The sequence below is a fragment of the Salvelinus namaycush genome, chromosome 3 (genome assembly GCF_016432855.1).
Source record: "Salvelinus namaycush isolate Seneca chromosome 3, SaNama_1.0, whole genome shotgun sequence".
Lineage (NCBI taxonomy): Eukaryota > Metazoa > Chordata > Actinopteri > Salmoniformes > Salmonidae > Salvelinus > Salvelinus namaycush.
The window spans coordinates 84852600-84924623 of record NC_052309.1 but is presented as its reverse complement, the minus strand read 5'-3'; the positions used below and the strand labels follow the sequence as shown (position 1 = coordinate 84924623).

Below are 72024 nucleotides of genomic sequence, written 5' to 3'. Positions count from 1 at the left end.
CCTAACCTCCAGATTACATCTGAGTGTGTAGTGTGGGGATTTTTCACTGGGACATGTTAGTATTGTCGCTGCTCTCCTCTACACATAGTTATGAAGGTAGGCATCTCGTTTCTTCTTTGCTTGATGATAATAGTAACAATCCGGCATAGAATTCATTCCTGTCTGTCTCTGCAAATATGGCATTGCCATTCTTCTGGAGACCACTAGGTGGACACACTGTACAGGTCAAGCAGAATGCTCTTCCTACCTTAAAGGTAGGTCAGTGGAGCATTGTAGCTCAGTCTTGTCAGGGTAATGTCTCATAGGGGTTTGTTGTAGTATATGCAACATTCAGAGACTTTACAGCTACAACATAAATAGCGGTTTGTTGTAGTGTATGCAATATTCAGAGACACGCTTGTCTGACTCTGCGATTATGTAAGGACATTCAGAGAAATGTTGTCATTTCATTCCCTGGGTCAGAAAGGAGGACATTGTTAATGTAAACATCTCAGTGAACAAAAGAAGACAAGTAAAATACAGAAACCTGAGCTTTCTATGGACTTTATAAATGAAGGAGAAGAGCTGAAGAAATCTGAAAGGTATTTTGGATCGTTGCATCTTCATTAGAGTGAGTTCTAGAAGTCCACTGCACTGTTGACCAATTTTAATGATCTAAAGGACACTGTTGACCGTTTTAATTAACTAAACGACACTGTTGACTGTTATAATGATCTAAATGACACTGTTGACCGTTTTAATTAACTGAATCACACTGTTGACTGTTTTAATGCACTAAAAGATACTGTTGACCTTTTTAATTAACTGAACCACACTGTTGACTGTTATAATGATCTAAATGACACTGTTGACCGTTTTAATTAACTGAATCACACTATTGACTGTTTTAATGATCTAAATAACACTGTTGACCTTTTTAATGATCTAAACAACACTGTTGACGTTTTAATGAACTAAACGACTCTGTTGAATGTTTTAATTAACTACAGAGGACCTTGCTGCTTCCGTGAAGGACAGAGAGCTATGGCATGCCATCTTTTGGAGCATTGCGCCACCATACGCAATCAGCCAAAGACTGCCTGGATCTGTATCCACAGAACACAGTGTTGATGTGCAGCAGTGTTCTTGTATGCCATGTGGCACAGTGTACAGAGAGAAGAACAAGGAGGTGTGGCCTGCCCCCCTCCAACACCTCTCTGTCTGACCCCAATACGTTGTGGGGCATGTTAGGTACCGTACTACCATCCCCTGAGACTGTGCTCCTGGTGTCAGTACATAGGGCATGTTAGGTACCGTACTACCATCCCCCGAGACTGTGCTCCTGGTGTCAGTACATGGGGCATGTTAGATACCGTACTACCATCCCCTGAGACTGTGCTCCTGGTGTCAGTACATGGGCATGTTAGGTACCGTACTACCATCCCCTGAGACTGTGCTCCTGGTGTCAGTACATGGGGCATGTTAGATACCGTACTACCATCCCCTGAGACTGTGCTCCTGGTGTCAGTACATGGGGCATGTTAGGTACCGTACTACCATCCCCTGAGACTGTGCTCCTGGTGTCAGTACATGGGGCATGTTAGGTACCGTACTACCATCCCCTGAGACTGTGCTCCTGGTGTCAGTACATGGGGCATGTTAGATACCGTACTACCATCCCCTGAGACTGTGCTCCTGGTGTCAGTACATGGGGCATGTTAGATACCGTACTACCATCCCCTGAGACTGTGCTCCTGGTGTCAGTACATGGGGCATGTTAGGTACCGTACTACCATCCCCTGAGACTGTGCTCCTGGTGTCAGTACATGGGGCATGTTAGGTACCGTACTACCATCCCCTGAGACTGTGCTCCTGGTGTCAGTACATGGGGCATGTTAGATACCGTACTACCATCCCCTGAGACTGTGCTCCTGGTGTCAGTACATGGGGCATGTTAAGTACCGTACTACCATCCCCTGAGACTGTGCTCCTGGTGTCAGTACATGGGGCATGTTAGGTACCGTACTACCATCCCCCGAGACTGTGCTCCTGGTGTCAGTACATGGGGCATGTTAGGTACCGTACTACCATCCCCCGAGACTGTGCTCCTGGTGTCAGTACATGGGGCATGTTAGGTACCGTACTACCATCCCCTGAGACTGTGCTCCTGGTGTCAGTACATGGGGCATGTTAAGTACCGTACTACCATCCCCTGAGACTGTGCTCCTGGTGTCAGTACATGGGGCATGTTAAGTACCGTTCTACCATCCCCTGAGACTGTGCTCCTGGTGTCAGTACATGGGGCATGTTAAGTACCGTTCTACCATCCCCTGAGACTGTGCTCCTGGTGTCAGTACATGGGGCATGTTAGATACCATACTACCATCCCCTGAGACTGTGCTCCTGGTGTCAGTACATGGGGCATGTTAAGTACCGTTCTACCATCCCCTGAGACTGTGCTCCTGGTGTCAGTACATGGGGCATGTTAAGTACCGTTCTACCATCCCCTGAGACTGTGCTCCTGGTGTCAGTACATGGGGCATGTTAGATACCATACTACCATCCCCTGAGACTGTGCTCCTGGTGTCAGTACATGGGGCATGTTAAGTACCGTTCTACCATCCCCTGAGACTGTGCTCCTGGTGTCAGTACATGGGGCATGTTAAGTACCGTTCTACCATCCCCTGAGACTGTGCTCCTGGTGTCAGTACATGGGGCATGTTAGGTACCGTACTACCATCCCCTGAGACTGTGCTCCTGGTGTCAGTACATGGGGCATGTTAGGTACCGTACTACCATCCCCTGAGACTGTGCTCCTGGTGTCAGTACATGGGGCATGTTAGATACCGTACTACCATCCCCTGAGACTGTGCTCCTGGTGTCAGTACATGGGGCATGTTAAGTACCGTACTACCATCCCCTGAGACTGTGCTCCTGGTGTCAGTACATGGGGCATGTTAAGTACCGTACTACCATCCCCTGAGACTGTGCTCCTGGTGTCAGTACATGGGGCATGTTAGATACCGTACTACCATCCCCTGAGACTGTGCTCCTGGTGTCAGTACATGGGGCATGTTAAGTACCGTACTACCATCCCCCGAGACTGTGCTCCTGGTGTCAGTACATGGGGCATGTTAGGTACCGTACTACCATCCCCTGAGACTGTGCTCCTGGTGTCAGTACATGGGGCATGTTAGATACCGTACTACCATACCCTGAGACTGTGCTCCTGGTGTCAGTACATGGGGCATGTTAAGTACCGTACTACCATCCCCTGAGACTGTGCTCCTGGTGTCAGTACATGGGGCATGTTAAGTACCGTTCTACCATTCCCTGAGACTGTGCTCCTGGTGTCAGTACATGGGGCATGTTAAGTACCGTACTACCATCCCCTGAGACTGTGCTCCTGGTGTCAGTACATGGGGCATGTTAGATACCGTACTACCATCCCCTGAGACTGTGCTCCTGGTGTCAGTACATAGGGCATGTTAGGTACCGTACTACCATCCCCTGAGACTGTGCTCCTGGTGTCAGTACATGGGGCATGTTAAGTACCGTACTACCATCCCCTGAGACTGTGCTCCTGGTGTCAGTACATAGGGCATGTTAGGTACCGTACTACCATACCCTGAGACTGTGCTCCTGGTGTCAGTACATGGGGCATGTTAAGTACCGTACTACCATCCCCTGAGACTGTGCTCCTGGTGTCAGTACATGGGGCATGTTAAGTACCGTTCTACCATTCCCTGAGACTGTGCTCCTGGTGTCAGTACATGGGGCATGTTAAGTACCGTACTACCATCCCCTGAGACTGTGCTCCTGGTGTCAGTACATGGGGCATGTTAGATACCGTACTACCATCCCCTGAGACTGTGCTCCTGGTGTCAGTACATAGGGCATGTTAGGTACCGTACTACCATCCCCTGAGACTGTGCTCCTGGTGTCAGTACATGGGGCATGTTAAGTACCGTACTACCATCCCCTGAGACTGTGCTCCTGGTGTCAGTACATAGGGCATGTTAGGTACCGTACTACCATCCCCTGAGACTGTGCTCCTGGTGTCAGTACATGGGGCATGTTAAGTACCGTACTACCATCCCCTGAGACTGTGCTCCTGGTGTCAGTACATGGGGCATGTTAGATACCGTACTACCATCCCCTGAGACTGTGCTCCTGGTGTCAGTACATAGGGCATGTTAGGTACCGTACTACCATCCCCTGAGACTGTGCTCCTGGTGTCAGTACATGGGGCATGTTAAGTACCGTACTACCATCCCCTGAGACTGTGCTCCTGGTGTCAGTACATGGGGCATGTTAAGTACCGTACTACCATCCCCTGAGACTGTGCTCCTGGTGTCAGTACATGGGGCATGTTAGGTACCGTACTACCATCCCCTGAGACTGTGCTCCTGGTGTCAGTACATGGGGCATGTTAAGTACCGTACTACCATCCCCTGAGACTGTGCTCCTGGTGTCAGTACATGGGGCATGTTAGGTACCGTACTACCATCCCCTGAGACTGTGCTCCTGGTGTCAGTACATGGGGCATGTTAGATACCGTACTACCATCCCCTGAGACTGTGCTCCTGGTGTCAGTACATAGGGCATGTTAGGTACCGTACTACCATCCCCTGAGACTGTGCTCCTGGTGTCAGTACATGGGGCATGTTAAGTACCGTACTACCATCCCCTGAGACTGTGCTCCTGGTGTCAGTACATGGGGCATGTTAGGTACCGTTCTACCATCCCCTGAGACTGTGCTCCTGGTGTCAGTACATGGGGCATGTTAAGTACCGTACTACCATCCCCTGAGACTGTGCTCCTGGTGTCAGTACATGGGGCATGTTAGGTACCGTACTACCATCCCCTGAGACTGTGCTCCTGGTGTCAGTACATGGGGCATGTTAGGTACCGTACTACCATCCCCTGAGACTGTGCTCCTGGTGTCAGTACATGGGGCATGTTAAGTACCGTACTACCATCCCCTGAGACTGTGCTCCTGGTGTCAGTACATGGGGCATGTTAGATACCATACTACCATCCCCCGAGACTGTGCTCCTGGTGTCAGTACATGGGGCATGTTAGGTACCGTACTACCATCCCCTGAGACTGTGCTCCTGGTGTCAGTACATGGGGCATGTTAGATACCGTACTACCATCCCCTGAGACTGTGCTCCTGGTGTCAGTACATGGGGCATGTTAGATACCGTACTACCATCCCCTGAGACTGTGCTCCTGGTGTCAGTACATGGGGCATGTTAGGTACCGTACTACCATCCCCTGAGACTGTGCTCCTGGTGTCAGTACATGGGGCATGTTAGGTACCGTACTACCATCCCCTGAGACTGTGCTCCTGGTGTCAGTACATGGGGCATGTTAGATACCGTACTACCATACCCTGAGACTGTGCTCCTGGTGTCAGTACATGGGGCATGTTAAGTACCGTACTACCATCCCCTGAGACTGTGCTCCTGGTGTCAGTACATGGGGCATGTTAAGTACCGTACTACCATCCCCCGAGACTGTGCTCCTGGTGTCAGTACATGGGGCATGTTAGGTACCGTACTACCATCCCCTGAGACTGTGCTCCTGGTGTCAGTACATGGGGCATGTTAGATACCGTACTACCATCCCCTGAGACTGTGCTCCTGGTGTCAGTACATGGGGCATGTTAGATACCGTACTACCATCCCCTGAGACTGTGCTCCTGGTGTCAGTACATGGGGCATGTTAGGTACCGTACTACCATCCCCTGAGACTGTGCTCCTGGTGTCAGTACATGGGGCATGTTAGATACCGTACTACCATACCCTGAGACTGTGCTCCTGGTGTCAGTACATGGGGCATGTTAAGTACCGTACTACCATCCCCTGAGACTGTGCTCCTGGTGTCAGTACATGGGGCATGTTAAGTACCGTTCTACCATCCCCTGAGACTGTGCTCCTGGTGTCAGTACATGGGGCATGTTAAGTACCGTACTACCATCCCCTGAGACTGTGCTCCTGGTGTCAGTACATGGGGCATGTTAGATACCGTACTACCATCCCCTGAGACTGTGCTCCTGGTGTCAGTACATAGGGCATGTTAGGTACCGTACTACCATCCCCTGAGACTGTGCTCCTGGTGTCAGTACATGGGGCATGTTAAGTACCGTACTACCATCCCCTGAGACTGTGCTCCTGGTGTCAGTACATGGGGCATGTTAAGTACCGTACTACCATCCCCTGAGACTGTGCTCCTGGTGTCAGTACATGGGGCATGTTAGGTACCGTACTACCATCCCCTGAGACTGTGCTCCTGGTGTCAGTACATGGGGCATGTTAAGTACCGTACTACCATCCCCTGAGACTGTGCTCCTGGTGTCAGTACATGGGGCATGTTAGGTACCGTACTACCATCCCCTGAGACTGTGCTCCTGGTGTCAGTACATGGGGCATGTTAGATACCGTACTACCATCCCCTGAGACTGTGCTCCTGGTGTCAGTACATAGGGCATGTTAGGTACCGTACTACCATCCCCTGAGACTGTGCTCCTGGTGTCAGTACATGGGGCATGTTAAGTACCGTACTACCATCCCCTGAGACTGTGCTCCTGGTGTCAGTACATGGGGCATGTTAAGTACCGTACTACCATCCCCTGAGACTGTGCTCCTGGTGTCAGTACATGGGGCATGTTAGGTACCGTTCTACCATCCCCTGAGACTGTGCTCCTGGTGTCAGTACATGGGGCATGTTAAGTACCGTACTACCATCCCCTGAGACTGTGCTCCTGTTGTCAGTACATGGGGCATGTTAGGTACCGTACTACCATCCCCTGAGACTGTGCTCCTGGTGTCAGTACATGGGGCATGTTAGGTACCGTACTACCATCCCCTGAGACTGTGCTTCTGGTGTCAGTACATGGGGCATGTTAAGTACCGTACTACCATCCCCTGAGACTGTGCTCCTGGTGTCAGTACATGGGGCATGTTAGATACCGTACTACCATCCCCTGAGACTGTGCTCCTGGTGTCAGTACATGGGGCATGTTAGGTACCGTACTACCATCCCCTGAGACTGTGCTCCTGGTGTCAGTACATGGGGCATGTTAAGTACCGTACTACCATCCCCTGAGACTGTGCTCCTGGTGTCAGTACATGGGGCATGTTAAGTACCGTACTACCATCCCCTGAGACTGTGCTCCTGGTGTCAGTACATGGGGCATGTTAAGTACCGTACTACCATCCCCTGAGACTGTGCTCCTGGTGTCAGTACATGGGGCATGTTAGATACCATACTACCATCCCCTGAGACTGTGCTCCTGGTGTCAGTACATGGGGCATGTTAAGTACCGTTCTACCATCCCCTGAGACTGTGCTCCTGGTGTCAGTACATGGGGCATGTTAAGTACCGTTCTACCATCCCCTGAGACTGTGCTCCTGGTGTCAGTACATGGGGCATGTTAGGTACCGTACTACCATCCCCTGAGACTGTGCTCCTGGTGTCAGTACATGGGGCATGTTAGGTACCGTACTACCATCCCCTGAGACTGTGCTCCTGGTGTCAGTACATGGGGCATGTTAGATACCGTACTACCATCCCCTGAGACTGTGCTCCTGGTGTCAGTACATGGGGCATGTTAAGTACCGTACTACCATCCCCTGAGACTGTGCTCCTGGTGTCAGTACATGGGGCATGTTAAGTACCGTACTACCATCCCCTGAGACTGTGCTCCTGGTGTCAGTACATGGGGCATGTTAGATACCGTACTACCATCCCCTGAGACTGTGCTCCTGGTGTCAGTACATGGGGCATGTTAAGTACCGTACTACCATCCCCCGAGACTGTGCTCCTGGTGTCAGTACATGGGGCATGTTAGGTACCGTACTACCATCCCCTGAGACTGTGCTCCTGGTGTCAGTACATGGGGCATGTTAGATACCGTACTACCATCCCCTGAGACTGTGCTCCTGGTGTCAGTACATGGGGCATGTTAGATACCGTACTACTATCCCCTGAGACTGTGCTCCTGGTGTCAGTACATGGGGCATGTTAGGTACCGTACTACCATCCCCTGAGACTGTGCTCCTGGTGTCAGTACATGGGGCATGTTAGGTACCGTACTACCATCCCCTGAGACTGTGCTCCTGGTGTCAGTACATGGGGCATGTTAAGTACCGTACTACCATCCCCTGAGACTGTGCTCCTGGTGTCAGTACATGGGGCATGTTAAGTACCGTACTACCATCCCCCGAGACTGTGCTCCTGGTGTCAGTACATGGGGCATGTTAGGTACCGTTCTACCATCCCCTGAGACTGTGCTCCTGGTGTCAGTACATGGGGCATGTTAAGTACCGTACTACCATCCCCTGAGACTGTGCTCCTGGTGTCAGTACATGGGGCATGTTAGGTACCGTACTACCATCCCCTGAGACTGTGCTCCTGGTGTCAGTACATGGGGCATGTTAAGTACCGTACTACCATCCCCTGAGACTGTGCTCCTGGTGTCAGTACATGGGGCATGTTAGGTACCGTACTACCATCCCCTGAGACTGTGCTCCTGGTGTCAGTACATGGGGCATGTTAGATACCGTACTACCATCCCCTGAGACTGTGCTCCTGGTGTCAGTACATAGGGCATGTTAGGTACCGTACTACCATCCCCTGAGACTGTGCTCCTGGTGTCAGTACATGGGGCATGTTAAGTACCGTACTACCATCCCCTGAGACTGTGCTCCTGGTGTCAGTACATGGGGCATGTTAAGTACCGTACTACCATCCCCTTTGACTGTGCTCCTGGTGTCAGTACATGGGGCATGTTAAGTACCGTACTACCATCCCCTGAGACTGTGCTCCTGGTGTCAGTACATGGGGCATGTTAGGTACCGTACTACCATCCCCTGAGACTGTGCTCCTGGTGTCAGTACATGGGGCATGTTAGATACCGTACTACCATCCCCTGAGACTGTGCTCCTGGTGTCAGTACATAGGGCATGTTAGGTACCGTACTACCATCCCCTGAGACTGTGCTCCTGGTGTCAGTACATGGGGCATGTTAAGTACCGTACTACCATCCCCTGAGACTGTGCTCCTGGTGTCAGTACATGGGGCATGTTAAGTACCGTACTACCATCCCCTGAGACTGTGCTCCTGGTGTCAGTACATAGGGCATGTTAGGTACCGTTCTACCATCCCCTGAGACTGTGCTCCTGGTGTCAGTACATGGGGCATGTTAAGTACCGTACTACCATCCCCTGAGACTGTGCTCCTGGTGTCAGTACATGGGGCATGTTAGGTACCGTACTACCATCCCCTGAGACTGTGCTCCTGGTGTCAGTACATGGGGCATGTTAAGTACCGTACTACCATCCCCTGAGACTGTGCTCCTGGTGTCAGTACATGGGGCATGTTAGGTACCGTACTACCATCCCCTGAGACTGTGCTCCTGGTGTCAGTACATGGGGCATGTTAAGTACCGTACTACCATCCCCTGAGACTGTGCTCCTGGTGTCAGTACATGGGGCATGTTAAGTACCGTACTACCATCCCCTGAGACTGTGCTCCTGGTGTCAGTACATGGGGCATGTTAGGTACCGTTCTACCATCCCCTGAGACTGTGCTCCTGGTGTCAGTACATGGGGCATGTTAAGTACCGTACTACCATCCCCTGAGACTGTGCTCCTGGTGTCAGTACATGGGGCATGTTAGGTACCGTACTACCATCCCCTGAGACTGTGCTCCTGGTGTCAGTACATAGGGCATGTTAGGTACCGTACTACCATCCCCTGAGACTGTGCTCCTGGTGTCAGTACATTTGTTTGGTCAATTGTTTGTATTTGTTTATTAATCCATTAGACATAGGCCGGGATTCAATACAAGACGCGTTTTAGCGCGGTGCACCGTAACAGGTTTTAAGGTAATTTACTCTGTAGCCTGCATACGCAGCTTTTACAATGACTGCGATCTCCGCGAACTTCTGGGAAAATGCCTTTAAACAGCACATTGTCGGCTGTATAGTGAGTGCTATAACGCGCCGTGCGTAGAATCCCAGCCAAGGTCTCAAATCCATAGTTTTGTATAGATACTTCCATTGTTGATGGAGATAATGTATCACATGTGTAGGGTGGTTACGAGTCACAGTCAGGCTGCCAGTCCAATTCCCTATAATATTACCATTATTTGTGCATTACCAGTTCTCTGCTACTAAGGACTTTTTTGTACCTGTTGATTCGTTTGGCTCAGGTCATTCAGCTTGCTATGCATTTTGTACCAGTACATTTGTTTACACACAGTATGCCAGGTCAACCACTTTAAGTTTGGTTCACTGATAAAGGAGGCCAATTGCTTTTTTTCATTGAAAGTTGACGCTATGTGAGAATGGTCAACTAAACACGTATGGAGTGGATTATTTCATGTTTCAATAGGTAAAACTCACACACAGTTAAATCCATTGTCACAGTTATTTTCCTGCTGATTTTCTGATACAGTGTGTAGATGTCCAGCGTATAGGTTCAATACCCCATGAGGTATTGAATTACAATGTTGTCATGTCATGTTGATCACATAATTAACCATGTTACACTACACTATGGAAGTTTAGTTACTAATTGTTTACGTCAAATTTTGGCTTGAAGGTTGGCTGTATGGTTACACATGTTTGTTCGGTATGATTCTATAGTAACTGTCCAGTGAAAATCTCACTTTTAAAAGTTCGTATTCTGTTAACTCATACCCAAATAATGTTGTTGACTCATCCTATACTCGTATTTGTGGCCAAAGCATAAATTTGAGAAAAAACCCCACTTACAACCCCACCTCAAACAAAAAATGCTTGCTATTTCCTCATTGAGGATGATGTCATCCTCCTAAGGAGGATAAGCTGGCCAATCAGCGGTCTACTAGCGTTCTTTTTTGAATGATGGGTATATGGCCACACCGTTTTGTTGTTGGGGTACGGCCGTTCCATTCCAACACAGAAAAGCTGCTTTTTAACATATTTCATTAAAACATTTGGGAAGGAAAAGTATATTCACTCATTATATTGTAATTCATTATCGGTCCTATTTCATAGAAACCTGGAACACTGGATATTACTTTAATCCATTTCATGAAACTACACAAGTCTTGAATTTTAGGCAGGTAATATGTTATGCTTTTTCTCATGGTTATGGGGACATGTGCCTCTTTCTGTACAATGATGTCATTTCTGGAAACTATTTCTGTCCATTTAGATGAAAGGACCCATTTTGTCTGAAGAGCACCATAGAGGCTAAAAGTTCTCTATTGCCTCTAACCATCATTGGAGTCTTCAGTCTGCACTGTATGTCTATGGTATGTTCTGTATGTCTCTGTTCTGATCACGTGATGAAGTCTTCCCAATAATATTGTATGTGTCATTGGTTTTGGTGGTTGATATTATCAGATGCACTTGAAACCTAAACAATGTCCACATTGAATGCCTCATATTTTTTAAAGACTCTAACAGTGTTTTTAAATAAACAAAAATACTAATATGTCCTTCTCTGCATTGTGTATGTGAAGCTGCAACAGACAGGACTCTGACTGAGGCAGGCCGCTCCAGGGTCTAGGATCAGCTTCCCCTACTACAATCCTAACCTTAACCATTAGTGTGGGAGCAACTAGGAGCCACTTCACCCTGCACCCGACAGGCCTGGGAGTAATTCTCATTAACTTCGTCAACCTGCATCCCGATTCTCTGTCCTTTCCCCCAAAGTGTGCAATTGTGCACTCCTCAAGCATATAAATGCATTTTCACAAAATGAATGATGCCAACCATCAGTTTTAAATCCATGAAGGGAAATGAACTAGAGCACACTTCCAGAAAAATGAACATTGGGATAGAGGGAGAGGGGAAACAATGGGGGAGTCAGAGTTTATGCGTCATTTAAGTAAACTGATACCCAGCGGTCCAAGGTCATTCCCACTGATTAATATGTATACAGTAGGTAAGGACTGTTTTGTCAATCAAAGATATTATTGAGTCATTTTCCAAGTATACATTAAATTAGTACTAACTGGATCACAACATGAGCTTGGATTTTTGGTCATAACCGGTCATTGTACCTGACTTCGCAGACATTCCCATTCAATGTTCTGTAATTCTTTTTCTATGCCAGACTTACTCTCATTGTTTACAACGGCTCTATATCCAGACAATCTAATTCCGGTTTACATTTCCTGTTTATATTGAATCTAGCCTAGTCTGGATCTAAACTGAATTGTTCCATTTCAACAAAAGTGAAACAGAGCAAATTAGTCAGGCTTAACCTAGCCCCTCCCCGAGCTGTATTTGTATATGAAAGACAAATGTGTGTTAGATAGATTTCCAAAATGTCAAAATAATTCTGTTACCAATTCAGTCTCTCACTACATTATTGTAAGATAAGTTGGAGTATGGTTATAAATAGTCGCAGGAAGTTAGGGTGCGGCGGGAAAATAATGTTGTCTAGAAACATCCCTTGTCTTTAATCAGAAGGAAACACTAGGTAAGGCCTGGTCACTGTGGTTCCTTGGCTTCCTTAACTTAGCATTAAATTAGTGATACAGTTTCTCCAGACATTGGATGACTCTTCTGTGATCATGTCAACCATAACAGCATCTGAAAAACCTTTTATCTCATTGTATGTCCGTTTGTTAGTCATTCTCCTTCATCTACTGTGAACATATAATACATTTAGTGTAGGACCAGTCATTCCAAACACATTGTGATTACTCCTGAAAAGCTAACTGTTCAGAGACAGGTTTCTCCAGGATGTTGACATTCCAGTTTTCACAGATTATATTGCAGAAGACATCTCAGCTGACCCAGATCCTCTTTGTTGATACAACATAATTTTTTTTCTACGAATTGCTATTATTAGATAACAACTTTGGAATTGCCACGTCTGGGATGTCCTATGAGGGAGTGTGGCTGTACAGTAACGATTTCATGATTCATAATAATAATAATCATTTTGGGGGTGCTTATATTGTATTTGTCCTGTTAAAGCAGAGATCTCCACATTCCTTGCCCTCAATACCCACTTCCCCCTTCTCTCCACTCAAACCAACGCAGCCTTCCCTGAACCCAACTGAATGAGGGAGGAGAGAGTGAGAAAAGGAGAAAGAGAGAAGGGAGGAGTGTAACAAGAGGAGGCTTCTGCTGCTGCCGCTGACTCACACGGATCAAGTTATTAAGGCGCGGTCCTCAGTTCTGTTCTTGTCTTCTCACTAAATTATCTTGAGTTAGGGAGCTGGACAGAGAGTTAGAGAGGAGAGACTTACAGAGAAACAGACAGACAGTCTTAGGGTGTGAGAGTTAGGGCGAGAGACGGTGAGAGTGAGAGCGAGAAAGTGTTTTTGAGAGAGATAAGAGTGAGAAAGCGACTTACTGAGCGAGAGAATAGGAATTCTAAGAGTAGTGAGGCCTGTATAGGATGTCATGATAGACTAAGACGTGAAGAAAGATCTGCACCGTCTGCCTGTTCAGACCCAGACAGAGGCCCAGCAGTCACACCCTGCAGCCTGAAGTAGAGAGGAGTGAGTGAGGGAGGTACTGTGTCTTGGCACACCATCAATACACAGGACATCCACAAACCAGAGAAAGAGAACATGGAGACCCTCATCATCAAGAATGAAGAGAATACAGAAGAGAGTCATCCCACAACTGGAAGAAAAGATGTCACCACATCCATGATAAACATGTGGGATCTGAACCTAAACCAGGAACAAGAGGACCCAACAACAACGCACAATAAGCCAGGGGAGAACACCCAGCCTCAGAACCAGGACCAAGAGGATCCAATAAGAACGCATGATAAACCAGGGGAGAACACCCAGCCTCAGAACCAGGAACAAGAGGATCCAATAAGAATGCACGATAAGCCAGGGGAGAACACCCAGCCCCAGACAATCTCTAGGGGGTTTACTGTCACCCCAGAAGATGTGCTGTGTGACTCCTGCATCGAGATCCCGTGCCAGGCCCAGAAGTCCTGCCTCACCTGCCTGGTGTCGTACTGCGAGGCCCACCTCAGACCCCACCTGGAGAACCAGAGGTTCCAGAATCACCGACTGGTGGAGCCCTTACAGGACATCGAGTGTCGCACCTGTGAGGAGCACCGGCTGCCGCTTGAACTATACTGCCTGACGGACGGCTGCGGTGTGTGTGTGTGCTGCGAGTGTGAGGGACAGGGGCATCTGGGGCACAGTACTGTACCTGTAGAGGAGGCTCGAAGACAGATCCAGGTATTGGTAACATTTCTATTTTACCAGGGGAGGCTGGTGGAGTGAGAAATAGGGAGGACTGGATTCTTTGTAATGGCTGAGCCCATCCTCCCCTTTCTCCCTCCACCAGCCTCCACTGACACATACAGACACACAACACACTTACATTTCACAGACAGTGAGTGATAACTGTATGAGTGCTCCCTTTTTTCTGGCATGGACATGTTGTTTTGGGTCGTTCCACAAGAACAGTGCCTTTTGCATCCCTTTGATATTTTAATTAGAAATTGTGCACCAATATTGAATTTTAAAAGCTTGTTATATTAAATGAAGTGTCCTTTAATATAGACCACATGGAGAATTCAATAAATATTTAATATGAATATAATCTTGATAACACAAAAGGGAAATTCTCGCAAAAGTTGATCACATGAATCTGTCCACGGCAGAGTAATATGAAAAATGATTTGTTAACGTGCCAAAATTCACAATTTTGACATGTCACTCCTTGCACCCGCTGTGACTTCTGGGAAGATTTGAACCCACTTAACCTCAACATCCAGCATCATTGTAAAGCCCTGGTTATGTTGTTGACAAAGTCATGTCTGGAGAGGATTATTTATTTCATGTGATTAGTGATTCATTTACGTCAGCCCCTCATTTTAAGGTCAACCCTGTTAAGCGAACTGAGCTCTCGATTTAATATGGTGAAACTATTCAAGAGGAAATCGTCTACCCGGTTACATTCAACTCTGTTGCCTTATTTGGCACTCAGCAGTTGAAACAATAATAAAGTGTTTTCCCCGCCCCTGTTTCGGTACAAAGCTGAAGCCTGGAGAAATATATAACCGCTCTCAATTTCATAGACAGAGCTATGGATGAAAGGACTGACTATCAATGATATGAAAATTATAGTTTTAAACATGTTTTGAGGCTAAATAGTGCTTTTACATTTACTTAGTTTACAAACATTGCAGTAAAACACACTTATATTTTGGGTTCTGATGGGGTATGACAGTTGAACTAAGCTAATGAAACATTTATAAGTTATATTCTTCAAGAATCAATAGGTACATATAATTCATTTCTAAGTTAAAAAATGGCTTCAGCAACTGCCGATTGCCCCTTTCATAGGTACTTCCTGTTGTCTTTTTTTTTTACCTCTTAGATGGGAAAACTAGTTTTGTATTAAGTTCTTTCTGACAGAATGTTAAAATTTGGTAAAACCAAACTTTTTTTTTATACCAAGTTCCACTTCTCAAAAGGCATCGGGTTGGTGGAACGACCCACACGCTGTTGTTTTGAGGTCCAGAACTCCTCTTTTTAGTGTCAGTATTGTCTAGTGATCCAGGACACGATGGAGGGAGCATAGGATAGGGAGTCCCCAGGCAAATGAGTTTTTATGACATCATTTGTTTATCACAAGACTTCAGTACATTTCCCTGTGATAAGAAACCTTCTATGTGACATGTGATACGTACAGCCTGCCCACTGCTCTGTTCCAATAGGTTGCCCTCTCTCAAAGCTATAGTAGTAAATAAAGCAAATGCATTTCCCATGGGCTATGCTGGTAACCTTCTGGCATTGGTCCCAACACATGGTACTCTTTAAGAAACAGAGCCCTGAATGTGTGTGTGTGCGTGCGTATGATCGTCTATAGACAGAGCTGCAGAAGAAACAAGGGGAGATTATGAAGACCGTCTCAGTGGCAGAGAATGCCGTTGGCAAGCTACAGAGCAACACTGCATCCATAGAGGTACGCCACTGAAAAGTCATTTGTCACTACACCCGCGTTACTTTAACCATTTCCTCTGACCGTAATGAACCTTAAACACACAGCTGATACAACTAAGCACCTCCTCCTCTCCCTTAAAAAAAGGTATGTTGCACATTCTCTCCATACATTCTTTCCCCACGTTCGCCTATTGCTCATTTATCACTTAAAACATCGTCTCTGATCTTAATGAACCTCGAAACACACAGCTGATACACATTTACAAAGTACTTCTCCATTCCTCCTCTTTCTCTATCACATATTCTCTCCATCTTTCTCTCCCCAGAGCTCGGTGGCAGGGGTACGTGTTGTGATGGAGCAGCAGTTCTACCTGCTGCAAGGGGCCGTGGAAGAGGCCCGGAGGAGGGCCACGGAAGTTCTGGAGGGGGAGCAGAGGCAGGCGCTCAGCCAGGCCGAGGGCATCCAGGCCCACCTGGAGCAGAAGAGCCAAGAGCTGAAGAAGACCCTGGCCAGAGTGGAGAGACTCTTCAGGAACAAGAGGGACGTGGACTTCCTGCAGGTGAGAGACTGGAGCTCTGGGGTGAAACGTATCCTATGTACAGACCTTGGATCTTCTCCAACCTTAACCATTAGTGGGAAAAATGCTAAACTGACCCAAGATCAGGGTCTAGGCCGGTGCAACTTTAGAGTGCACCAGAGAGGGTTGGGTTTAATTCAATTTCAATTCAGTCAATTCAGGAATTAAACTGAAATGTGTAGGAAATCATTAAAGAAAATGAACTGACTGAATTGAAATTGAATTGATCCCAATCCCTGGTGAGTGTCACACATGAAATGAAACAGAACGCATGCAGCTAGTGTTGCTGAAAAGCACAATATCAACCTGCTGCCTTCAAGTCTCCTGTGTCATGATACTGTGAGAGGTATTTTATTTATTTTGACATTCTATTGGTTGATGGTATATACCGCGTTGAATATTTATTGACAAGACATTTCAGCTTAAAATGTTTAATTGATTTGTAAAAAGTTTGAAAAACATAATTCCACTTTGATATTATGGGGTATTGTGTGTAGCCAGTGACCAAAAATCTAAATTGAATCCATTTTAAATTCAGGCTGTAACACAACACAATGTGGAAAAAGTCAAGGGGTAAGAATACCTTCTGAAGGCACTGTAGATGTACATGTATTTTATAGGTTGATGGTATATACTGCATCCTACTGCAGTGTTTGGAAATGCCTGACTGCTCAGGATAGGACTCATCCTGAGCCCTATACTGGGACTCATTCTCAGCCCTATCCTGGGACTCATCCTGAGCCCTATACTGGGACTCATTCTCAGCCCTATCCTGGGACTCATCCTGAGCCCTATACTTGGACTCATTCTTAGCCCTATCCTGGGACTCATTCTCAGCCCTATCCTGGGACTCATTCTCAGCCCTATCCTGGGACTCATTCTCAGCCCTATCCTGGGACTCATTCTCAGCCCTATCCTGGGACTCATTCTCAGCCCTATCCTGGGACTCATTCTGAGCCCTATCCTGGGACTCATTCTAGGCTCAGAATGAGTCCCAGGATAGGGCTCAGAATGAGTCCCAGGATAGGGCTGAGAATGAGTCCCAGGATAGGGCTCAGAATGAGTCCCGGGATAGGGCTGAGAATGAGTCCCGGGATAGGGCTCAGAATGAGTCCCAGGATTCTGAATCCTGGGACTCATTCTGAGCCCTATCCTGGGACTCATTCTCAGCCCTACCCTGGGAGGACTAATATAGGAACCCATGTCCCTCTTACCCTTTGCCTCAGCTTTCCCCTATGATTTGTTAAATATTGTCTCGGTCAGTAATTTTGACTCGTCTCGGTCAGCGATTTTGTAATGTACAGTTAAGTCACCACAATGGTTATTGTGGCAGTCAGTGTGCTGACAGTGTCCACAGTGTGAGGGAAGTGACAGGTGGGAGGAGCTATAGAATACCTATAAAATACATGTAAATCTACAGTGCCTTCAGAAAGTATTCTTACCCCTTGACTTTTTCCACATTGTGTAATGACTGGAATGGAAGTTAATGGTTTCCATATGTTTGATGTGTTTGATACCTTCCATTGATTCCATTCCAGCCATTAGAATTAGCCCGTCCTCCTATAGCTCCTCCCACCAGCCCCCACTGCTTACCATAGACACTTCCATAGACACTTCATTTAGATTTTGAAAGGATTTGATAGGTATTAACAGTATAGCCAAGAACCTACCAAGCCTATTCAAGGGAAAGCAATACTACCATATTGCTTTAACCTATCTGAAATTTCTCGGGGGTAGAGGTTTGGGGTTATTTCTGAACGGGACCCTATTGTGCATCCCAAATGGCACCCTAGTTCCCATATAGTGCACTACTTTATTGTACACTACTTTCATGTTGTGATGGAGCAGCAGTAGTGCACTATAAAGGGCATAGGGTGTCATTTGGGAAGCAGATATAGCTGTCTTAGTAGTGTGACAGTAGTGTGAGTGGCTCCTCCTGCTGGTGAATGTAGGAATACTCAGAGTGGAAGACGGGGGCGGTGGATGTCTGTCTGCCTGGGCTCTACGTCGGCCTCACAGATCGCCTGGCCTCCTTCAGCTGCCTGCTCACTGAGTCCACCCAGGAACTGTGTGACCAGCTCAAGGCTACCTACAGAGACAAACTGAAGGACATCTGCAGGACTGGTGATGAGTGTACACATCTTAACCAGGGCTGTGTTCATTAGGCACCAAACACAACAAAACTATAGAAGCCTGGAAAAACTGCTCATTTTCCTTTTTTTGTTTTGTTGTTGACATATGCTGTTTCATGACATAATGAAAACGACCCAAGTTGTTATTGTAAAAGAGAATATTCTCCCAATGACTTAGCTAAATAAAAGTTAAATAACGGTTGAATAAATATCCATAGTCTTCCCAATGCATAGTATTATAGAGAGTACTCTATGTATTACCTGGAGGATAACTTTGCTTCCTCCTACACTGACCTACAGAGAAACTGGGCGTTACAACCATGGTCCATCCCAAGATGTCAAGGTCTTTTTCACTGCCTGAGCCTGAGATGCGAGACGACTTCCTCACGTGTAAGATGTCTTTTTTATTGCATTAGCAACCATTTCTAATTTGATTTGCATAGCTAGTGCTCTTCACAATGAGCTAACCCTTTTGAGAAATAGCCTGACTTGCTGTAACCTTTCACATGTATTATAGCGACTTAGGTAGCCTTTGAATAAGGATGTGTGTTTTTGTATTGTCCCTGCATGTGTCCTGTGCTGGCGACAAATCCATTTTCCCCTCTGACGATTAATAAAGTTTATTCAATTAAATGTGTCTTACTTGGCAGATGCCAGCAGTCTGACCTTTGACCCAGACACTGTCCACAAGTTCCTGAGACTAACCGAAGACGACAGGAAGGTGACCAACACCACGCCCTGGCAGCACAGCTACCCAGACATGCCCGAACGCTTCGAGTACTGGCGCCAGGTGATGACCTCAGAGAGCTTCTACCTGGGCCGACACTACTTTGAGGCAGAGCTGAGTGGGGAGGGCGTGCACGTGGGACTCACCTACAAGAGCATCGACCGGAAAGGCGTGGAGAGAGGCAGCTGCATCACAGGAAATGACTTCTCGTGGAGCCTCGGAAGGGAGGGGCGGAGCTTTTCCACTTGGCATGCTGATATGGAGGCGGTCGTGGAAGCCACAAGTGTGTTCACGAGGATCGGCGTCTACATCGACTTTGACTCGGGCTCATTAGCTTTCTATGGTGTGACTGACGTCGCTATGACACTCCTCTACAGGTACAAGGCTGAGTTCATGGAGCCCTTGTATCCTACTGTCTGGCTCTCAAAGAAGGACAGTGTGGTGTTATTGGTTGGTCCTAAGGACCCCCCACTAATGAAGAGCTCAACTCTGCCTGCCACCCCCATCACTCCCATGGCAACATCAGCTCCTGTCACTCCGGAATCATAATACTTTGACTGCAGTAGTGTAGTTAGGTTAGAGAGGCGGACCAGTACACATTTCTGTTTCTCACAAATACAATAAAGTATCTAGTCTATTCATAAGCAGTTGCCTTAAGTGACTGATACTGTACTTATTTAACAGGACACAGAATCAAGTATCACAAGACAACAGACAGGGACTTTACAGGGGGTGTCTGCACTCATCCAGGACCTATATACTAGGCAGTGTCAGAGGAAGGCCCAAAAAATTCTCCAGACTCCAGTCACCCAGCTCATAGACTGTTCTCTCTACTACCGCACGGCAAGCGGTACCGGAGCGCCAACTCTAGGTCCAAAAGGCTCCTTAACAGCTTCTACCCCCAAGCTATAAGACTGCTGAACAATTAATCAAATTTCGACCCGGACTTTGTTTTTACACTGCTGCTACTCGCTGTTTATTATCTATGTACAAAATTACCTTGACTAACCTGTACCCCCGCACATTGACTCGGTACCGGTACCCCAAGTATATAGCCTTGTTATTGTTATGTCATTTTATTGTGTTACTTTTTATTTTATTTTTTACTTTAGTTTATTTAGTAAACATTTTCTTAACTCTATTTATTGAACTGCATTGTTGGTTAAGGGCTTGTAAGTCAGCATTTCACGGTAAAGTCTACACCTGTTGTATTCGGCGCATGTGACAAATACAATTAGATTTGATATAGAACAAAACATGACACTGAGGGACTGAGTAATAACTTTTTAACTGCCCTTTTTATTGGAACAGGTTAGCAAGTGACTGACTTGCTAACTGCTGTGATTGGTCTTTCATTGGCAAAAACATACTATGTTTATTTGACATTGTGCTGAGTACTAACTACCAAGATGAGTTCAAGGGCTGCCTTTCATTGTTGTGTCAATGGTCAATCCAATGTAAATCATATTAACAATGTGACAAAGCTTTTGTAAAAATCTTTTCAGAATTGATTTACAAATATGAATTGCTTGACTTTTTAAAATACCTAATACTTAATATGAATTTAAGCATGAAACATATTATTTTTACATTTCAGATACATTACAACACATAAGAAATTATTCTCATAAGAATGTGCACAAAATATTTACAGATACCATGACACACAGTCTCAGGCAGTGAAATCGATTGAGGTCTCGTTCTCATCATACGCGGGATTAACAAAATGCACACCTGACGGCGTCAGGGAGATAGAGTTGGCGGCTTCAGTCCCATAGATACCTGGTACTTCGGGCATCATGGTGGGCTTGTCGAAGATGGGGTTTTCAAAGCCGTGGTCCGTGAAGTCCTCTATCTCCTCCTGGCTTCTCCTTAAGCTGCTCAGAGAAGGGATGGAGATGGTGGGCATGGTTGGCATTTTTATGACGCCTCTGCGGAAGAGGACAGCCAGGAGGGGAAGACCAGCGACTACTATCAGGACCCCGAACACGGCTCCCACCACAACTCCTGCGTTGTCCCCTGCCCCGTCACCACTGGTGGCCCCAGAAGAGGCCTGGAACTCAGCCCCGGTTATGCCCAGGTTTGAGCCTTGGGCTTGGACGTCCTTCAATATGTCCCGAGCCAGGGCCTCTGCCACCGCACCAGACTCCCCATCCAGGAGCACGATTTGGATCTCGGCTGCAGCCACACGTGGGATCACCCCGAGGAAATACTGAGATTTGAGCACCTTGGACATGCCTAGCTGAATGGACTGGTACGAGGGCAGACCAAGGAAGAGGTGCTGCAGTCGATTCCGATAAGACTCAATGTTGAAGCCTGAGGAATACTGGATGGTGACGATGGCGCCGCACACTTCGCAGCAGTGTCCTGTGGGGTACAGTGGCTTCTTACAGCTCATAGGAGCGCATGTCACGGTGCCACAGATCCTGTTGTGATTCGCAGAGTTCCCACAGTCGCAGCCAGAGGCATCACTGCAGCCAGAAGCCCCGACGCTGGGGGATGAGGTTCCGTGGAACTGCAGCCGGCCAGAGTGTGACCCCAGATAATGGGTGAACTCCGAGCTGCTGCTGAACGTCTTCCCCAGAACGGACACACTCTGGACAGGGACGCTGGGCTGGTTGGAGGTGGTGTCCACGCGGAACGAGGAGCCAGCGCGGAACAACACGTTGTCATACTGGCAGGGTACGCTCTCCTCGTGTACCGAGAACAGGAAGCGACCTTTCTTCAGGTCGTCTAAAGACTCTGCCGCCTGCCACAGCGCCGGGTCGAACCACTGCAGAGACTCTGCATCTTTGAACTGGGCGGTGACGCCCGCCCCGCAACCGGGGTCCCCTCCATTACTGACCGTGAAGCCGCCCCCCGAGGGAAGGATGAACTCTCCGTCCACCGGTAGCCGCATCTCCTGGACGGAGTGGACCGTCTCCACATACACGGACACTTTCCTCTGAGCCGAGAACTGCACTATGTCGTTACCGCAGGGCACGGACCCTTTGTCCCAGTTGGTCTGGTTTTCATAGTTAGTGTCGGGTATCCACTGCTTGTACAGGGCGTCAGCTGCCCCGAACAGACAGAGACCGAGGAGAAGAAACACGGCTGGTGTTTTTGGCATTCTGAATGCTTGTGACAGAAGTGGATGAACTACGGGGTGACCTTTGTCTCTGACAGTGTGACTGTCACATGAGGGAGTGAGTGCACAGGTTCCCAGATTAGGAAGTTGATGAGCTCTGGTAGACACTCATCTTTACCGGCTGGTCACCAGCTTGGTCAAAGATTAACTGCAGCCGCAGCAATAATGCCCCAAAATAACAGTGTAGATGTCTCTATGAAAGATTTGTGATTTGATTTAGGCCTACACCTTTTCATAGCCTTTATGCCTAAAAACTGTATGTGACAACTGTATAGTGTTAAAAAAAATTGCATCTACAGTAAAAGTAAAAGCTGCTATAGTGATGTTTCTTCTGACCAGCGGTGGAATTGAAATTTAAAAAAAGTCATTGGGAACTCATCAATGTTAAATCTAAACATTCTAAAAATAAAGATTTGTCAAACTCTGTTCCCATATACTTCCTTGATTGCGACCAGTCATTTAAGGCAGAGTTTCCCAAACTCGGTCCTGGGGCCCCTCCTGTGTGCACATTTTGGTTTTTGCACTAGCACTACACAGCGGATTTAAAATAACCAACTCATCATGAAACGTTGATTAATTTAATCAGCTTTGTAGTGCTAGGGCAAAAAACTAAATGTGCACCCAGGACCGAGTTTGGGAAACCCTGGGGTGCGTTCAGTATGTTTTTACGTTCTCGAACGTTCAATTGAACAGAAACATTTCTGTACTGAACGACCAGTTGAAAAACAGGGAGGGGTTGTGTGTTGGGAAACACTGTCCGCATGTCCACTGCCCTTTAAATACGTCACTCATTGCTTCAAGCCACACCCACCAAATGGAAGAAAACCTTCATATTCACGGTCATTGGCGCAAACATACCTCAAAGTCTGTTCAATAACGTTTTGGGGAAACGTGTTGTTCAGAACTAACCGCTCTGCAACAATTGAACGCACCTCTGATATAGGGTCGTGTGGGCGCTATACATATTGGTGGTGGATTCCTTTTCTTGGGGGTGAGACGCTTTGCAGATGATCAAGGTGGGTATGAAATGAAACCATTAAAAATTAAAGACCTGAAAATGATCATTCTAATCACAAGAGTAAGTTATGTTCAAGTTGAGGTAAAGATATCTCGATGAATATATTTTTTAAATTAATTAATAAATTCATTTATACAATTAGTGATATCACATTTCACATCACATAAGATTTTCAAATCTCCGGTTCAGATCTTAACAAAGTTGCAATCAGGCAACTTATTCTGCACCCATGAGTGGGGTCCTTCATACAAGCATGTTTGTTTACCTACACGTCATCCGGAAGTGAGTGTCAAAGATGATGAGACTGGTGAGATCTCTTACTATTTTCAAACAAATAAGTTGTTTTATATCTTTAATTATTGATGACACTATGCCTGGTAACGCTTTACTGTTCAAGTTGCTCTCATGGAGTTTTTCTTAGCTAACTTTGTGTTGCCCTACTTCAGTGAGCCTTACTAGCTAACTGTTAGCTAGCTTGCTCACTTAACTTCACTTGTTCTTTTAGCTAGCTAGCTACGTTTTTATGCAATTATTTGAATAGATAAACCTTTGTAATGTTTTAAACCGAACTATTTAGCTAGAATGCACAAATTACCCCAGAGCCATCTAATTACTGTGTCCCTCACTGTCATGTCAGTTAGCTGTACAGTAGTAGCTATCTAAGTAGCGTTAGCCACCTCAATGAGCCTTGTTTGACAGCTCATTTCTTTCTTGAAAGGATTCACAGGAGGCAGATGCTCCACTCTTTGGTGACGACGATGATGATTCCCCCACCGCCACCAGACAGAAGAAATCAGAAATCAAGTGCGTTTTGGAAGTTGATTCACTAATTGATGAGGAGTAACAGAACAAACTGATATTGTCATTTCAACCCGTATCAGCTATTCTGATCGACCAGAACAAGAGATGTTGTTTTGCTGTAAATGTGAACTATTTCTTTCTCTCTCTCTCTCGTGTGTGTGTGTGTGTGTGTGTGTGTGTGTGTGTGTGTGTGTGTGTGTGTGTGTGTGTGTGTGTGTGTGTGTGTGTGTGTGTGTGTGTGTGTGTGTGATCAAAACCTGCTCTTGTTTTAGGCATCCCCTGGCCACGTTTTTCCATCTCTTCTTCCGCACCAGTGCCATCTTAGTCTACCTACTGTGTGAAATCCTGAGCAGTAGTTTCATCGTCTGTATGGTCACCATCATCCTCCTCCTTTCATGTGACTTCTGGACAGTCAAGGTGGGTGGGTTGTCACAGTTTGTGGTACAACTTAATTTGGTCATACCCTTTTCACACTATCGTGTTGGCCTGGATATTTTCTTTTCACATGGCCCTTTCCCACATTTTTCCAGCAATTATGTTGGATGTGTAACCAGGCCAGGCTAGCACAGCTTGACAGAGTAGTGTGAAAAGGGTAAAAGTTGCCTTATTTTTATAGGTACATTTGGTGAGTGATCCCATTGTGTTTCTTTCTCAGAATGTGTCTGGCAGGTTGATGGTGGGCCTCAGGTGGTGGAACCAGGTGGATGAGGATGGACAGAGCCACTGGGTGTTTGAGTCCAGACCAGTACGGTTCCAGTATAGTCCATGACTGTATTTGTATTTATTACGGCTCCCCATTAGCTGCTGCCAATGCAGCTTCTACTCTGCCTGGGGTCCAAACACATTAAGGCACTTACATATAAAACTAAATATAAAACAGTACATCATATAACCACTACATATCTACAATACAAAATGTATAATACCATATTACAATATACGTGTGTGCTAGTACTTGTATGCGTGTGTCTGTACATTTGTGTGTCTCTTCAGTCCCCACTGTTCTATAAGGTATATTTTTAGCTATTTTTAAAAGAAAGTCTGATTCTACTGCTTGCATCAGTTACCTGATGTGGAATAGAGTTCCATGTAGTCATGGCTCTATGTAGTACTGTGCGCCTCCCATAGTCTGTTCTGGACTTGGGGATTGTGAAGAGACCTCTGGTGGCATGTCTTGTGGGGTATGCATAGGTGTCTGAGCTGTGTGCTAGTAGTTTAAACAGAAAGATTGGTACATTCAGCTTGTCAACACTTCTTACAACAACAAGTAGTGCTGAAGTCAATCTCTCACGCACTTTGAGCCATGAGAGATTTACATGCATATCATTAATGTTAGCTCCCCGTGTACATCCAAGGGCCAGGCATGCTGCTCTGTTCTGAGCCAATTGTAATTTTCCAAAGTCCCTCGTTGTGGCACCTGACCACACTATTGAACAGTAGTCCAGGTGTGACAAAACTAAGGCCTGTAGGAGCTGCCTTGTTGATAGTGTTGTTAAGAAGGCAGAATAGCACTTTATTATGGACAGACTTCTCCCCATCTTAGCTACTGTTGTATCAATATGTTTTGACCATGACAGTTTACAATCCAGGGTTACTGCAAGCAGTTTGGTCACCTCCTTTTCCACATTATTCATTACAAGATTTAGTTGAGGTTTAGGGATTGATTTGTCCCAAATACAATGCTTTTAGTTTTGGAAATATTTAGGACTAAGTTATTCCTTGCCACCCATTCTGAAACTAGCTGCAGCTCTTTGTTATGTGTTGCAGTCATTTCAGTCGCCGTAGTAGCTGACGTGTTGAGTCATCCTCATACATAGACACACTGGCTTTACTCATGTCGTTAGTAAAGATTGAATAAAGTAAGGGGCCTAAACAGCTGCCCTGGGGAATTCCTGATTCTACTTGGATTATGTTGGAGAGGCTTCCATTAAAGAACACCCTCTGTGTTCTGTTAGACAAGTAACTCTTTATCCACAATGTAGCAGGGGGTGTAAAGCCATTACACATACATTTTTCCAGCATCCGACTATGATCAATAATGTCAAAAGCCGCACTGAAGTCTAACAAAACAGCCCCCACAATCTTTTTATCAATTTCTCTCAGCCAATTTGTTTACTGTAAAATAGCATTGTATCTGGTCAAGAAGGTTACTAAGGGTTGGTAATAGGCTGAGAGGAGTTGTAGTTGTTCCTGTCTATTAGTTTAGTTCATTTATTTATTCACACCCACAAAATACAAGTGAAAGACAAACAGTTGTCGTGGAAAATCATCTCAGAAATATAACACTCGTAAGAACTTGTGAAATCAATTAGACTTTTTTAATACAATTTGTATTGCAAGCCGGAATGTCCCGCAGAACACCCACCGCTTCCCAGCCCCGGTTCCAACATTTATACACAAATAGCATATGGGTCCACCCCATATGCAAATAAGCATACTTCCCCTAATTCTTCCTGCCATCATTATCTTTTTAGTTCAGGCTTCCTACTTGTTCACACCCAATAACGCCCATATCTGCTTTCAGTTCGATTATAATAGTGACCAGACCCATGCTTGTCTTAAAAATAATATATGTCCATCTATCCTATAGGCCTATGACTTAGCCCTGTAATTAACTCAATGCCTCAGCATGTTCTCTGGTATGTGTGTTTATTGGAATTGGCAGACTATGTGTCTCTTCTATCATTAGTATCCAGTTGCCTTAGGCATATTTCTCTGGTATGTGTGCTTATTGGAATTGTCAGACTATGTGTCTCTTCTATCATTAGTGTCCAGTTGCCTTAGGCATATTTCTCTGGTATGTGTGCTTTTAGTGGAATGGGTAGACTATAAGTCTAGTGTCTCCAAGTGCCCTAGGTGCCCATGTGTCTGGTCAGTCTGTCAGCACAATGGAGAAAATAAGAGGGCCAGGACGTCCCTTAGTAGATCTCTATTATCACAGTCTCATGATCAACGTGAACATGTGGTTCGTTACTTTAATGTTCAGCTGTCTTATGTCTTTATATGTTATCCATGTGTCTCATGTTACTCCTACAATCCCCCCTCTGGGGCTAATTAGCCACATAAATGATACAAATAAGACTTTGGGATAGTAAATGAGAATACCTATGATAAACAAGAAAATACAAAAAATAAAAACAAAGTGAAGCATATAAACCAACTAGACCAAACATCTCCAATGTGAAATAGGAGTAAAAGATCCAATCAGAAACATTAAAGAAAACCTAACTAGACCAAACATCTCCAATTTTCATAAGAGTAAAAGATCTAATTAGGTATAAAAATAAAAGATAATACAATGAGTATAATAATAAATTGAATATGAGAAAATCAAAGACCTACATGCAGTTATAAAAGAAAATTGACACAACATCATTCTAAATTTAAGCATTTCAACATGATCCTCCCTCGCAGACACCTCTCTAATAAAGTGATATCAATGATACCAACCTTTGTTAAGAAGATTAAGGACATGGTCCATAGACACTTGTAACCGGAATACCCTCTGTTACCTAACATGTTTTTGAAATTAACCTAGTTTTTTAGAAGGCATAACTAGCTTTAATTAAAGGAAACCATATATATTCATCAATATATATATCTAAAAATTCAAAGATCACTCCTTCTTCACTACTTCTTCTCGTGTGGTGTCCTTGAGTGGTTCTGATTCTGATATATCTAATTCTGTCGCTTTTACAATGTTCTTATCTTGGGGTAGATCATTAGAGTTTATCAGAAAGTTCCAAATGTCAGTAAAAAAACTCTCCTGACTATGATGTCTCAGGTTGCTTTGTGGATACGGTGGTCTGCTTGGTAAGGGAAGTCGATGTCATCTTAGTGGTAACTACTGTGGTCGTCACAGCAGCCGCCACCCTTGTTATTGTCACAGGTTCTTCCTGTTCAGGTGCAGGAGTAGGATCAATCTTAATGACCGTGGTGCTACTCCCTTCGGTCACTGTTGTTCTTGTTATTTCAACTATTAATTCTTCACCTTCAACTGGTTCAATCTGATTCATGATGAGCACCCTCTCGTCCTTTTCTTTGATTAATGTCAGGTCACATCCTTTCGGATCCCAAACGACTTGTCCCTTTGTTTGGTGATGTGTCCATCCACAGAGTGCCATCTCCGGTAAGGGTTTGATCCTTATGATTGAGATAGACTTCAGTTCTCCTGCTTCTGTTATAAGTTGAGGTGGAACAGAGATTCTAACCTTGTCAGTCTTTTTGGATTGTTCAGCTGATTCCTTTCTTCTCTTCCTGCTTCCACCATACATCTTGATTGTGCGTGAGTCTGTTGTTTCTATACTAGCATTCACTGTTACTTCTTGTTATGTCAATGTCATTATTCTTTTGTTGTTCTAACTTCAATTGTCTGTAAAGGAGACCATTCAAGAGTTGAAAAGTCAATTGTGAGGAAATCCCCATTTTCTTCAGCTTGCGGGACTTTTCCTCCTCTTTCTTCACCTGAGGCTCCCTCCTCAGGCCGGACTTAGCTTCCATCTGGAAGGGTTTCAATTTTAGGGAAGAAATGTTCTCATTCTGTTCCTTGTGAGGCCTCTCCTCCTCTTCTGGGTGCATTAGTCGGTGCACCTGTCACATTTTGGCTTTCACTTGATTTGCTGTTTTCTTGGCTCCTCCCTGGTGAATCAGCATCCTCTGTGTCCTCATCTCTATATGGTTGTATCCTTCTCTCTGTTGGGACTCAGCTGCAGTGGTTCAGATGGTACCACGTCTGGCTTCTTTTCATTTGGACGGCCGTTCTTGTTGCTTTGGCCACCTCATAGGGTCCTTCTCTCCTCGGTGGATCCCACTTCCTCCGGAACACTCGAACGTGGACTAGATCTCCTGGTATCACTGGGAGAGGTCCTTCTGGTCCCCTTGGATCATCAGACGCAGAACCTCTCATCCTGGTTCAGGTTTCTGCCTACTTTCTGTGAGGCATTCATACTTAGAGACTTATGGCCTCTGTTCTATGATTGCACCATACTTCCTCTTACTTCCATCACTCATCACACAACAAACAGACATTCCAGCTGAAGCTGGCGAACCCCTCTCCTTCTGGTTTCCTAAACATAAGACTTGGAAAACGACAAAACATAACAGCATTGACAATGTTATTTGTTATGCATAAATATATTCATGAAAACTGAAATCTGAGACCATGACAATTCCCACTCTCTCTTCACATGACTCTATGCCTCCAGGATACTTTTTCTGCTGGACTCCACAAAAATAAAAGCCCTAAAAAGCTTCCTCATGCTTCCACCCAGTCTTCCCCTTTCGGCCCCAGGTTCTGAGAGGTGTTCCCAAATCATGTCATTTTTACTTAGTTTCCCATCTGCTCCATTTTAACTGATAATCATGTGCATAACCTTAATCAACATGATCTCTTCTTGACGTAATTCAACACTGTATATGCTTTCATATCAATCCCTTTAACATGTTTGTTTAGAGTATAATATCCTATCATCCATTCTCTTTCACATGATGCATTAAAAAATGAAACAAGTAGCCTCCAAACACAACCCAGTATGTCTATAGTGGAATCTAGTCTCTCTCTCTCTCTCTCTGATTCCACATCCTCTGTCATGGTGTTTTCAAGCTCACCCATTATTCAGCTGGACCTTACTTCTCGTGAGACTTATGCACCCACCAAAGAGAGACATGAAGATCTTTACCACTGCAGTGTTGTAAGAAGTATACCACCAGCCTGGTGTATCTTGATGTACACTCAGTCTCCAGAATGCAGCCCAAGCCCTTCCATTTCTGGCTGTTTTTTCCTGAGGACATACACACTAACACATGGGTTATTCCCTGACAGACTTTCTTCTTATAGCAAGATCACTAAATCTTAATTTTTAATAACAGCCCTATGTAACCATTCTGCCTCAAATACCTGGCCTCCTGCCACAGAAATATTCATAATGATAGTCAAATGATGGTCCCTACAGCAACTGCTGTAAAATAACATATAATCAGTCAAGTGTCTTCCAGTTGGATTAATATCCAATCCTAACAAAACTAAGTCATAAGTTTCTTAAACTTTTGCTCTAATGTTCAAAATGCCACCACTTATTCTTTTTACCATATCTTTAGATATGTGAATTGTTCTATTTACTTTAGAATTGTCCCTATATTTTACACAGCCAGCTGTCTTTCCTTTTCTGTGAATTATCTCTATTATTATACATAGTTTCTAGAAATAACACCCCTTCACTACCATTACCTTCATTTATGAGTCCCCTAACCCATAACAGCCATTGTTTGATACATACTTAAAACATCCTTAAGTCAATTTATATATCATTTATATCAGTATCAGTCCCTCCTCAGGAACATATACACAACCTTATGTTCCTCAAAACAAAAATAAATTGACCAAACGAGAAAAAGAGAAAAAAAAAAATTATAATAATTACACATTTGCAATAAATTACCACTATTTGTAATGTAATTAAACCTGGAGAAAACGTCCATCTGTTTCATTCTATGCCCATGTTATTATTGGTCTCTTTCTTCTTCATTCTTGGGTATCATCGCACAACAGACTACCTTTTTATTCAATTAAACATTACATTTTATCATTACAATTCCAATGACATTATAAAACAAAAGAAACAAAAAAAAACTTTAATCTAATATTCTGTAAGTTTTGGCAACCACCTTGTCTCAGGATTAGATTCCAGAGCGGCCCTAGGCCTATTAAATTTAAACAGTTCTATATCTAAATAACTAAACAGTTATTTTTTTTTATACATTTTCCAACCCAATATTCAGGATAACAATCCTTAGTGTTTACTTTAACTCACATTTGACCTTATCTATTCAATACACATCATCCCTTTAATAATTAACATTTATACTAAACACTTTAAATACCAGTATTATCTATTGTACAATATCCCTTTTGTCTCAGTTTTTCTCTCATGAGTGGCCTGATAATAAAAGGTCAGTACCCCAATTCCTTTAAGTCATTATTCACCCAACAAATATATTTCAGCATGTCTATTTTTAAACACAGTTCACAGGTCATCAGACACAGTTGTCCCTTACCATTCAGTCGGTCAGGGTGGGTTTGAGCTCCACACCCACTTGTGGTGATATTCTCTCTCATGCCTTAAAGCATTCTGTCGTCACCTTTTATGATAACTCCCTTATTCTACTGGTGATCTCTCAGATGAATTACAGATGATGTATTTATCAACAAAACCCTCACAGAAACCCACACTCCAATAAACCCTTTGGAGTAACTTTCATCACTTTTTATATGCAGAATGAACAAAGCACATTTGTGTATTTACCCAAAGACCATAACCCCAAGGAACTGATAGTTTTACCTATGAACCCATGTTATATCAAAATAAAAATTAAAATAAACCTATTCGAATAACTTATTCAATTTAAGGGTACAACTCTTCATAATTTTCCCAGGGACATAATAGATTTTCAAAGTAATTATACAGTTTGAATAGAGTCTGGTGTCTTTTATACATTTTATAAGTAAATCCCACCTGTTCCAACAATTTCTAGTAAAAGGTGATCAGTCTTTCACAGGAAATTCTTAGGATTCAGGGCATTTTGACACCATTAACATGTTTCCACTCCCCCTTTCTTTAGGAACAACTTAAATACATTTTTCAAAAACATTTCCATCCTTTTGCATACCCAATTTGAAACTGAATTGGAAAAAACCCTTCCAATAAATCTACTAATGCATATTCATTCCCAGTACATGGTGTACTTACTAGTGAACCATAAGCCAATAACGCAAAGGGACTGGACTCACTCATCCAGAACTCCATTTTTGAGCCTTATCCAGATATTTTTATTTTTAAAGCGGCTGACTTTAATTAACTGCTTTCCACAGTAATGCAGTCTCCAATGATATTTTGACCAGAGAAGATTAAACCTTTTTTTTTTTTCCTGGAAAAGAAAGTATACATATCGTTAATATTCACAATGTTACCTTTTGATCAGCAAATTGTTTTTATTCCATAAACGTCTTAACAGTTTTCAGAGAATGACGGTATAAAATGCCTAACAATTAAAATTCCATCTGTACTCTACTAGATGTCAAGTCAAACGTGATCTAATACTTCTTCTTGACCACATATAAACTGTAATCTCTATGAAACACTCATTGTTCGCTCAGAGACTATACACCGCCAAGTAAAAAAATTCCATTCTCACTAACCTCAAACCGATTAGTTTTTTGTTATTTTGACAAGGATATAAACTCTTGTATAGCGGCATTTCCTGCTACCGCACTAAGTTCTAGTGTCACATTACACTAATTTTCCCCATACCCATATTCAAAACAGAGAGCTATTTTCTTATTCGTTCTTAGATATTGTCAATAGTTCTGCTAATCACTATTTATCTTAACTAACCTAGATTCGTTTTTAACTTTATAGTACAATTTCAATTTATCGACGATTCTACTTTCTGTTTTGTTACCACACTGTTCTATTCATATTATACTATTCGGTTAACGCCTCTTTAATTATTTTTATTCATTATTTATTTTGACACCTTTTTAGTAATTTTACTATGGTCGCTTACTACTTTATCACGTCAGTGTTTTTATCCTTGATTATAACTTATTTTACTTCGATGTTCCTTAATTTCGTTCCCTCTGCCTAACAGTAGTTAGAGGCACCCTTCCTCAACTTTCTACTCTGTCACAGGAGGGCTGCGCGCTCCCTCTTCTGGAAGCTCTGCCTACACACACACACAACCTGTCCTTTCTTTCTTCCTAATGTTCTATCTCTACACAGATCTACTCATTTCTTACAACATTTTCATTCATCCTTTTATGTTTCATCCGTTCATTCAATCCCTTTGTTTTTACCTCAAAACAACTTAGTCTTTCTTTATTGACTTAATTCACTTCCTCCTACATAAGCCTAGACTTCTAGGATTTCTACAATATGACGAGACTACTGTCTAATCGGATCAGCTTGTCTTCATATCCTATTCACCCCCCCAATACTGATCTTTTCTTCTATTATTAGAGTAGTATTGTGGCGTGACCTACTGAATTACAAAACCCTGTTAGCTAGACAGAGCGTTTTTTTATTCGCAGGATTTCTTTTGCATTTGAACGCCGCACAATCGGGCCAACGTTTTTCCTGCAACCTAAATATTTCACCCGTACAGTCCTCCTTTCAGAGCGGTAACTATGAATATTTATTTAACTACTGATTTATGTTTTGACCGTATAAGCTACTTTTGCAGTTGAACGCCGCACAATCGGGCCAACGTTTTCCTGCAACCTAATATTTCACCCGTACAGTCCCCCTTTCAGAGCGGTAACCATGAAATATTTATTTAACTACTAAATATTCACCAACAGACCCTTCTGCCGTGAATATCCCACCCAAGCAGACCTCTTTAAAAATGTTCCTTTTTTAAAGAGCGGTATCGTGGCTTCCTAACTACTTATTTATGCAGTTCTCTGTTATCTTTAGAGCCGTTATTCATAAGTAACCTGTCCAAGCATTCCTTCTACTAATTTTATTGAAGAGGTATCACAGGATTTTCTACCTACATTATCTGTCCCTTATTATAGCCAGCCATCTCAGCCAGATTCGCAAACAACCGCATCATTTAAGCTACACATTCGAACGGTCTGATCAGAACGAGCGCATGCATACCCACTCCGCTAAACACCTAACACAAGCAAAGTTCACAGCGCCTATTCACTCAGTCTCTATACTACATGCGCATACATTTATATTTAATACAATTCCCCAAATTACACATACATGCAAATTCATTGAATTCAAAAGTTCTTTAGTATTTACTGGTTTCTTTTTAGGAAATTTGAAAGAGAGACTTACGTGGCGCCCCTCTCGCTGAGACAGGATCTCTGAAGCAATCCATACAAACATTTCAACTATGTAAGAACAAGCTTACCTTGTTATAGTTGTGGCCATATTGTTTGCAGGATTGTCCAAAGAAACTATCACCAGCCCTGAACGCCATTCCTCAGTCCCTGTCCCTCCTGGCTAAGCTCGCCAAATATGTCGTGGAAAATCATCTCAGAAATATAACACTCGTAAGAACTTGTGAAATCAATTAGACTTTTTTAATACAATTTGTATTGCAAGCCGGAATGTCCCGCAGAACACCCACCGCTTCCCAGCCCCGGTTCCAACATTTATACACAAATAGCATATGGGTCCACCCCATATGCAAATAAGCATACTTCCCCTAATTCTTCCTGCCATCATTATCTTTTTAGTTCAGGCTTCCTACTTGTTCACACCCAATAACGCCCATATCTGCTTTCAGTTCGATTATAATAGTGACCAGACCCATGCTTGTCTTAAAAATAATATATGTCCATCTATCCTATAGGCCTATGACTTAGCCCTGTAATTAACTCAATGCCTCAGCATGTTCTCTGGTATGTGTGTTTATTGGAATTGGCAGACTATGTGTCTCTTCTATCATTAGTATCCAGTTGCCTTAGGCATATTTCTCTGGTATGTGTGCTTATTGGAATTGTCAGACTATGTGTCTCTTCTATCATTAGTGTCCAGTTGCCTTAGGCATATTTCTCTGGTATGTGTGCTTTTAGTGGAATGGGTAGACTATAAGTCTAGTGTCTCCAAGTGCCCTAGGTGCCCATGTGTCTGGTCAGTCTGTCAGCACAATGGAGAAAATAAGAGGGCCAGGACGTCCCTTAGTAGATCTCTATTATCACAGTCTCATGATCAACGTGAACATGTGGTTCGTTACTTTAATGTTCAGCTGTCTTATGTCTTTATATGTTATCCATGTGTCTCATGTTACTCCTACACAGTGCAGATAAACAACAAGGTGAGTTTGCATATCAAAGAGGGCTTATATGAAAATTGCAGCCCCAAAAGAAACGGTATATAGAAAATCAGACTGTTCAATCAATTAAACAAAGCACAGAGTCTACGACTGAAAGAATTGCAACAATTAAGACTTCTGTAGAACATCATCATGTGCTTAATTTTCCCAACTCTCTGTAGGCAACCAGTAGAAAAGTTCCAACCAACTCTGAATCACAGATCTTCTGGCTGGGTCTGGTTGTGTGTCCAGTCCTCTGGGTCATCTTTGTGTTCAGTACTCTCTTCTCCTTCAAGTTTAAGTGGCTGGTGGGTTCAGTGCCTTTCCTTTCCCCATTTGAATTTAGACATCTCTAATTTCCCACTGGATAATTAATATGTCAAACCTAGTATGAAGCTAGCTATATGATTTGAACTTAAACAGATACATGCATTGTTTTGGGTTCTCAAAGAAACATAAATAATCACAACGCATTGCATTTTTATGTCATGTCCCCTTGCAGGCAGTGGTGATCATGGGTGTGGCCTTGCAGTGGGCCAACCTGTATGGATATGTGCGATGCAAAGTAGGCGGGAAGACCAACTTGAGGAGCATGGCAACCAACTACCTTGGCAGCCAGTTCTTCAAACGGGTATATAGTTCTTATTTAAAAGCAGATCATATTAGACATTTCAGCTCATGGGTAGCAATTCAGAGGATAATAAACACCAACAAATGTTTTATTTAGACTACAATTGTATTTCCCATTTGAGATCGGGTTCAGTTGCAACATGGACCACTTTTGTCTGTGATAATATAGTTATATGATATTTCTGCCATCTAAACATTCATGTTTGTTTTCTTTATATAGGCAATGGCCAAACAGGGACCCTAGAGGTGGATGTGCAGAGAGAAGAAACATTAGCATTTCTGCTAATGTAATATTTTATGTTATCAAGAGGATCTTGCCTTGCTTTAACTGAGGCATAGGCTACTGTTATTTTTCTTAATTCCTGTTGAACAGGTGGAAGGCATCTCTCTATTCTGAGGGCACAGGGTTGTTTCCTACAGAGTCCTACAAACTAAGATACTACTAGGTTTCTTTGTATGTTTTCTTCATTTGTTTTCCTGCTAAATATTCAAATACAACCTTGTTAATGATTGATAACTGCTGATTGTAATATAAGAAATTTGTAAATATTATATTTACATAAAATGTCTGGGTGAATGAATAAAACAAAAGTGTATGTCAAGTGAGTTGTAATAATATCATGCAAAAAATGTCCACACTAAATGCAGCCAAGCCAAGCCAATGGAATTTGTCCTTGGAAGTTTGGTGCAAAGAAGCAGAAGCCACTTGACCAACCGTCAACAACCCTTTTAATCTGTGGTTCAGTTGGCTAACTAATTTACCTGGCAGGGGGTGAACTGTTTTACAAATGCTTGACAATAAAATAGTAAAGTTATACCTAAGAAGGGAATTGTTAACAGAATGACTGCGACAGATGAAACATATTTGTGGAGAGAGAAGATTGAGGAGAAGCTCAAACGGGTAACGTTAGGCTCGCTGGCTAGTTACAGTAGCTAGCGTTAGCAAATCAAGTTATCCATGAACTAGGACTAACGTTAGCAGTTGTAGCTTGCTAGTAACTCCTGGGTTAGGGTGTCAATCAGACCACACAATGGCTAGTGAACACTTCACATGTCTGTCCTAATATTATATGACATTGCTTGCTAGAGTAGTAGACTTACTATTAACGTTTTGACTATTTGTATGAGGACTCACTGTATCCTCATTAAAAGGGACAATAATATTCGCTATAGGAAGAGCTAACGTTAGCCAAATTAGATTAAACTAGCTAGCTACCAATCCGTTTTCTTCTCAAGGATCAAGATCTGCTGACATTCGTTAGCGACAGCCTTAAAAGAAGTGATCAACTGACTAAAGGCATGGTAAGCTACACCTGAAAGCAAAGAAAACTTACATAAGCTAGCTAACTGTTAGCTACCTGACTTGTGTCCAACTAACGTTACTGTGTCACAGATATTAATTAAATCAGTGCTTGACTTGGGCAGGAGCTCACTGGAACTGAGTAACGTTACCACACCTCAAATATGCTACTACTTGAGTTCCTGCACTTCTCACATAATATTATTAGCTAAAACGTATTGGTGAGTTAATGTATTGAATTGCAAATAAAGTAGAGTTCAAATGCCATGTCTTATTAAGATAGCTTCAGTTCTATGCAAGCTTTAACGTGAGACAGTGTAGCTCAAGGTGTGGTGTCCTAGGTGTCCATTCTCTCATCGTTGGAGGGCCGTTTGGAGCACCTGGAGAACTCGGTCGTTCCCATGCACGAAAGCACACAGAACCTGTTGCAGCTGAAGGGGACAATGCAAAAGACATTATTCTACCTGGACGATGCCATCTGCCATTACCAAGCCGTCCGAGACACAGACAAGATCATCATACAGGGGTGAGAGTAGGGAGAACGATGACACACACACACTCACACAAGCCCCATATTTGACCTCGTATACCCTATTCACAATACTGTGGAGTTGGCCTGCACTGGCCTGGTTAGGTTACATTTATTTGCTGGAATTATATTGGAAAAGGACAATGATCCAAGCCAGCACAGCTTGTTTTGGGAAGCCACGAGAGAGTGAAAAGAGTACTACTGATGTTCTGTTAATTGAGGTTCAGTATGATGTTCTGTTAATTGAGGTTCAGTATGATGTTCTGTTAATAGAGGTTCGGTATGATGTTCTGTTAATAGAGGTTCTGTATGATCTGTTAATAGACGTTCAGTATGATGTTCTGTTAATAGAGGTTCAGTATGATGTTCTGTTAATAGAGGTTCAGTATGATGTTCTGTTAATAGACGTTCAGTATGATGTTCTGTTAATAGAGGTTCGGTATGATGTTCTGTTAATAGAGGTTCAGTATGATGTTCTGTTAATAGAGGTTCGGTATGATGTTCTGTTAATAGAGGTTCAGTATGATGTTCTGTTAATAGAGGTTCAGTATGATGTTCTGTTAATAGAGGTTCAGTATGATGTTCTGTTAATAGAGGTTCAGTATGATGTTCTGTTAATAGAGGTTCAGTATGATGTTCTGTTAATAGAGGTTCAGTATGATGTTCTGTTAATAGAGGTTCAGTATGATGTTCTGTTAATAGAGGTTCAGTATGATGTTCTGTTAATAGAGGTTCGGTATGATGTTCTGTTAATAGAGGTTCGGTATGATGTTCTGTTAATAGAGGTTCAGTATGATGTTCTGTTAATAGAGGTTCAGTATGATGTTCTGTTAATAGAGGTTCGGTATGATGTTCTGTTAATAGAGGTTCTGTATGATGTTCTGTTAATAGAGGTTCGGTATGATGTTCTGTTAATAGAGGTTCGGTATGATGTTCTGTTAATAGAGGTTCGGTATGATGTTCTGTTAATAGAGGTTCGGTATGATGTTCTGTTAATAGAGGTTCGGTATGATGTTCTGTTAATAGAGGTTCGGTATGATGTTCTGTTAATAGAGGTTCAGTATGATGTTCTGTTAATAGAGGTTCAGTATGATGTTCTGTTAATAGAGGTTCAGTATGATGTTCTGTTAATAGAGGTTCTGTATGATCTGTTAATAGAGGTTCAGTATAATGTTCTGTTAATAGAGGTTCGGTATGATGTTCTGTTAATAGAGGTTCTGTATGATGTTCTGTTAATAGAGGTTCAGTATGATGTTCTGTTAATAGAGGTTCAGTATGATGTTCTGTTAATAGAGGTTCAGTATGATGTTCTGTTAATTGAGGTTCAGTATGATGTTCTGTTAATAGAGGTTCAGTATGATGATCTGTTAATAGAGGTTCGGTATGATGTTCTGTTAATAGAGGTTCTGTATGATCTGTTAATAGACGTTCAGTATGATGTTCTGTTAATAGAGGTTCGGTATGATGTTCTGTTAATAGAGGTTCAGTATGATGTTCTGTTAATAGAGGTTCGGTATGATGTTCTGTTAATAGACGTTCAGTATGATGTTCTGTTAATAGAGGTTCGGTATGATGTTCTGTTAATAGAGGTTCGGTATGATGTTCTGTTAATAGAGGTTCTGTATGATCTGTTAATAGACGTTCAGTATGATGTTCTGTTAATTGAGGTTCAGTATGATGTTCTGTTAATTGAGGTTCAGTATGATGTTCTGTTAATAGAGGTTCGGTATGATGTTCTGTTAATAGAGGTTCAGTATGATGTTCTGTTAATAGAGGTTCAGTATGATGTTCTGTTAATAGAGGTTCAGTATGATGTTCTGTTAATAGAGGTTCAGTATGATGTTCTGTTAATAGAGGTTCAGTATGATGTTCTGTTAATAGAGGTTCAGTATGATGTTCTGTTAATAGAGGTTCAGTATGATGTTCTGTTAATAGACGTTCAGTATGATGTTCTGTTAATAGAGGTTCAGTATGATGTTCTGTTAATAGAGGTTCGGTATGATGTTCTGTTAATAGAGGTTCGGTATGATGTTCCGTTAATAGACGTTCAGTATGATCTGTTAATAGAGGTTCGGTATGATGTTCCGTTAATAGACGTTCAGTATGATCTGTTAATAGATGTTCAGTATGATGTTCTGTTAATAGAGGTTCAGTATGATGTTCTGTTAATAGACGTTCAGTATGATGTTCCGTTAATAGACGTTCAGTATGATGTTCTGTTAATAGAGGTTCAGTATGATGTTCTGTTAATAGAGGTTCAGTATGATGTTCTGTTAATAGAGGTTCGTTATGATGTTCTGTTAATTGAGGTTCAGTATGATGTTCTGTTAATAGACGTTCAGTATGATGTTCTGTTAATAGAGGTTCTGTATGATCTGTTAATAGAGGTTCAGTATGATGTTCTGTTAATAGAGGTTCAGTATGATGTTCTGTTAATAGAGGTTCTGTATGATCTGTTAATAGAGGTTCAGTATGATGTTCTGTTAATAGAGGTTCAGTATGATGTTCTGTTAATTGAGGTTCGGTATGATGTTCTGTTAATAGAGGTTCAGTATGATGTTCTGTTAATAGAGGTTCAGTATGATGTTCTGTTAATAGAGGTTCAGTATGATGTTCTGTTAATAGAGGTTCAGTATGATGTTCTGTTAATAGAGGTTCGGTATGATGTTCTGTTAATAGAGGTTCTGTATGATCTGTTAATAGAGGTTCTGTATGATGTTCTGTTAATAGAGGTTCAGTATGATGTTCTGTTAATAGAGGTTCAGTATGATGTTCTGTTAATAGAGGTTCGGTATGATGTTCTGTTAATAGAGGTTCTGTATGATCTGTTAATAGACGTTCAGTATGATGTTCTGTTAATAGAGGTTCTGTATGATCTGTTAATAGAGGTTCTGTATGATGTTCTGTTAATAGAGGTTCGGTATGATGTTCTGTTAATAGAGGTTCAGTATGATGTTCTGTTAATAGAGGTTCGGTATGATGTTCTGTTAATAGAGGTTCAGTATGATGTTCTATTAATAGAGGTTCAGTATGATGTTCTGTTATTAGAGGTTCAGTATGGGTCAAGGGAGAAGGAGAGGGAGAATGGTCATATTTGTGTCAACTATGTGTGTCAAATACATGACTGATCAACTGATAATTTTAGAATGAAATACGTAATTTTTTTCTGTATGTACATGTGTTTCTTTGCAAAGGCCTACAGGAAGACTTTCTGACTATCTAGCCTGTGTTCACCGACTCAAGAAAGCAGAGGAGTACTTTCAACAGGAAGACCCGGACGGGCCTGAGCTGAATATGCTGGTAACACTGTCTTCATGTATTTCTGTTTCCATCTCTAATTCAATCAAGCCAGGTTCTCTTTGTAGAAGTATGAATACTATCAAACAGTTGGACAAGAGAATAGAGTATGCTTCGCTTCAGTGAAAGGGTGCTCATTAGTCACAAGATACCTTATTTTACTAGAAGAGATGGTCGCTATTAAATCACTACAGTCACTATCCAATAACTGTTAGATTTAAATCACTACAGTCACTATCCAATAACTGTTAGATTTAAATCACTATATAGACACTATCCAATAACTGTTAGATTTAAATCACTATATAGACACTATCCAATAACTGTTAGATTTAAATCACTATATAGTCACTATCCAATAACTGTTAGATTTAAATCACTATATAGACACTATCCAATAACTGTTAGATATAAATCACTATAGTCACTATCCAATAACTGTTAGATTTAAATCACTATATAGTCACTATCCAATAACTGTTAGATATAAATCACTATATAGTCACTATCCAATAACTGTTAGATATAAATCACTATATAGTCACTAACCAATAACTGTTAGATTTAAATCACTATATAGACACTATCCAATAACTGTTAGATTTAAATCACTATAGTCACTATCCAATAACTGTTAGATTTAAATCACTATAGTCACTATCCAATAACTGTTAGATCCTCCGATTTGAACGTACAGCACACACTGAGTGTACAGAACATGAACACCTGCTCTGTCCATGACATAGACCGACCAGGTGAATCCAAGTGAAAGCTACGATCCCTTATTGATGTCAATTGTTAAATCCACTTCAATCAGTGTAGATGAAGGGGGGAGGTGACAGGTTAAAGAAGGATTATTAAGCCTTGAGAGAATCAAGACATGGATTGTGTATGTCTGCCATTCAGATGGTAAACGGCAAGAAAAAAATATGTAAGTGCCTTTGAACGGGGTATGGTAGTAAACTAAGATCTCTAAACCACGGTTGGGTTCAATTCCAGTCATTTCAGGAAGTCCCCTAAAATTATAATTCCAATTCTCTTCAATGCTTTTCAATGAGGAACATTTGGAATAGGAACTGACATTTGGTTTACTTTCTAATTTGACTGGGTTTGAAATGGAATTGACCCCAACACTGCTCTAAACGTTTTTGCAGAGAGGCCGTTTAGAGAGTGCCAAGTCACAGCTGGAGTCCCAGTTCCAAGTCCTTTTGGGGCGCTACAGCAAGCCAGTGCAGACAGTCAAAATCCTGGATGTCCTGGCCAAAAAGTACCTGAATGGGTCTGCAGGCGGAGTGGAGGAGGTACAACTCATACCCCAAACTAGGCTTCAGGACATCATCTCCATCTCCACCTGGCTGATAGGTAAGGTAGTGGTGCTGCCCATCTCCACCTGGCTGATACTGTAGGTAAGGTAGTGGTACTGCCTGTTCACCTGTAGTATGTCTCTGTCACTAACAGGAGGAGGTCCCTACTCTCAGCATTGTTGTCCATGTTGTAAACCAGGGTTGGGGTCAATTCCAGTAAATTCCAGAAGTACACTGAAATTCCAATTCACTTCAATGCTTTTCAGTGAGGAAAATTTGCAATTGGAATTAGTTTTTTTACTTTCTATATGGAATTGATCCCAACCCTGGTGTAAAGTTAAACAACATAATTCAGTGGATTCTTGGGTCGTGTTCTTTAGGGGGAAAAATAACTATTTTGAAACATGTCTAATAAGACGTTGCAAATATGTGTTTTACATTGCTTTCCCCTACTGAACCAAACCCTGATGTTAAAGGCAGAGTGCAGCAAATGCTAATGATGTCAGTGTTAATCCAGGTGAGGATGCTAATGATGTCAGTGTTAATCCAGGTGAGGATGCTAATGATGTCAGTGTTAATCCAGGTGAGGATGCTAATGATGTCAGTGTTAATCAAGGTGAGGATGCTAATGATGTCAGTGTTAATCCAGGTGAGGATGCTAATGATGTCAGTGTTAATCCAGGTGAGGATGCTAATGATGTCAGTGTTAATCCAGGTGAGGATGCTAATGATGTCAGTGTTAATCCAGGTGAGGATGCTAATGATGTCAGTGTTAATCAAGGTGAGGATGCTAATGATGTCGGTGTTAATCCAGGTGAGGATGCTAATGATGTCAGTGTTAATCCAGGTGAGGATGCTAATGATGTCAGTGTTAATCCAGGTGAGGATGCTAATGATGTCAGTGTTAATCCAGGTGAGGATGCTAATGATGTCAGTGTTAATCCAGGTGAGGATGCTAATGATGTCAGTGTTAATCCAGGTGAGGATGCAAATGATGTCAGTGTTAATCCAGGTGACGATGCTAATGATGTCAGTGTTAATCCAGGTGAGGATGCTAATGATGTCAGTATTAATCCAGGTGAGGATGCTAATGATGTCAGTGTTAATCCAGGTGAGGATGCTAATGATGTCAGTGTTAATCCAGGTGAGGATGCTAATGATGTCAGTGTTAATCAAGGTGAGGATGCTAATGATGTCGGTGTTAATCCAGGTGAGGATGCTAATGATGTCAGTGTTAATCCAGGTGAGGATGCTAATGATGTCAGTGTTAATCCAGGTGAGGATGCTAATGATGTCAGTGTTAATCCAGGTGAGGATGCTAATGATGTCAGTGTTAATCCAGGTGAGGATGCTAATGATGTCAGTGTTAATCCAGGTGAGGATGCAAATGATGTCAGTGTTAATCCAGGTGACGATGCTAATGATGTCAGTGTTAATCCAGGTGAGGATGCAGCTCTGACAGCTAAGAGGAGAGTCTCTGCCAGCAAATTCAAAACACGGTCACTGGAAAGAAACCCATCCTACCACTCTCTGGGAAAATTGGAGCCCAGCAGCTTTTTCACCAAGAAGTCCTACTGCTCCAAACTCAAAACACAGTCTCTAGGCAGAAAGCCATCAATAGAAAACAAGCCATCAATGGACTCTCTTGGAAAACTGAAAGCAAACAGCTTGTTCACCAAGATGCTCGGCCTGAAGTCATTTGGTATATTCAAAACGCAGTCCCTGGACAGAAAGCCATCACTAGACAAGAATCCATCACTAGACTCCCTCGGAAAACTGGAATCCAGTAGCTCTTTCACCAAGGTATCCACCTCGAAGCCATGCAGCAGACTAAATATTCCCCATATTAGGCACCCATCTTTGGAGTCCATCCCATTTCTGCCTACAGACTCCACCTCCCATACCTTCCCATCCTGCAAACCCAAGCCCCCAGCTTCCACCTCCTACATCCTTCCATACTTCAGACCCAAGCCCAGCTCAGCCTTTGGTAAGTTAAACGCAGCCTAGGAGGCATCTCTTCTATTGAGAGGGTGGAGGCGTATCTGCGTCAATTAGCTTTCTTAAATATACGTAACTGAACTGACGTTTTGGTGAGGGCCAAGACCCTCCCACATGTCCTCTCTGTGGGGTTTCCCTGACATCTCCCTGCACAATTATCCTTCACTTCATTGTATTATATGTTTGTTGTATCTGTTTCTTTATGTTCTAGGGCTTGTGTATCTGTAACACGGTTTATCTCTGCCACAGCGGACCTAGGATTTGAACCTGCATCCCAACAGCACAACATAAACACCCTTTGCTCCATTGATCAGTGGTCATGGTAATCAATCGTGCTGTTATTGTTCTACAGACATCAAGGCCCACTACGCCATGGTGCGCTCCAATCAGTTGGACTGCTCCATGAAGGGTTTGAAGGACCACAAGAGTAGGAACCTCCTCTGCCCGGTGCTGCAGAGCAAGCGTGTGGATTCTGCCGTCAAGAAGAACAAAAAAACAGGTCATGAAAGTCCACCTTGCACACCACCTTCATGATGGTTATACAGTGCCTTGCAAAAGTATTTATCCCCCTTGGTGTTTTTCCATTTTTTTTGCATTACAACCTGTAATTGAAATAGATTTTTATTTGGATTTAATGTAGTGGACATACACAAAATATTCCAAATTGGTTAAGTGAAATGGGAAAAAAAATTGTTTCAAAAAAATTAAAACTGAAAAGTGGTACGTGCATATGTATTCACCCCCTTTGCTATAAAGCCCCTAAATAATATCTGGTGCAATCAGTTACCTTCAGAAGTCACATAATTAGTTAAGTAAAGTCCACCTGTGTGCAATCTAGGTGTCACATGATCTCAGTGTATATATACACCGGTTCTGAAAAGCCCCAGAGTCTGCAACACCACTAAGCAAGGGGCACCACCAAGCAAACGGCACCATGAAGACCAAGGAGCTCTCCAAACAGGTCAGGGACAAAGTTGTGGAGAAGTACAGATCAGGGTTGAGTTATAAAAAAATATTAGAAACTTTGAATATTCCACGGAGCACCATTAAATCCATTATTAAAATTGTTAAAGAATATGGCACCACAACAAACCTACCAAGAGAGTGCCACCCACCAAAACTCACGGACCAGGCAAGGAGGGCATTAATCAGAGAGGCAACCAAGAGACCAAAGATAACCCTGAAGGAGCTGCAAAGCTCCACAGCGGAGATTGGAATATCTGTCCATAGGACCACTTTAAGCCGTACACTCCACAGAGCTGGGCTTTACAGAAGAGTGGACAGAAAAAAGACATTGCTTAAAGAAAAAAAATAAGCAAACACGTTTGGTGTTCGCCAAAAGGCATGTGGGAGACTCCCCAAACATATGGAAGAAGGTACTCTGGTCAGATGAGACTAAAATGTAGCTTTTTGGACATCAAGGAAAACGCTATGTCTGGCACAAACCCAACACCTCTCATCACCCCGAGAACACCAACCCCACAGTGAAGCATGGTGGTGGCAGCATCATGCTGTGGGGATGTTTTTCCATCGGCAGGGACTGGGAAACTGGTCAGAATTGAAGGAATGATGGATGGCACTAAATACAGGGAAATTCTTGAGGGAAACCTGTTTCAGTCTTCCAGAGATTTGACTGGGACGGAGGTTCACCTTCCAGCAGGACAATGACCCTAAGCATACTGCTAAAGCAACACTCAAGTGATTTAAGGGGAAACATTTAAATGTATTGGAATGGCCTCGTCAAAGCCCAGGCCTCAATCCAATTGAGAATCTGTGGTGTGACTTAAAGGTTGCTGTAGACCAGCAGAACCCATCCAACTTGAAGGAGCTGGAGCAGTTTTGCCTTGAAGAATGGGCAAAAATCCCAGTGGCTAGATGTGCCAAGCTTATAGAGACATACCCCAAGAGACTTTCAGCTGTAATTGCTGCAAAAGGTGGCTCTACAAAGTATTGACTTTGGGGGGGTGAATAGTTATTCATGCTCAAGTTTTCAGTTTTTTTGTCTTATTTCTTGTTTGTTTCACAAGAAAAAATATTTAGCATCTTCAAAGTGGTAGGCATGTTGTATAAATCAAATGATACAAACTCCCCAAAAATCTATTTTAATTCCAGGTTGTAAGGCAACAAAGTAGGAGAAATGCCAAGGGGGTGAATACTTTTGCAAGCCACTGTAGACACAGTTACAGGGGATGCTTTTCTGTTTGCAAATTTTTTTGTGAACATATTACTAAACATGCCATAGATCCAGGTTTCCCTAAAAAAATGACCCTAGATTTCTTATATCAAAGTTCTTCCTGGTTAAATAAAGGACTTTTTATATCAAGGTACTCCCTGGTTAAATAAAGGTTTCATTAAACTATAGATAGATGATATATAATGTTAATGATATTTCCATGGCATTCACCCTTTCACTCCTGTCTTGTGTCACTAGGGCGGGACAGCATATTAGACAATGAGACCTACATGGCCTGCATCACAGCCTTCTTGTCCCTGGCCAAGAGTGAATACACCATGGTGTCCAAAGTCTTCCCTCTGAACTGCTCCAATACCTTTGAAACTCTCATCCAGGTCAGAAGTGAAGGATATTAAAATGTGATGAATAAAATATTACAACTTTATTGTCAATGTCGACACAAATGTGGACATTTGCTTTTGGCTATTATAAGGCTTCACAGTGGCCAGATGATACACAAAACAAACATTTAATATGGGGAGCTCTTCATAATGGAGATCATTACAGGTGTATAACCATCATGTTTATATATACACATGGTTCTACATCTTACACTACCGGGGAGATGTGGCTGTAAGGTATCTTGATGATTCTAGTTGAAGTCTTGATGATGATTATAGTTTTAGACCAATGATGTCATTATGTACATGTCATGTACATGGTGTTATGTACATGGTGTTATGTACATGTTATGTATGTGGTGTTATGTACATAATCTGTCACTGCAGCACTTTTGTACTTTGTTTATGAGTTTATTTAATGGTCTTGAGAATGATGTGCTCATGAGTGTGTTTAATGTCTGTTTTTATGTGGTGAAGCCGAAGACAAATGTCCACATTGCGTGGACAATAAAGTTGTTCTAATTTGTAATTGTAATCTTATTTCCTTCAGGTGGCTCTGAACCAGCTGATCCAGAATGGGGAGAACATTGTGTCCTCTGTCAGACGAGCCTGTTCACGTCACGACTACACAGCCCTCGTCACCATGTTACCTGTCCTGGGCCGTCTCCTGGAGGAGGACAAAGAGTTTAACACATTACTAAAGGTGCCATATAATCCTGAGAGGACAGTTTAAAGTTGAGCTTTCTCTCTATTGTTGTGTGCTCAGGGGGGTGTCATGGTCGGCGGGGATCATGGAGAGGGTCATGGTCAGTGGCGGTCATGGTCATGGGGGTCAGGGTTGGAGTCTTGGTTGGGGTCAGGAGGTGTCATGGTCAGCGGGGTTGGGGTCAGGGGGTGGTCATGGTTGGGGTCATGCTCAGGGGTGGGGTCAGGGTTGTCATGGTCTGGGGAGTCAGGGTCAGGGGTTGTAATGGTCAGGAGGGGTCAGGGTTGGGGTAAATTCTATTTCAATACCAGTCAATTCAGAAAGTTAACCAAATTCCAATTCCAAACTTTCCTCCTTGAAAAGCATGGAAGAGAATTGGAATTTCAGTGTTCCTGAATTGTCTGGAATTGGGGTCAGTATACTGAGGGAAATGTACAGTGGTGGCCAAAAGTTTTGAGAATGACACAAATATACATTTTCACAAAGTCTGCTGCCTCAGTTTGTATGATGGCAATTTGCATATACTCCAGAATGTTATGAAGAGTGATCAGATGAATTGCATTTAATTGCAAAGCCCCTCTTTGCCATGCAAATGAACTGAATCCCCCAAAAACATTTCCACTGCATTCCAGCCCTGCCACTAAAGGACCAGCTGACATCATGTCAGTGATTCTCTTGTTAACACAGGTGTGAGTGTTGACGAGGACAAGGCTGGAGATCACTCTGTCATGCTGATTGAGTTCGAATAACAGACTGGAAGCTTCAAAAGGAGGGTGGTGCTTGGAATCACTGTTCTTCCTCTGTCAGCCATGGTTACATGGAAGGAAACACGTGCCGTCATCATTACTTTGCACAAAAAGGGCTTCACAGGCAAGAATATTGCTGCCAGTAAGATTGCACCTAAATCAACCATTTATCGGATCATCAAGAACGTCAAGGAGAGCGGTTCAATTGTTGTTCAATTGTTTCTTGGGCTTCAGGGCGCCCAAGAAAGTCCAGCAAGCGCCAGGACCGTCTCCTAAACGATTCAGCTGCGGGATCGGGGCACCACCAGGACAGAGCTTGCTCAGGAATGGTAGCAGGTAGGTGTGAGTGCATCTGCACGCACAGTGAAGCGAAGACTTTTGGAGGATGGCCTGGTGTCAAGAAGGGCAGCAAAGAAGCCACTTCTCTCCAGGAAAAACATCAGGGACAGACTGATATTCTGCAAAAGGTACGGGGATTGGACTGCTGAGGACTGAGGTAAAGTCATTTTCTCTGATGAATCCCCTTTCCGATTGTTTGGGGCATCTGGAAAAAAGCTTGTCCGGAGAAGATAAGGTGAGCTCTACAATCAGTCCTGTGTCATGCCAACAGTAAAGCATCCTGAGACCATTCATGTGTGGGGTTGCTTCTCAGCCAAGGGAGTGGGCTCACTCACAATTTTGCCTAAGAACACAGCCATGAATAAAGAATGGTACCAACACATCCTCCAAGAGCGACTTCTCCCAACCATCCAGGAACAGTTTGGTGACGAACAATGCCTTTTCCAGCATGATGGAGCACCTTGCTATAAGGCAAAAGTGATAACTAAGTGGCTTGGGGAACAAAACATCAATATTTTGGGTCTATGGCCAGGAAACTCCCCAGACCTTAATCCCATTGAGAAGTTGTGGTCAATCCTCAAGAGACGGGTGGAAAAACAAAAACCTACAAATTCCAAGCATTGATTATGCAAGAATTGGCTGCCATCAGTCAGGATGTGGCCCAGAAGTTAATTGACAGCATGCCAGGGCGGATTGCAAATATTGACTCTTTGCATCAACTTCATGTAATTGTCAATAAAAGCCTTTGACACTTATGAAATGCTTGTAATTATACTTCAGTATTCCATAGTAACATCTGACAAAAATAACTAAAGACACTGAGGCAGCAGACTTTGTAAAAATTAATATTTGTGTCATTCTCAAAACTTTTGGCCACGACTGTATTATTATGGCTGACTGTGTGATGTCATGTATCATATTCCCTGTCAGTGCACAACAAGCGGCACCTTGGCCAAGCTTTCCAAACTCGTTACATCTATGAAGACCCTGGCAGCCAGAGCACTGAAGGATTTTTCTGCTCACGTCAAGGTACGACATTCTAACCACTCAAAGATTGTTTTAGTTGGAAGGACTTTCAAATATTTCATCATCCAGCAAGGAAACCTCAGGAAACCTGACTGGATCGTTGTAATAATATTATTTCATCAGACAGTCGGCTGAGTTTCCCAAAAGCTTCATAGCACTGAGATTTTTTGGGGCGTGATTGCATACATTCCTATAACGTAAAATGATCTGGAAGCTTTGAGAAACTCAACCCCAAATTGTAATTTTCCCCTTTCTCTCACAGAGCAACCCTGATGGGGAGAGTATGTCCAAGGATGGAACGGTTCATGAATTCAACAGCAATGTAAAAACTCTCTTTTCTGATGTTTCATGTCCATCAGTTTCCATTGAATGAAGTGAATCTGTAATGCTGATGTGCTTACTGAGTAAAGACACGGGTGTTCTGTTCCAGAGGGGGTTTGTTTCCTTATATTGTTGTATCATGGGATACTAGACAGAAGACACATGTCTGTTTCTCACTAAATATAGAATCAAGTATATTTTATTTTTTATCCCATTTGAACTGACCTAACTAAAGATGTCTAATATGTTAATTGTTCTCTTACTGTCTCCAGACAATTCTATTCCTGCAGCAGTTGCTGTCCTTTGCAGATGTTGTTCGGTCCATCCTTTATCCTCATGATGTAGACAGTGACACAGTAACTATGGAGGTGTCCAGTAGTGTTCAGGTGGACGTTCAACATGACACTGGTACGGAGTCTTTCTCTTTGTTTATTAGATAGAGTTTTCGGTTACAAAACTAGATGGTTATTAGATGGTTGGTTTTTCCTCATTGAGATAAGATGTGTAGATATAGAATAGTTTTGTTCACCAGATGCAGATGAATCAGAAGAACAGCCATCAGACAGTCAGGAGTCCAAGGGGAATGACAATCAGAGAGCACTGAGTCCTTATGTCTGTGAGTGTTCAACATGGCTGTGTCTAATATCCAGAATGACACCTTTGACAAGGGCAAGACGCTGAACCGTTGGGTCTTAAGGCGTCCGCATGCTTCAGTTCAGCTGGCGGCTAGCCAAAGTCGAGTGGGCTCGCATACCTTCGCTTAAAAATGAGAAAAAAGTGGCAGTAGTATGGTTTGTCCATTTTGAGACACCGTAGCCAGTTTACACTTCCCCAAAATAATCAAATAAAATGTTATTGGTCACATACACATGGTTAGCAGATGTTAATGCGAATGTAGCGAAATACTTGTGCTTGTAGTTCTGACAGTGCAGTAATATCTAACAAGTAATCTAACAAATTCACAACAACTACATTATACACACAAATGTAAAGGGATGAATAAGAATATGTACATATAAATATATGGATGAGCGATGGCGTGCGGCATAGGCAAGATGCAGTAGATATAGTGTAGAATACAGTATATACATAGGAGATGAGTAATGTAAGACATGTATACATTGTTAAAGTGGAATTATCTAAAGTGACTAGTGATACCTTTATTAAATCCATTTATTACATTTATTAAAGTGGCAAGAGATTTGAGTCTGTATGTTGGCAGCAGCCACTCTATGTTAGTGATGGCTGTTTAACAGTCTGATGGCCTTGAGATAGAAGCTGTTTTTCAGTCTCTCGGTCCCAGCTTTGATGCACCTGTACTGACCTCACCTTCTGGATGATAGCGGGGTGAACAGGCAGTGGCTCAAGTAGTTGTTGTCCTTGATTATCTTTTTTGGCCGTCCTGTGACATCGGGTGGTGTAGGTGTCCTGGAGGGAAGGTAGTTTGCCTCCGGTGATGCGTTGTGCAGACCACACCACCCTCTGGAGAGCCTTACGGTTGTGGGCGGAGCAGTTTCCGTACCAGGCGATGATACTGCCCGACAGGATGCTCTTGATTGTGCATCTGTAAAAGTTTGAGTGTTTTAGGTGACAAACCAAATTTCTAGTCAGAATGAATCTAAGATAGCTCAAGAATTCTGTCATTAATTTGCACGCTTTTGCAGAGATCTTAGTTGTGCAACTTTACATCTAACTAAGATGTTTGGTGCAGTGTTTCTCAATGAAAAAATATAAATAAAAACGAGTCATCTCTCATTGAATGACAACAAAGTCTTTACTGAAGAATCCCTACTATTGACCAATCACCGCCGAAGGGGCGTAGACTTCAGCTACTGACTTCAGCCTGCCTCAAGAAAAAAATGTGTGTGCCCGAACAACTGAAAAAACCCTTACCGAAGTACAAAACGAAGAAAAACGTCACAAAATGTTGTCATAATATATGCATAAACTCTTCCGAACTGTTTCGGCTGGGAAGCATGCAGACGCCTTTAAGCTAAGGCAATATGCTGGCTTCTGGCTTTTGGCTCCAATGAAAGCACATTTGATACTGGAGGTCCCATACTGGCAAAAAATGTAATCTCCTTTCACCCCTGATTGTGAGTCAGAATCAGCCACAGGTGGTGTTTAGTTCAAGTGCCTTGACTGCCCCCATGTGGTGGCTATGTGGTTTTACATGAGGAACCTTGACTGCCCCCATGTGGTGGCTTTGTGGTTTTACATGATGTTTATGATTTCCCTTCTCCAGGTAAGGTGCTGGAGCATCTCCAGTACAACCTACAGAGTAAGGCCAAGGTGTACGAGGACCACGCTCTCGGGGCCATCTTCCTCCTCAACAACTACAACTACATCCTCAAGTCAATGAAGAAGTAGGCCCTCTCTTTGTACATTTCCAAAGTGTGTGTTAGCTGTAATACACAGTGTGGATGAACCGTTGCTTGAGTCTGGCATTAGGGCCTTGCACATTAATGAACAGGGTGTTGTGGAAAAATTCTTACACAGGGACACTCGAAGTGAATCTTAAATGAATCATTGTTTATTGTCAGCGCGCTGGAGAGGTTCCAACCAACTCAATGCACCATAGAACACATGTCAATCAGGAGCTCTACTGGGGCAGTCCCAGCCCAATGCACCATAGAACATGTCAATCAGGAGCTCTGCTGGGGCAGTCCCAGCCCAATGCACCATAGAACATGTCAATCAGGAGCTCTACTGGGGCAGTCCCAGCCCAATGCACCATAGAACACATGTCAATCAGGAGCTCTGCTGGGGCAGTCCCAGCTCAATGCACCATAGAACACATGTCAATCAGGAGCTCTGCTGGGGCAGTCCCAGCTCAATGCACCATAGTACACATGTCAATCAGGAGCTCTGCTGGGGCAGTCCCAGCCCAATGCACCATAGAACATGTCAATCAGGAGCTCTGCTGGGGCAGTCCCAGCCCAATGCACCATAGAACACATGTCAATCAGGAGCTCTGCTGGGGCAGTCCCAGCCCAATGCACCATAGAACATGTCAATCAGGAGCTCTGCTGGGGCAGTCCCAGCTCAATGCACCATAGTACACATGTCAATCAGGAGCTCTGCTGGGGCAGTCCCAGCCCAATGCACCATAGAACATGTCAATCAGGAGCTCTGCTGGGGCAGTCCCAGCTCAATGCACCATAGTACACATGTCAATCAGGAGCTCTACTGGGGCAGTCCCAGCCCAATGCACCATAGAACACATGTCAATCAGGAGCTCTGCTGGGGCAGTCCCAGCTCAATGCACCATAGAACACATGTCAATCAGGAGCTCTGCTGGGGCAGTCCCAGCCCAATGCACCATAGTACACATGTCAATCAGGAGCTCTGCTGGGGCAGTCCCAGCCCAATGCACCATAGAACATGTCAATCAGGAGCTCTGCTGGGGCAGTCCCAGCTCAATGCACCATAGTACACATGTCAATCAGGAGCTCTGCTGGGGCAGTCCCAGCTCAATGCACCATAGAACACATGTCAATCAGGAGCTCTGCTGGGGCAGTCCCAGCTCAATTCACCATAGTACACATGTTAATCAGGAGCTCTGCTGGGGCAGTCCCAGCCCAATGCACCATAGTGCACATGTCAATCAGGAGCTCTGCTGGGGCAGTCCCAGCTCAATGCACCATAGTACACATGTTAATCAGGAGCTCTGCTGGGGCAGTCCCAGCTCAATGCACCATAGTGCACATGTCAATCAGGAGCTCTGCTGGGGCAGTCCCAGCTCAATGCACCATAGTACACATGTCAATCAGGAGCTCTGCTGGGGCAGTCCCAGCTCAATGCACCATAGTACACATGTTTAATCAGGAGCTCTGCTGGGGCAGTCCCAGCTCAATGCACCATAGTACACGTGTCAATCAGGAGTTCTGCTGGGGCAGTCCCAGCCCAATGCACCATAGAACACATGTCAATCAGGAGCTCTGCTGGGGCAGTCCCAGCCCAATGCACCATAGAACATGTCAATCAGGAGCTCTGCTGGGGCAGTCCCAGCTCAATGCACCATAGTACACATGTCAATCAGGAGCTCTGCTGGGGCAGTCCCAGCTCAATGCACCATAGTACACATGTTAATCAGGAGCTCTGCTGGGGCAGTCCCAGCCCAATACACCATAGTACACATGTTAATCAGGAGCTCTGCTGGGGCAGTCCCAGCTCAATACACCATAGTACACATGTCAATCAGGAGCTCTGCTGGGGCAGTCCCAGCAGTTGTCTTATATACGACTATACACAGACAAGTTATATTTGCATGATTTAGCATAATTCATTAATCATTACCGTCTTGTTTCATTCATGTGACCGGTCAATACTGTTTCATAACATGTGACCGACCAATACTGTTTCATAACATGTGACAGACCAACACCTCACGAGGATTCTTTCTCTCTAAGCTGAGACCTTGAAATGGAGATATATTTTGTTTGTTCTCAAAACACAGTCGTTTGTTCTCAAAACACGATCTGGGCGTACTGCCAAATTGCAGCTACTGATAGGTGATTTGTACAGTCTGCCACTTGCATGAACACAGAAATTGGTTTATAGAACAGCAGATGAATAGAACACAGAAATGAGTTACAAGAAAAGCACAAACATTAATATTCCCATTACAAGGGTCATGTTCATTAGGCAACAAATGGAAGAAAACAGTCAAACAGGGAGGGGAGGGACCATCGGGACTTAAGAAATGAAAAACGCACATTTTATTTTTCAGTTACAAAACATTTTAAAACTTTCTGTGGCGTGCCCTAATGAATACGAACCTGGTCATGCAGTTTACCAGAACGCGTTCCAGAACAGTCCGGAACTATAATAAATCTTTATTTGAGACATTAGAGATCCCTAAAGTTGCGATATTAACTAGGCCTACACAACATAATGATCACTCAAAGTGACCTACATTTTGACTTTCCATGTACTTTAGTTCAGTGTTGTAAGTGAATTTGTCACAGCTCACAGGGGTTATGACAGGGACATCTACCTGCAGGTCATCTCTGTTTGAAGTGGTTCAAACCAGCGGCAGGGATCCGGAGGTTGAGTACGGGGAACTGATTGAGCAACAGAAGCAGGCGTACCAGCACAGGTGAGGGACCAGGAATCCAGAGGAGGAAGAAGGGAGTGATGGAATCTAACATTGTCTAACATTAGTCCTGATCATTATGTATTATTAGACGAGACTAGCTGCCTCCTGCTAGCCTGAAATCCACAGCCTTTTCTGCTAACATTCCACTCTTTGTACTCCCTGTCATTGCTAAAACATGTTTTGCATGACAAGGAGTGGAATGATGACAGGAACAGATTGGTAACCAGGTTAGCATACTGCCCTTATGGCCGGGGAATCATTGTAAATCATTAAATGCAACTTCCTCTTCAAAATGATATTCATCTGTTCAGTTTTTCGGTCTCTGGATATGCTGCTAATATTGTCAACTCTGGAATATTTTAAAAACACCCTATTTCCTGTGAGATCCTGGCACTTGCTTTCCCTTGGAAATCTAATGTTTTGAATCAAATTCCCCCCTCTCCGGTGTGAGTTGACTAATCTACCAGCTCATGTTTGTTGCCTAGGTTTACAATATTATAATATAGATTTTATGGTGGTCATACATGCTCATGACAAGTGTTATAATGCATTGTAACTGCATCAAAATGCATTGTAACTGCATCATAATGCATTATAACTGCATCAAAATGCATGATCCCGGCATTATAACTGCATCATAATGCATGATACATGCAGGCTTTAAGTGAAGCGTTACCATTACTTCACACGGGGACAATGCTACGTTAAATCAAGTATCTTATGCTACAACTCAAATACAATTGTATTTGTTACATGCTTCGTAAACAACAGGTGTAGACGAACAGTGAAATGTTTGCTTGCGGGACCATCCCAACACTGCTGAGAGAAATAATACGAAAATAATAACAGGAGGAATAAATCCACAATGAGTAACGATAACTTGGCTGTATATACGGAGTACCAGTACCAAGTCCATGTGCAGGGGTACAATGTAATTGAGGTAGAGAATAAACAGTAACAGCAGTGTATTCCATAAGTCAAAAGAGTTCATGCAAAAAGTGCCAATGGAGATAGTCCTTGTACCTATTGGTTAACTATTTAGCAGTCTTATGGCTTGGGGGGTAAAGCTGTTCAGGCTTGTTGGTTCCAGACTTGTGGGCAGTCCAATAAATGATTATGCTACTGAACATGACTGATCTGTGCAGTGAATGTGTGCTGCTTGTGTGTTGCAGTTGGTTGAAGGTGACCGAGTGCCTGACTGAAAAGAATCTGCCCACCTTTAAGCCAGGTGACAAGGTGAGGGTAGATGTTTTGATACTGTATATTCAATTAAAAAGGATATTTCTCAAATTACACTATCTACCTTTAAGTGGATTTGCTTGTTGTTTTATTCAAACCTAATCACACCTTTTCTATTCTTCATATGTCATCAACATCGGGCTTCAGTTGAAAGAAAAAGACTGTCAGGTGATTAAAGACAAGTTCAAGGTAAGGCAAGGAGGCCAGATTCCTCCATGTACCTAAAGGATCTGTTTCAGTACTAGTGATGGGGTGGGGGGGGGGTCGATACAGATACATATCGAGATATTATCTTTGACGATATATCGTATCGTTTTGACAATATTGCAATATTATATTTGTGCTAGTTGGCTGTACCTGCACCAAAACTCCAGTATTTTTCCTTCATAGCTTGTTCTCCATCTTCATTTTAAATAAGGCGCCAATTTATTAGGGAAACAATTTGTCAGCACTTTTTTATTTCCATGACTGATCAAAACTAGTTTTCTCATGTCTCTCTCTCGTCTCTCTGCAGCAGATATATGGTGAGAAATATGTTTGGAACATCGAATCGCAATAAAATCACAGTATCGAATTGCAATACATATAGAATCATGAGAATCACAATACATATAGAATCATGAGAATCACAATACATATAGAATCATGAGAATCACAATACAAATAGAATCATGAGAATCACAATACATTGAGAATCGTAATACATAACATATTGGCATCTAAGTTACGTGATAATATGGTATCGTGAGGTCCCTGGCAATTTCCAGCCCTAGTCAGTACCATCTCTACACAACAACCCTTATTCATACTCACAAACAGAATGATCACAAACGTCTAAACCCAACATGTCAGCTTATTTTATATTTTTTTTTAGATGTTATATATTTTATGACTGCTGCAAGATGAATTGCCTCTTTGAGGACATGAAAGTTTTCTGAATCTGAATGTCAGCTTAGGGCTCGTATTTATGGGGCACCGTTTGTAACATGCTATATTTATGGACACCAAAGATTGTATGTTAGCATTTTCTGTTACAAAACAGTGTGTGATAACATGATGGTCCAAAAACTTTTTCTATGACCTTTGACATCGTGTCCTCCAGAGCTTCAACGAGGGCCTAGAGGAACTGTATAAGGCTCAGAAGGCGTGGGCCATCCCAGACAGAGAGCAGCGCCAGGCCATCTGTCAGGCCCAGAGAGAGATGGTGTCCAAGGCCTACACAGCTTTTCTGCTGAGGGGAGTCATGGCATATCACATAGCTTATTACTGGAGACTGCTGCTGAATTCAGAATCAACCCCTATTCCATAGCTCTTACTTCATAGCCCCTATTCCCTCGCCCTTACTCCCTATACCCTAGCCCTTATTCCCTATCCCATACTCCCTAGCCCTTACTCACTATTCCCTAGCTTTTACTCTCTAGCCCCTATTCTCAAGCCCCTACTCCCTAGCCCTTACTCCATATTCACCAGCCCCTACCACTCATGTAGATCTGAGCGGATTGGATGGATAAAAGCATTATGGTAATACCTTCATCTTGCCTTCTGATTGGCCTAGTGAAAATGTTGTCGTATTGCTTCTACCTATCGAATCCTCTTAGATCTGCTAGGGAATAGGGGGTCCATTTGGAATTCAGCACACAGGTGGTTGAATAACTGATGCTTTTCAAATACTGTAGGTGAAACATGTATGTTTGGTCTCTATGTACAAGACATTTTTTTTATTCAGCACTGTTCAATAATGATGTGCAGTAAGAATGTCATACAGAACGCTGGTACAGGGATATTCCTTTATTATGGTCCTTTACCTGTACTTTACACAGATGTGACCATGCTGATTTCTCCAAACACCCTGAGAGGTACCACAAATACAGCCCAGCGCAGGTGGAGGAGATGATCGTGAAACTATTTGATATCTCAGCCTGAGGTTGAGAACCTGCTTAGATAGGAGATAATATAAGGCCTTCACACTGCCTCTATAGGAAATAACACACTGTTGATTTGTTTCCACACTACTAATACTACAGCTACAGTCCCCATTACATGTATTCATTAGAGTTCTAGGGCTCTATTCTGGGGGATTATAGCACTACAGTCCCTGTTACATTTATTCATTAGAGTCCTAATTGCTAAATGTATTATTCCACATGACTGGCTAGTTCTAAACATGTTTAAATAAATATTGTTAAAGCTCTACTTAAGAATAAACACATCTATTTATTTTACCCAGAAACTCAAAACAACTAGCTTTTTGTTAGTGCTCGCAAAATTTCTGAAGACCCAAATACACCAATATTTATTGAAATATGGTTGTTAAAAGCGAATAAAGAATTTATGACCAGAAATCTAATTGGTTGATCTGACATTCAGAACCAAAGGAGAAATATAAAATGACGACTGCGTAAACAATGAGGACAGTGAGATAGATACAGAAACAGATCAAGTCCACTTTGTTGGCAAAGCAAAGGTGTATAGCTTTTTTCTGGTCTTGTGCAGCCATTTTGTTGAGAAATTTCACCACCTTCTGGAGGGCTGTATTCTCTTCCTCTGAGGCTTTAATATCAGACTTGGATTCTAGACAAAGGTAAATGAGAGAAAAAAGGATAAACTATTATTAATATAACATGATTAAATAAAGATGTAAAAATTATTGACCTTTTTGTAAAATGACATCGTTTTCAGTGACAGATTAAAGATCAAATGGCGTAGCTGGCCAGACCAGCGTACACGCAAGACAAATGATGGTAACAAGAAAATATGCTGGGAAAGACATCAACTGCATGCTCTAACTGCAGCTAAGGGTAAGAATGAAAAGGTTGTGCATCAATAAAATACAACGAATAGTTTATGGTGATGAAAGTAATTTATGGGGTACCAAGTAAAACTGGTTGCAATAACATCATTATGACATCATGGTCAGGTTATAACTGATTGTATAATGATGTTTTGTTAATGTCTTTTGCAACCATAAAAATATATCTTGCTCTGTGGGTAACTGAGATGAGGGAAGAATGAAAAAGTTTACCCTCTGTGTCTTTAAGCAGCGAGTCTTTGGACTTGGAGAGGCTGCAGGGCCGGAGAGTGCCACATTTAGCCAGACGTGTGAGCACCATAGACTGCAACGTGCTCAACACCAGGATGACCAAACAGAAACAGAAGTGCTTTCCTATGGAGAACAACGAGAGAGAGAGATGTGTGAGTGTTATATGGTGGCAGAGAGGTCCTGTATACATGAAACCGACATCAGTACGCTGCTAACAGTATAGCTTCCTTTACTGTCCCTGTAACATACCGGGCTGGAAATAGTGAAACTCTGCTCGCAACGGATCAATAGGATCACTGTTGCTGTTCAGGATCACTGCTCCCAAACACATGTGACCGTTTTCCTTGACAACATACCACACAATTGAGGTACAGAAAAATATCAAATTTGATAGCTCCCGTGGCGACATTTCAAGCTAGCTGTGAAATAAGCTTATGGAACGTTCTTAACTCTGTTACATAAACACCCGTTACAACAAAATGCTGTTTCATTCTGGTGCATTACACACAGGACACTCACGGATGATGGGGCTGCACTGGCCTCCTCCAGGCAGTAGGTCGTTGAGGATGATGAGGAACATGATGAAGCTGAGAACCAGTGTAACCTTGAATGAGATACGCTCGCCCCCTCCCAGCGGCAGGGCAAAGCTCACCACATCTGACACAATGATCAGTATACTGGGCAGGACCAGGGACAGAAATGGGTTTTCGGACCGCATTTTCAGCGACACCTGTGAAGACAGATGGGTAGGCAAGAGAGAAATAATTTGTTTTCGAGTACTTGCATCTAAACGTATAGCATTTGTTTAAAGTTGAAAGGGAAGAGCATTACATTCCAAAATCAGACAGATGTTTTCAGAACTCAAAAGAAGCCGTATGTCAATGAATCCTGGGATGAGTATGTATGGATCTACACAATAGATAGCCTGGGATGAGTATGTATGGATCTACACAATAGATAGCCTGGGATGAGTATGTATGGATCTACACAATAGATAGCCTGGGATGAGTATGTATGGATCTACACAATAGATAGCCTGGGATGAGTATGTATGGATCTACACAATAGATAGCCTGGGATGAGTATGTATGGATCTACACAATAGATAGCCTGGGATGAGTATGTATGGATCTACACAATAGATAGCCTGGGATGAGTATGTATGGATCTACACAATAGATAGCCTGGGATGAGTATGTATCTCAACGGAACACTACTTATGAAAGGTATGAAAACATCAGATACATTTTTATTTAAGTGTATTGTATTTTTTCGGTGTAAATGTTTAAGCTTTCCACTTAAAAATAGGAAGAGTAAAGTATCTTTACATGTCCCCCCCAAAAAACTACTGAAATCACCCAGAGCACTCACTAACCCATAGATAGTTGCGATCATCTCTGCCTCCTTTAGCATCGAGTTTCACGTTCTCGGTAAGCCAGTCCCCGCGGTTTGCACTAGTTTTGCTCACTTTCCCAAAGTTCAGGAACATGCCACATCCTGGAAAGGCAGATATTTGATACTAGTTCAGTCATTCAAAGATCATACCATAGTTTATAACAAAAACCATAGCTTCACACCCTCTATTGTTTCAGGGGTGTAAAGATTGACATTTTTTGTTCGGTTCATTTCTTGTTTTGGTTTTATCTTGGTTCTCAGAAGAGGGTGGAAAAACGATCACATAAATTAAAAGATTTTTTAAATCATTTCAATTTATCTATAATAAAGATGTGAACATTTTGATCCCTACTTCAGTGGTGGTAGCCTACTGTAACACATATCTCAGAGCCACTTTGGTGAAACAACCTCACGTTTAGATCCATAAGAAGCTGTTTGGTTCATTCTGGCAGCCATATCCAAACAGAACGTCTGCAAATATTGACTCTTTGCATCAACAACATGTAATTGTGAATAAAAGCCTTTGATACTTATGAAATGCTTGTAATTATACTTCACTATTCCATAGTAACATCTGACAAAAATATCTAAAGATACTGAAGCAGCAAACTTTGTGAAAATGTATATTTGTGTCATTCTCAACTTTTGGCCACAACTGTACAGTAGATTACTAATGGGGGTCGCTGTGTTGAAGCCAACGTGCCTCCGTCTTGACACTCCCCCCACCATTGTATAAAATAAAATACAAATGGAAGCATTTATTAATGTCTACTTTCGTATTTGCAACATTTATTATTTTACAGACTCCATAGAAACATATCGAATAACAGCTTCATACATGGATACACAGATAGTATTTAGCCCCTTATTTTAGGCACTAAACTATCTCCATTTATTCTTGCATACATTTTTTTTTTAAACTTTAAACTAGTCTTGTGAGGCTTCTGGGTGTTCGTGAGAGACTCACCTTTCCATAGAGGGGTCATATTAGTGTAGCCCAAACTGTTCGGATGCTACAGACAGAAGTTGGCATATCGGCTGTACTGACTTCAGACGAGTCCTGTGACACTTATGGGGGTTGTAGAGCAAAACGGAGAGAACCGTCATGTTCGTGAGAGTCTCTTTTTAACAGTTTGTAGGCCAAACTGTATGGACGCTACAGACATTTTTGTGATAAGACTGATTTTCGGGATGTCTAATGGTCTGATAAGCACCGCCCTAGCTCTGCCACCTGTCATGCGCCTTTTTCTCAGGAGTGGCTTCCGTCTGGCCACTCTCCTATAAAGCCCAGATTGGTGAAGTGCTGTAGAGACTGTTGTCCTTCTGGCAGGTTCTCCAATCTCAGCCAAGGAACTCTGTAGTTCAGTCAGAGTGGTCATTGAGTTCTTGGTTACCTCCCTGACCAAGGTCCTTCTTGCCCGGTTTCTCAGTTTGATTTGACAGCCAGCTCTAGGCAGTGTCTGGGTAGTTCCATATTATTCTTTTTTTAATGATGTAGACCACTGTGCTCTTGGGAACTTTCAACACTCTAGAAATGATTTTATACCCTTCCCCAGATATATTCCTCATCACAATTCCCGGAGATCTACGGACAGTTCCTAGGACTTTATGCTATAATTTCTGCTCTAACATGCACTGTCAACTATGGGACATCACATAGACAGGTGGACTCCAATCAACTTGTTGTGAAATCTCAAAGATGATCAAAGAAAGTTGGATGCACCTGAGCTCAATTTGTAGTGTCATAGGAAAGGGGTGTGAATAATTATGTACATTCAATTTATGTATTTAAGTTTTTATAAATATGCAAACATTTCTAAAGACTTTCTCACTTTGTCATTATGGGGTATTGTGTGTAGATGGGTGAGAGAAACAATATATTTAATCCATTTTGAATTCAGGCTGTAACAACAAAATGTGGAATAAGTCAAGGGGTATGAATACTTTCTGAAGGCACTGTACATCATTGGTAGGGAGGACAGTCAGGGAGCATATAAAACTCCATAGATGACAAATAAACTGAATTGCATCATATACGGAATTGCAGTAGGCTATACAGATTTTTTTAAACTAAGTTTTAGTTGTTTTTGGTAACATCTTGTTTTTAATAAGATCTTTGGTAAGTAATTGTGCGCAAGAGTTGTTTAGCAGACAGAATGAGGATTGAAATTATGCTGTTTAGCAGACAGAATGAGGATTGAAATTATGCACTTACCTTTAAGTGCCCATACATTGATGGCGATGGGGCAGAAATCTGAAGCGAAGGGGTAGTTGTACAGATTGACCTCACAGCCCACCACAGTGTTCATGATGACCATGTGCTCTACAGTCCCGTTGCTGTGCACCAGCAAATCCTTGTTGCTGTGCTTTGTCGTTGTTTGCACTCTTTAGACATGAGAAGTTGAGGACAGACAACTGAAGATTGATCTACTAAACTGTCACACCTAAACATTTGGCCACTCCAAAAATAAATACTGTATCTCTAATTTCTGTAGATGTTTCACCCACTATTTAGAAGATCATGTTATAAAAGGAATCAAGAATAAATTAAATATAATATACTGGTAGGTTATTGTATTCTGTTGTAAGTGGACTCACCCATTAGTCACATGGAGTTCAGGAGTCCAGATTTTGCTGACAGGCAGGACAACCATATTATGATGATAGACTGATGTGTCCCACGATAAGTCTGGGTCTTCCCAAGACTGTAGTTTAGAATCAGAATGAGTAGTATTACAAAATGTCACATTTACTTGAATGTCTCTAGATTTTTTTTTATGTGTACTTACCAACATAACTTGCAGATGACTCTCAAAGCGGAGATCTTTTGTGTCCTATTTAGAAGATAATAAGGGATAAATGCCAACGTTCTGTACATAACCTTGGAAAGAAATGGGGGAGCATGTGTTATATTGTAAGTATGTTGAAGAGGGAAAGATGGAAGTGTAAGGTCATTAGGGTTGGGTGGGTGGAAGGGATTTGGGGGATGGGTCTATTAGAAGTTAGTAGGGCTCTTTTTTTCCACAGAAGTACTAAGTTAGGTAGGATGATTTAGAAATGTTGTAAACCGTGATTGACCTCACACTTCAGCACAGTAGGTGGCGGCATGCACCTTTAACATTGGTTTGCGGACCGCCATTATATCATAGAAGAAGATGATTACCTTGGAAATAATGGACGACGCAGCGGGACGAGGCGGAGTAAAGTCCCTTTGCAGTTTATTTTTCCATGGTAATGTACAGAACTGAGGCGTTTATCCCACAGTTGCCAAATAAAAATACTAAAGCACACATTTACTGATAGAAAAAATATATATACATTTTCCTTTTTATAAGAATTCATACATTCACATCTTTTTGTTGCTAGAGACCCAGTCGTTCGTTCGATTAGTTAGATATTTATGGACACGACCAAGTTGTGCTCGCTGCCAACGTTTTTGCAGTGGTGGAAAAAGTACTCAATTGTCTACTTGAGTAACCTTCTATTAAGGTATACTTTACTTTTATACTATACTTTTACTCAAGTAAAAGTCACCCAGTAAAATACTACTTGAGTAAAAGCCAAAGTATTTGGTTCTAAATATATTTAAGTATCAAAAGTAAATGTAATTGCTAAAATATACTTAAGTATCAAAAGTGAAAGTATAAATATATAAATACCTTCCTTATATTAAGCAAAGCAGATTGTCTTGGCAACATTGTCTTGTTTTTAAAATGGATGGACAGCCAGGGGTACACTCCAACACTAAGACATAATTTACAAACGAAGCATTTGTGTTTAGTCTGCCAGATCAGAGGCAGTAGGGATGTGTTCTCTTGATAAGTGAGTGAATTGGACCATTTTCCTGACCTGCTAAGCATTCAACGAGTACTTTTGGGTGTCAAGGAAAATGTATGGAGTAAAAAGTGTATTTTATTATTTGTATTATTTTCTGTAGGAATGTAGTGAAGTTTTCAAAAATAGTAAAGATACCGCAAAAAAACGACTTAAGTAGTACTTAAAATACTTTGTACTTAATTTTTTTACACCGCTGTGTTTTTGTCCCTTTCTTGCTAGTTAGCCAACAAGCTATGGCTAACACAGTCACAATCTCTGCAGTCAGAATAACAGCAAAGTAGCTGCATTTGTGTTTGTTTAAGCTTTGTTCTATTGACATTCATTTGGACACATCCATAACAATGAGCTGATTTTGCCTGGCATAGCTAAAGTGTGCCTTCCCGTCAGGACGCTCAACACTGTTCATTACGAGGAGATCGCATTGCATATCAAACACTAGGCTAGAAGCTAGCTAAATAGTTTGTTGCTAGCAAATCTGCCAATATAGGAACCTAATTCAAAAATACCAGTTGTTGAAAACAGCTGGTCAAACTAGAAACGTGGGAAGATTTGACAGCATAGCACCGCCGTCATGACTGCAACAATGTATTTTCATCACTCACCACATTAGGTCATCAGATGCTCAAAAAACGAAGTCTGCAAAAACAAATCAATGCTAGCTAGCGAGGTTTTCCCCCGTAGTACCTGCGTTTACAATGTATCCAATTTCGGTTTGTGTGGTTGTTGGTTTAGCTTTCTGTAACTTTGTAGCAAGTACGGTCTGCGTGTGTAGGCACATCATACATCATGATTGCAAGGTGTCCCTATTTATTTTCCAATTGGCACGATATCTTTTTCAACTGTCCCGTTAGCTGGTTTTAATGTCCATTTTAGAATGCCCTTTTAGCCAATTAGAAATGAGTTTTCAACAATGTTGTGGTATAATTAATCATCACATAATGATATAACTGTCAATAGGGTATCTCTGAAACTCATCACATTGTACAAAACTCAATTAAAAGGAACAGAAAGTGACTTACGACAGACAGCGTTTCATACACTATTAACGGCACACTGATATTTGAGATGCATGATGGAGACTGTGGCTGACTCAGAGCTTCTTTCGCAATCAGCATGCTGGCCAGACATCGACGTGTTGTACAGGATGGTGTGGTTGCACTGGATGAAATGGCTGCGTTGGATGGTTGGTTTGCACTGGCTGTGTTGGATGGTTGGTTTGCACTGGTCGTGTTGGATGGTTGGTTTGCACTGGATGGTTGGCTTTCACTGGCTGTGTTGGATGGTTGGCTTTCACTGGCTGTGTTGGATGGTTGGTTTGCACTGGCTGTGTTGGATGGTTGGTTTGCACTGGCTGTGTTGGATGGTTGGCTTTCACTGGCTGTGTTGGATGGTTGGCTTTCACTGGCTGTGTTGGATGGTTGGTTTTCACTGGCTGGGTTGGATGGTTGGTTTGCACTGGCTGTGTTGGATGGTTGGTTTGCACTGGCTGTGTTGGATGGTTGGTTTGCACTGGCTGTGTTGGATGGTTGGGCTGCAGTGGATGTATTGGATGCATTACCTGGAGTCATTTCACTAGCTAAAATGGCTGCATTGGATGGAGGGTCTGCTGCAGACACTGTGGAACAGAGACAGATATATCATTTCAGAATAATACATTGGATTTCTATATCGATTTTCTAGGAACCAATGATGCCTTCCAATATTTTAACCACAGTCCAATAAATAAAAAACGTAATCTAAATTCTATCGCATAAGGTTGTTGCCTTGCTTCATGGTAGCAGAAATACTTGAAGAAATGAGGATAGGAATCTCATTAGTCAATGAATGGAGGAACGTATAACGCTCCGCACATTAGACAATCGCGTTCACGTTGTCATATGCTGTGTCACGCGGTTAAACTAATCGTCCCGAAATCCCTTGTAGAAAGTTTGTTCCTAGACTCATAACCTGTTTATTTTTCTTTAAAAGTACGTAGTGTCACAAATCAAAAACTAGGTAAACAAGTTAAATATCTCAGATCTCTGAAGATATTTCTAATGTTGTGCTTTCTTTTCATGTAATTCATGCTAATGTTGGGTTTTTGAGCTGGCGCCACTCCTTGTCCCAGATTTACCCAGAATGCACTGTGCGGCCAATTGACAAAGCATGGACATTGAACACAATGGACGTTAATACGAATCAAATGTAGTTTCCCATCTCCCCATTTAGAGTATTTCTGATGACTTCGTAGTAGTGTCTCAATAAGTGTGAAAAGTAATCTAAACCTGGTACTAGATCAAAAAGGTTTAGATCAAACAACATACTACGTGGCCAGCTTTTAGTGCAAAATGTTATACAGCTTAAATACACTTAAATGTATTTGAATATTTTATTTCTAATTGTTTTCATGACTTTAGTAAGATAATCTGAAAGTCAATGTGCTGCATTTTTTTCACACACAGCTCAAGCAGTGCATCAAAATGATCAGTTTAAAACATGTTTTGAATATTTCAGCTTGCGATAACCATTTGAAATGCTTGTTTCGCAATGTTTACTTAAAATCTGCTAATAGGAACGATAAAGACTATATTCTTCTAGTGCCTGTTTAAGAGGAGTAAAATGGAGCCCAATGTCTTACCAGTTAGCAAGAGTAGAGAGAAGAGACATTTCAGCATGCTGTGGTCCATGGGTCTCATCCCTACACGTCCTCCTGTCACAAAGTACATGGTCAGTTGGACATTGTTGCACAGTCTTAGTAGAAATGATGACGAGTTTCCTCCAATGAAACTTAGAAGAAGGACTGAAAACCTACCTTTAGCTGCTTAGTGATCACCACTTGCCTTCTCCTGTCCTCTCTAGCCAATGCCTCACCTGGGCTGACCCTTATAAAGGCTGCTCTGGAACATTTTGTCACAGCAGTCTTCCACGAGAACATGCACACCCCCACAAACTGTCTACATGTGAATATGATATTCGATATTGTACAGGATGTGCTTGGCTATAATCCCAAAATAATGAGTTATTAAATTAACCTCCCCGGATTCATTTCACCATCTTGTGTAAACAACAACCACAACAGACATGTAATTACTAATTACTGTGACTGGTCAGAAGCGGATATACTGCACCTCCACCTGCCTCTAAAACCTATAATTGGCTATATGTTTCACTGGACCTCAATAGACCGTAGGCTGTTATCATATTGTTGAGCATACAGACTTCATACAGACAATAATACAAAAGGGATTGAGTTGGTGTATTTGAAAAAAGACAAAGCATTGTGGTTTCACTGGTACTGCTTTCTCTCTGTGTAATGGAGAAAGGTTGCTATCTCCTCACTGGTGGTTCATAAAGCAGCTTGTTTTGACAGCTGGTTGTGGACTAATTGTCTGGACATATGCATCTACCCGCAGTTTAAATTAGAGAGTAACTCTGATATTTATGTATAGCATCAGAAGGGTTAGCACAGTGGTTCTTCCTCTGATGAAAGCATCAGGAACAACTGAATAATTTACAGACTTTTCTGTTGAGAATAACCAGATGTACTATGGGGGTCCACATGTAACGTGTAAAATGTAACGTGAGCGTTTTTTGGCTCAAGAGTTAAAAAAAAAAAAAAAAGTAAAACACAACAATCCCAGTCCTAATTTCAATGTAGTAAATCTCGCTCATTTGCCCCTGGTTGTGAAATGGACCCATATTCTTTGACATATTAGCAACCAGAGTGCTAAAAGGTTCTAGCTGCTCCCACAGGATATCCTAATGTTAAAAGTGTACACCGCTGAACGTAGAGACTGGGTTTAAAAGCTCTCGTAGGGTGTTTGACATTACAATTTTGGTGGGTGCTATGCTGACCCAAAGGTTCCATGGCCACAATAAAACTAAATAATGAATGAGAATGTCATAATAATTTTAGTGGCAAGTTGGAGAATAGTTTGCCCCACTATGGCTGTACCTACCTACATCTACTCAGTGTAATATTTCTGTTGCTGCTAATGTACACAGATTGAGGCTAGTCCTAGACTAAAAATCAAGCTCAATGGAGATGATTTATTGAAAGTGCTTTTTTGTCTAGGACTAGGCTTAATCTGTGTCAAGGAAACCAGGGCTGCGGTCAGTACGTTTTTACGTTCTGGAACGTTCAATTGAATGGAAACGGTGCTGTACTGAACGATCAGTAAAAAAAGTATATGGGAGGGGTTAGTTTGGGGAACGCTGTCAGCATGGCCACTGCCCTTTAAATATGTCACTCATTGCTTTAATTCACATTTCGCCGCACCCACCAAACGGGAGCAAACATACCTAAAAGTCTGTTCAAGAACGTACAACAGCATTTTTGGAAAACGTGTCGTTCGGTACAAACCGTTCTGCAACATAGCAAACAGAACGCACGTCTGCCCTTAATGTTTATTTAAATTATTTTATTTAACTAGGCAAGTCAGTTAAGAACAAATTCTTATTTACAATGACGGCCTACCCCTACCGCCCTATGGGAACTCCCAATCACGGCCGGATGTGATACAGCCTGGATTCGAACCAGGAACTGTAGTGACGCGATGCAGTGCCTTAGACCGCTGCACCACTCGGGAGACCATGGTTACCCTTTACTCTAGTTGTTTTCTAGACAATCAATCATATTGTATTTGTCACATATGCCGAATAGAACAGGTGTAGACTTTACAGTGAAATGCCCCACCCAACAATGCAGTTAAAAAGTAAGAAAATTAACAATAGCATTTTTTTTTTAAAGGGCAACAATAAAATAACAATAATGAGGCTATATACATGGGGTAAAGTGACTATGCATAGATAATAAAGAGTAGCAGGGAGTGTAAACAAAAGGGGGGGGGTAATGTAAATAGTAAGGCTGGCCATTTGATTAGCTGTTCAGCAGTCTTATGACTTGGGGATAGAAGCTGTTAAGGAGTGTTTTGGACCTAGAATTTGCGCTCCGGTACCGCTTGCCATGCGGTAGCAGAGAGAACAGTCTATGACTACGGTGGCTGGAGTCTTTGGCAATTTTTAGGGCTTTCCTCTGACACTGCCTGGTATAGAGTTCCTGGATGGCAGGAAGCTTGGCCCCAGTGATGTACTGGGCCGTACGCAGTACATCACTTTGTGTGCATGTTATATGTGTGTGAGTGTATGTAGTGTGTGTATGTGTGTGTGATGCAGTGACAATGTATGTGTGAGTGTGTGGGTAGAGTCCAGTGAGTGTGCATGCTATATGTGTGTGAGTGTATGTCGTGTGTGATGCAGTGACAACGTATGTGTGAGTGTGTGGGTGGAGTCCAGTGAGTGTGCAAAGAGTCAGACATCTCCTGGTGCAATGTATATAGTGTTGCATATTGTTGTATCTGTTTAGCCATTTTACGGTTGTATTGCTCACTTCTTTACAGTATAGGTTCCTTGTACTACCACTACATTTAACACATGTTCTAGTAGAGATACAGCTATACTAAACAAAAATCTAAACGCTACATGTAAAGTGTTGGTCCCATGTTTCGTGAGCTGAAATAAAAGATCCCAGAAATATTCCATAGGCACAAAAAACAAATTTCTTGCAAATTTTGTGCACAAATTTGTTTACATTCCTGTTAGTGAGCATTTCTCCTTTGCCAAGTTAAACCATCCACCTGACAGGTGTGGCATGTCAAGAAGATGATTAAACAGCACGGTCATTACACAGGTGCACCTTGTGCTGGGGGCAATAAAAGGCCACTCTAAAATGTGCAGTTTTGTCACACAACACAATGCCACAGATGTCTCAAGATTTGAGGGAGCGTACAATTGGCATTCTGACTGCCCAGGACCTCCACATCCGGCTTCTTCACCTGCAAGGTCGTCTGAGACCAGCCACCCAGACAGCTGATGAAACTGAGGAGTATTTCTGTCTGTAATAAAGCCCTTTTGTGGAAAAACCAATGGGTGGGCCTGGCTCCCAAGTGGGTGGGCCTATGTCCTCCCAGGTCCACCCATGGCTGCACCCCTGCCCAGTCATGTGAAATCCATAGATTAGGGCCTAATGCATTTATTTCAATTGACTGATTTCCTTATTTGAACTGTAACTCAGTAAAATTGTTGCATGTTGCGTTTATATTTTTGTTCAGTATATGAGTTGTACTTTATACTTTACAAAAATCTCTGTCAGTATGATGTCTACTGGCTTTTTTGGTACTTCAATTATCAACTGGTGTCTGATGATCTCTGGCTCCTTGTCTGTTGTTTGTGGAGATGCTCTGAAAACAAAAAGTCAGGCTTGAATGCATTGAGTTGCACATTCTACAAGTTACGTTGGCAACTAGGCAATATGTCTACAATAGGAGCCTTAAAACAGCAATAAAACTACCACTGCAGTGCTATAATATAATGAAATGTGTGGTTTGAAGCAATTATCGTCATTTTCTAGTGCATTTCTTTAATGGAATTTATATCCATTACATCAGTCCAGAAATGAACACACATGCAAACACACGCACCAGGGTCAGGCTTTTCCTGCCTCACCATAAGCTCTCACCATTGACAACACACCCTTCTTTAATGAGCTTCAAAAAACATTTTGGGGCAGATAGAGGATCCGTTTGGCTTTTTATATATTGTGTTGACAACATTTGTCATGCTTTGACACCGCACGCCTACATCGTCCAAGACTTTTATGTGTAAGTGCACCCAGTCATCTGTTTGTTGTTTGTGCCTGTAGGTTCGGGCCTTGGGCTATGAATCTTTATCACTCTACTGCCATAATCATGCAGTTGCAGCAAACCTTTCACATTAGAAAATGCCCAGTGAGACAGTGTCATGCGATTTATTTAGGTTACAATGGTAGAACATTACTGCCATCTAGTGGATAAAAAACACACTTGACGCAAATTGAAACATTACATCGATTTAATCAAAGTGCTGTTGAACTAGAGTGAGCAAAATTTAGGATGAGGGGTGATGTGACTTGCATTAATGTGGTGATTGTTATTTATCGAATCAACTAACTGTTTAATTGTTACACAATTAAATGAATCATGTAACAATTAACTCATTAGGAATTTGGGGCACCACGTAAGAAGTTGATTATTCAGTACTACACATTGATTAAATTATTTATATACTAAATAAATAATAACACAGAATACACATACACACTTACATGAGACAAAGGTCCCTACTGGACTGACAAGATATGACGGCTTGGTACACATATGGAGAGGGAGGGGTAGATAAAGAGAGGGAGAGACAAAGAGTCAAACTTATTGTACATTTGGAAACTACCCTCGAAATAATAATAATACTTTGCTCACGAACCACCGGCCATTTAGGTAAGGACTGTAATGTATTTACGTGTAGATGTCTTTGTCATCTCCCTGAAACCAATCGATCCTTCCATAGGAAGTGGCTCGATGGGTGTAAGGCTCTCGTTTTCATTTTTTTCACTCCGTTTTGACTCGGAAATCAAAATAACAAAATGTACACCCCATGGACTGAAAAGGAATTGCAAACATGATATTGATTTATAATTTGCCCATTGCATTTAAAATTTAAGTTGTAGA

The 72024-nt window shown here is 42.4% G+C and overlaps 5 protein-coding genes across 6 annotated transcripts; 4 read left to right on the top strand and 1 right to left on the bottom strand.

The window, feature by feature from the left end:
- Positions 1–13155: 13155 nt before the first annotated feature.
- Positions 13156–20186, top strand: LOC120041425 (tripartite motif-containing protein 16-like protein). Its single transcript, XM_038986377.1, has 6 exons — positions 13156–14202; positions 15842–15937; positions 16242–16475; positions 18446–18617; positions 18926–19015; positions 19276–20186. The coding sequence occupies exons 1-6, from the start codon at positions 13570–13572 to the stop codon at positions 19899–19901; spliced, it is 1851 nt and encodes a 616-aa protein (XP_038842305.1). The 5' UTR covers positions 13156–13569; the 3' UTR covers positions 19902–20186.
- Positions 20187–20846: 660 nt separating this feature from the next.
- On the bottom strand, positions 20847–22496 carry LOC120044681 (protein amnionless-like). Its single transcript, XM_038989356.1, has one exon. It carries the CDS (start codon positions 22459–22461, stop codon positions 21025–21027), a length of 1437 nt encoding a protein of 478 aa, XP_038845284.1. The 5' UTR covers positions 22462–22496; the 3' UTR covers positions 20847–21024.
- An 809-nt stretch (positions 22497–23305) lies between these two features.
- On the top strand, positions 23306–36354 carry LOC120041407 (Golgi apparatus membrane protein TVP23 homolog B-like). 2 transcript variants are annotated; one of them, XM_038986363.1, is made up of 8 exons: positions 23306–23495; positions 23687–23804; positions 24216–24301; positions 24571–24715; positions 24954–25043; positions 35305–35430; positions 35625–35753; positions 35973–36354. In XM_038986363.1, the coding sequence occupies exons 2-8, from the start codon at positions 23793–23795 to the stop codon at positions 35994–35996; spliced, it is 612 nt and encodes a 203-aa protein (XP_038842291.1). In that variant the 5' UTR covers positions 23306–23495; positions 23687–23792; the 3' UTR covers positions 35997–36354. The 2 variants fall into 2 exon arrangements, with proteins under 2 accessions (XP_038842291.1, XP_038842295.1); XM_038986367.1 differs by lacking the exon at positions 23687–23804.
- A 129-nt stretch (positions 36355–36483) lies between these two features.
- LOC120044087 (exocyst complex component 7-like) lies at positions 36484–42284 on the top strand. The gene is made up of 3 exons (XM_038988675.1): positions 36484–37578; positions 40776–40881; positions 42033–42284. Exons 1-3 carry the CDS (start codon positions 37454–37456, stop codon positions 42282–42284), a joined length of 483 nt encoding a protein of 160 aa, XP_038844603.1. The 5' UTR covers positions 36484–37453.
- Positions 42285–43793: 1509 nt separating this feature from the next.
- Positions 43794–61462, top strand: LOC120041397 (exocyst complex component 7-like). Its single transcript, XM_038986355.1, has 12 exons — positions 43794–44169; positions 44533–44679; positions 46612–46748; positions 47305–47457; positions 49476–49574; positions 49834–49893; positions 50165–50300; positions 52138–52258; positions 54898–54993; positions 56166–56229; positions 56380–56421; positions 57335–61462. The coding sequence occupies exons 1-12, from the start codon at positions 43818–43820 to the stop codon at positions 57539–57541; spliced, it is 1614 nt and encodes a 537-aa protein (XP_038842283.1). The 5' UTR covers positions 43794–43817; the 3' UTR covers positions 57542–61462.
- The last annotated feature ends 10562 nt before the right edge of the window (positions 61463–72024 follow it).

Bases quoted from the DNA above. Each gene is read 5' to 3' on its own strand.
- LOC120041425 (XM_038986377.1), top strand. From the start codon at position 13,570: ATGGAGACCCTCATCATCAAGAATGAAGAGAATACAGAAGAGAGTCAT. The intron at 16,476-18,445 runs GTGAGAGACTGG...TGGTGAATGTAG, and splicing joins GGGACGTGGACTTCCTGCAG to GAATACTCAGAGTGGAAGAC. The intron at 18,618-18,925 runs GTGATGAGTGTA...ACTGACCTACAG, and splicing joins GAAGGACATCTGCAGGACTG to AGAAACTGGGCGTTACAACC.
- LOC120041397 (XM_038986355.1), top strand. From the start codon at position 43,818: ATGGACTCTCTTGGAAAACTGAAAGCAAACAGCTTGTTCACCAAGATG. The intron at 44,170-44,532 runs GTAAGTTAAACG...ATTGTTCTACAG, and splicing joins CAAGCCCAGCTCAGCCTTTG to ACATCAAGGCCCACTACGCC. The intron at 56,230-56,379 runs GTGAGGGTAGAT...ATCGGGCTTCAG, and splicing joins CCTTTAAGCCAGGTGACAAG to TTGAAAGAAAAAGACTGTCA.
- LOC120041407 (XM_038986363.1), top strand. The intron at 24,302-24,570 runs GTGCGTTTTGGA...CTCTTGTTTTAG, and splicing joins CAGAAGAAATCAGAAATCAA to GCATCCCCTGGCCACGTTTT. The intron at 25,044-35,304 runs GTACGGTTCCAG...AACTCTCTGTAG, and splicing joins GGGTGTTTGAGTCCAGACCA to GCAACCAGTAGAAAAGTTCC.
- LOC120044681 (XM_038989356.1), bottom strand. From the start codon at position 22,461: ATGCCAAAAACACCAGCCGTGTTTCTTCTCCTCGGTCTCTGTCTGTTC.
- LOC120044087 (XM_038988675.1), top strand. From the start codon at position 37,454: ATGCACGAAAGCACACAGAACCTGTTGCAGCTGAAGGGGACAATGCAA. The intron at 37,579-40,775 runs GTGAGAGTAGGG...TTCTTTGCAAAG, and splicing joins GACAAGATCATCATACAGGG to GCCTACAGGAAGACTTTCTG. The intron at 40,882-42,032 runs GTAACACTGTCT...ACGTTTTTGCAG, and splicing joins GGCCTGAGCTGAATATGCTG to AGAGGCCGTTTAGAGAGTGC.